A 72,089-nucleotide genomic window follows, 5' to 3' on the forward strand; every position below is an offset into this window, starting at 1 on the left:
TGCAGGGAAATGAGGAATGTCGTATTTCCGACGATTTTTTACAATTTATCTGTAATTCGGAGACAAAAATGATGTACTACAATAATGTTCAGAAATGACAAAGGAATAATACTACGATTGAACTTAAACAATTAGGGATGAGGTTAAGAATCTTGTAGAACTAAAACTGTAGAGAAATGTATGTTTTACAGGTACTTTAATGAACAGAAATCAATTTTATGAGGTCAAAACCATCTCTAATCGGCATACAGTGTTCTCAAAAGTTGTAAAGTACTAACAATACGTTCAACTAGTGGTATTTATTTTGATTTTCCTTTTTTCAAATTCTCGTTAGAATTTTTTGAATGTAAAAAATAGCCAAAAAACACAAATTCGACTTGAGGCACCTCCTAATCTTCTCCAAATTGGATGAAAATTTGTCTTATATATATATATATATATATATATATATATATATATATATATATATATATATATATATATATATATATATATATATATATATATATATATATATATATATATATATATATATATATATGTATATATATATATATATATATATATATATATATATATATATATATATATATATATATATATATATATATATATATATATATATGTATATATATATATATATATATATATATATATATATATATATATATATATATATATATATATTTTTTTTTTTGATTTGAACTCCTGGAGGAATTCCTTAAGGAACCTTAAGGAACTCTTGCACGTATTACCGGAGGAACACCTGGAGGAATTCCTTAAAGAACTCTTGGTAAAATTCCTGAAGGAACTCCTGAAACCCTGTAGAAATCTCGTGGAGGAATTTCTGAATGCACTCTCAAAGAAATTCCTGAAGAATTATCCTGAAGGAGCTCCTGAAGTAATTCCTGAAGAAACTCCTGGAGGAATTTCATAAGGGTTTCCTAGTGGAACTCTTGTAGGAATTCCTGAAGGAACTTCTAGAACAATTACTAAAGGAACTCCTGGAAAAATTTCTGAAAGAACTCCTGCAGAAATTCCTGAGAAATACCTGAAGAAACTTCAGTAGAAATTCCTGAAGCTACTACGGGAGGAATTCCTGAAAATAACCCTGAAGGAATTCCCGAAGGAAATCGTGCAGGAATATTTGGAGTAAAATTTGAAGGAATATCTGGATGAACTCCTAGAGGAATTTCCAAACAACCTCCAGACAGAATTCCTGAAAGAACTCCTGGAAAAAATCCTGAAGAATTCATGGAGGTATCCCTAGGAAACTTCCGGAGTAATTCCCGAAGGGTTTTCTACAGGAAGTCTTGGAGGAATTCCTGAAGGAACTCCCTGATGGAATACGTATAGGATGTCCTGAAGTAAATCACTGAAGATTTCCTGGAGTTAATCCTGAAGGAACTCCTGGAAAAATTCTTGAAGGAAATCATGGATGAAATCCTGGAGGAATTGTTGAAGGAAACCCTGGAGGATTTCCTGAAAGATCTCCTGGAGGAATTCCTGAAGGAACTTCTGGAAGTATATTTGGAGGAATTCCTGGATGAATACCTGGACGAACTCCTGGACTAATCTCAGGAGAAACTCTTTCAGGAATTCTTGGAGCAACTCCTGAAGGTATAACTGAAGGAACTTCGTGATGAATTCCTAGAGATACTCCTGGAAAGGTTCCTGAAGGTACTCTTGGAGTAATTCCTGAAGGAACTTCTTAAGAAATTCCTGTAGAAACTTCTGAAGGAACTCTTGAGGTATTACAGAAGGAACACCTGGAGAAATTCCTGAAGAGTAATATATATATAGTAATATATCTCCAGGAATTCTTCAGGGATTTCTCCAGGAATTCTGCAGGAAGTGCTTTCAGGAATTCCTCCAGGGAATTGTACAGAAATTCCTCCAGGAGTCTTTTGAGGAGTTCTTTCGGGAAAATACTTCAGATATATCTTCAGGAATTCCTCTAACAATTTTTTCATAAATTACTTTTGGAGATCTATAAAGATTTCCTCCAGGGTTCGCTTCAAGAATTGCCCCAGGAGTTCCTTCAAGAATTTTACCAAGAGTTCGTTCAAGAATTACTCCAAGAGAATCTTCAGGAATTTCTCCAGGTGTTCCTTCTGTAATACCTCAAGAGTTCCTTCTGAAGTTTCTACAGGAATTCCTTAAGAAGTTCCTTCAGGAATTACTCCAAGAGTGCCTTCAGGAACCTTTCCAGGAGTATCTCCAGAAATTCATCACGGAGTTCCTTCAGTTATACCTTCAGGAGTTCCTCCAAGAATTCCTGAAAAAGTTTCATCTGAAATTAGTCCAGGAGTTCCTCCAGGTATTTATCCAGGAATTCCTCCAAATATACTTCCAGAAGTTCACTCGGGAATTCCTCCAGGAGATCTTTCAGGAAATCCTCCAGAGTTTCCTTCAACAATTCCTCTAGGATTTCATCCATGAATGCCTTCAAGAATTTTTCCAGGAGTTCCATCAGGATTAACTCCAGGAAACTTTCAGGAAATCTTCGATGATTTACTTCAGGACATCTTACACGTATTCCAACAGGAAGTTCATCCAGGAATTCCTCCAAGACTTCCTGTAGGAAACCCTTCGGGAATTCCTCCGAAAGTTTCCTAGGGATTCCTCCAGGAGTTTCTTCAGTACTTACTTCAGGAGCTCCTTCAGGATAATTCTTCAGGAATTTCTTTGAGAGTGCATTCAAAAATTCCTCCACGAGATTTCTACAGGGTTTCAGGAGTTCCTTCAGGAATTTTGCCAAGAGTTCTTTAAGGAATTCCAAGAGTCCTTAAGGAATTCCTCCAGGAGTTCAAATCAAAAAAATATATATATATCCTTCGGGAATTATTCCAAGAGTTCTTTCAGGAATTCATCCAGTTCCTCAAGAAATTCCCTCAGAAGTTCCTTCAGGTGTTTTTTCTAGAGTTCCTTCTGGAGTTTCCTCCAGGAGTATCTCCATGATTTTGTCCAGGAATTCCTTCAGTAATACCTCCAGAAATTCTTTCAAGAATTTCTCTAGGAGTTCCTTCAGGAATTTCTCCTGGAGTTCGTCTAGGAATTCCTCCAGGAGTTTCTTCGGAAATTCCTCCAGGAGTTCCTCGAAGTATTCTTTTAAATATTACTCCAAATATTCCTCCAGGAGTTCCTTCGGGAATTCCTTCAGAGTTATTTTCCTTCAGGATTTACTTCGGGAATTACTCCAGGAGTACATTAAGAAATTCCTCCAGGAGCTTCTTCAGCGATTCCTCCAAGCGTTTCACGAGAGATTCTTAAAGGAGTTCCGCTAGAGATCCCTTAGGAGTTCTTCCAGGAATTCTTCCTTGAATCCCTTAAAGGATTTCTTCAAGTTCCTCCAGAGGTTTTACTTTATGGGTTTCTCCAGTTGTTTTTCTAGGAGTTCCTTCAGGGATTCTCCTGAAGTTTCTTCAGGAATTATTCCAGGAATACTTCCAGGAGTTCTTTCAAAGATTTCTCTTAGCATTCTTCCTGAACCATCAGATTTTTTTTTTCAATATGGAATATTTACGGTTGTTCCGGGTTAGTTTAGGAATCATAAAATGACCATAAGGGATGGTACACAAATTATGTCACGCTAAATTTCTACTTTTTTGCCCCATCCCCCCCCCCCCCCCCTTTGTCACGTTTTTTGTATGAGACCTCCGAAATTTTTGTAAGGCTTGTCACGCTTGGCTTGATCCCCCCCTCAGAGCGTGACGTAATTTGTGCATGACCCCTAATGGTCAAACATTCATATAACTTATTTCGACATTTAAGAATACTTAATTAAAACTAACATGGAACATAGAAACTATCAGAACATTTTGTTTCAATTTTACGGATGTTCCGGGTTAATTACGGAACCATAAGATGGTCAAAGTGATCAAACATTCATATCACTAAATCTAATATATTAGAATACTCAATTTTAATCAACAAGGAACATATGAATAATCTTTTTTTTTTTTCAATATGGAAAATTTTACAGATGTCCCGGGTTAGTTCCGGAACCATTAAGTGACCGTAATGGTCAAACATTCAGATTACTAAATACGAATTGTAAGAGTACTTCTTTCTAACAAACAAGAGACTAAGGAACTATCAGAAATTTTTTTTTTCAGTATTTCCATTTTTTCGGATGTTTCGGGTTAGTTCCGGAACCATAAAATGGCCGTAATGGGCAAACATTCAGATTATTAAATACGAATTGTAAGAATACTTATTTCTAACGAACAAGAACTATCAGAATATATGTTTTTAATATTGCCAATTTTACGGATGTTCCGGGTTTGCTCCGGAACCATAAAATGGCCATAACGGTCAATCATTCATTTCACTAAATCCCCCATGTAAGAATATTTTCGTGTGCGGCTTCGCAGCAAAACGTAATCATGACAGTTTATTTCAGTTCCATTAATTCCACTTGCTGTAAGGAACTCAGGATGATTCCAGGGCTCTAGGTGGCCAGGGCAAAGTCTCCGGTCAATGGGACCGCCACCAATCGATTCAGCAGCCTTTTTCCGATCTAGAATGGCCAAAATCATTTCCTGGAACCGTTACCCAGCTGAGATATTGCATTTAGTCGCGTTTTGGAGCCCGATTTTCTCACTGTGCGATGTGTCTATCGATGTGGCTAATTGAGCAGGGCTCCAGTTAAAAGCCTTTGAAGTGGGTTGATGATGCCCGTCGTCAGCTTCGCCGTTGTCTTCAAGCGCCGCAAACCGGTAGCAACTATAGGCAATAAAGTTACCCACTCTGCACAGCTATAATTGCGATGCTTGTTGGGGTGAGAAAACGAATCTCTGCCACTTTGTCGGAATGAGCCGGAAAAACAAACTAGTTTTCACTAGGTGATGGTGTACTTACCCGTTGTAGCTGATCTTCGGTTTAGTGCAAAACCCCTTTTTACCTACTCTAAAGAAACACAGGTAGCAAGTAAGGGCACAGTGGGCTGAAAAATGACCAAAACCAGCATTAGAAAAATTTTACGAACATCAAATCGTAGAAGCTTTAGCACAGGCTCTTTGATTCAAGTAAAGAAGCAAAGGGTGACGCCAATCGTGATCAGTTGTTCCGAATTTAAGGATTTAAACAGGATATTGATTGATTCTTTCTAGCATTACGTCGCAACTGAGACAGTGTCTGCACCTCAGCTTAGTGTTCTTATGAGCACTTCCACAGTTATAAAAAATATAAAGGTTTTGACCAGCTTTCGCCACTGTGGCGCGGTTCATAACGAAATCCGATCTTTGATCTTGTAAGGCAATTGGTAGGAATCAAAATCAGTAAATAGCCCTCAAATTGGCAGTTGAGCTTGAGCGCAGTCCCGTCGAGTCCAAGCCCGAGTGGATCCACCTGACCAACCTCAATCGATCGCAGCGCAGTCAGGTAGCTCTTTCCATCTCCCAATATGATCCATATCGCCATGGTCCTCGATTGGATCGATCGATGTGCCCCACGGCGGGTGCAGCGATTTCCCCTTGGCCAATTGTTTTGCGGTTTTTGCGTAAGCGATTTACCGCTTTTCCAATTTGGTACCACACACTCATTGGATCACGATGATGAAGATGATGAGGATGAGCCCGAACCGACCGCACTCACTTTTACCACCCATTGTTAGTTAGTTTGGGCTCTGACCCACAATACTTATCCGCTCATCATTCTTTCCGGCGGTTTCGCGCGCCAAGAGAAGCCGGCGCCGGCGCCACACAGCCAATAATAGGTAATAACAATTTTTCAGCGTTGGTTTTCCTTAATTTATTTCTGTAATGCGAATTATATTATGCTATACACGACCGATCGAGTAATGGTTATAAAAACAAATAATGGTACGAGGTTTCCAGTTGAAAGCGTATTTACAGACGTGTTCCTCGGTATCAGACGGGGAAGGAGGGATCAGTTCTTTCGGGCCTTTTTCCGAGCCGGCGCAAGGCCACTGGCGAACTCGGACGTGTTGATCATGCGGGAGGTTTGTGCATAGCCGGCAAGGTCTTTGGGCTTCCGGTTGGCTCCCGGTGGGCCGTTACTGCTGTTACCTGCGGAGAATGGTCGCTTCCGAGGATTTCCGGCGAATGGTTTACTGCGAAATAGAGAAATAATTCAATTGCTTAGTGAACCCGTTTGATCTTTCTTTTAGAAAAAATGTACTAAAACTAGGTTAAGCATTCTGGTATTCTGTTTTTCTTAAGGGATGTAATTAAGCAGGTAACACAGATACCTTCATTTTTGAAATTATTTTCACACAAATTCTATAAAATTATGTACATGGAATTTGTTTGCATTTGAGGTTATGCAGAACTGGTTTAGCACATGTTTTGTATAAATGACCTTTGAAACTTATACTGCCGTGAATCGCAAGTCAGTCCCATCTGTAAAAAGTAGGCATTGAGAAAATGGACTGTGAAGTTTCCAAACTCGTTTTCCATACGAATATTCGAAAAATCCCAGAGGATTGAAATATGATCAGATCTTAATGAAACTTTCACAATTTGCTTTTCACTTCGATATCTTTTTGAGAAAAATATAGAGATGATCAAAACACGGTTCTTTTTTGTGTTACACGGGGTGGAAATCTGTAGTGGGACTGATATGCGGTTACTTTTCATTATGGGACAATTTGACTGGGACTATTTTTTCCTAATTTTTCCGAACAAATCATATTATCTTATGAGTGGAGCTGAAAGAGCATTGGAAAATATGTTGAAATCTGAACTCAACTCAATTTTGACGAAAATGCAGATGGGACTGACTTGCGATTCACGGCAGTATACTAAACCAAATAAATGTCTAAAATGTAACTAATCCTTCGTTAGGACCCATGAGCAATTTTCGCTGAAACCAGGCTGCCATCGGCACCCATCGTTAGATTTCCAATTTTATGTCACTGATCGCTAGTAAATATATGCTAAAACTAATCTATATCTGTTTTCCAATTCCAGGATTTTTCCCAGATGCCTGAAAATTTGAAAACGAGTGGAAAAATGATCCTGCGAATTGATATTTTCCTGACATTTGGTAGGACATTTAAAAAACCGACCTTTCCCTAGAAATCAATCATTCAGAGATTTTGAAATAAATTTCTGCTCTGTATATCTAAATTAGAACCAAAGTTCCAAAAACGGGCAGAGTTAAATAGTTCACCCATTCCCTTCTAAGAATGGTTTCGGAATTATGCGCTAGACATTGACTATGGATTCCTAGAAAAATTATTGACCTGATGAAACTTTTGTTGGACCCAAAAAGAGATTTTTTTCGATCTTTATTAACGAGATTTTTAGCCCTGGGCTAGTTCATCTCGGGACCAACGGCTTTCTTTCCCTTCCGAAGGAAGTTGTCACTATAGGGTGAATCGTCAATAGGGTCCTAAAGCCCTGTCCCGTTTTTAGTGCCAAACGCTTAAGTTTAGGCCAAAAACCCATGTTTACTCAATTTTTCTAATGTTTTCCGTTGGTTTAAGCCCAAAAAACATTTTTTTAGATTTTGTCACATCCTTTGGCTTAAACTCAAATTTTGGGTGTATTTTGTTTTCCGTGTCCCTTGCGAAATGTCAGATAGGAACAACCCCAGTGGTCGAACTAAAACCCCTGTGGTGTTTTTGTCGACTAAGCGAACGTCAAACATGATCAAAAGTGTCAAGGTTCATTTATGGACCAAATTTTTAAATTAAAGTTTAAATATCTAGAAAGATTCGCGAATCAGGCGAAACTGACAAAATGTACACAATTTAAGAAAATATAGCGTTGGAATTGTAGCTCTATTGTCTATTCACTGCACTTAAACTTTTCCCCTATCGATAATTTAACTATTCAAAAAACGCAAATTTGTAGAAGACGAAACTTCACCTCATGCCAAACCATACAGTTTATTAATTACGCCTGTGTTTTTTGTTTATCAAAGTGATGGCCGTATCTGAAATCGAAATCAAAACACGGCGAGAGTGAACGGCGACCTTGCAAACAAAAAATAAACAAGGCGTACATGGCGGGCTTAATTGAAACCAGAATGTAAACACGGCGCAAAAGTAATAGGCGACACTGAAAATAATATCGATTACAGGCTCATAACATTGGGCGATACTGGCATCCTTAAGTGCGTTTAAGGCGAAACCTTATAATATTTTTTTTAGTACGAAATATCTAGGGAAATTGTAGGAGATGTGTGTGGTATTGATGAGGATTTTAAAACTAGGTTTATGAAATGTGTATTAAGGTGGAAAGGTTAAAGTTTGAGTACATTTTCTCCAATTGGGATTAAAAATTGCACATGAGAATGGTTATTGTCTCATTGTTATTGATTTGTCAGATAGACCCTTATCGCGAATCCCTCTCGATATGATATAGCCATTATTTGAGCGGGAAAAATTGCTAAAGTAGTTACAGTAATATGCTTTTTCGTGTTATTAAATAAAAACAAGATTTCATTAAAAATTTTAGGACCCAATTGTTGAACGGTCAAAATGCTCGCTAATTGTTGAACACACCATAAGGAATACACGGACTGTTCAACAATAGGCGACGTTCTTAGCCTTCAACATTAGGCGACATGCCCTAACACTTTTTCGTTATGAGTGGCTATCTCGGGATGGGATTCGATCCCAGGTCCTCGGGATGATTGGCGTGTGTTCTAACCACTACACCAGGTGCGTCCCCAATCCAAAAAGAGATCTTCTTAACAGAAACGATGTACCGTAATCCGGGGTAACATTGATCGGGATGACTCATCTTGTTAAACGTTCAAATAAAGATTTATTGATGAAACATTTTCGAACCATGAATGGTGCCTCTCTTTCGTATATTCATAAGCTAATGATAATTAAGGCTTTTGCCAAAATTGCGTTAAGTTCATGCGCAAATTTGTCAACTTTTTGAAACAATGATTTCTATTATTTTCACTGACACTACCGAAAATTCATGTTTCACATGAGTTCTGCAGACGATCAAGGAATGTGCGGGTGTTACTAAAAATGGCATCGCCGAAAACGAATCCGTTGTCAAATCTTTTATAAGTTCATTCAATTAGGCAACATTAACTAATTACTATTACGAATGTAGAATTTCCTGAGGAAATTGCCTACTTTTAGGCGTATTACGCGGTTCAAGGTGTTTTTAATTTTGAAATAACTCAAAAAGTAAATGACTTGTAAGACTTTGGTCTTCATATTCGGCTTCAGGGGCCCTGATTTTAGTAAGTAACGGAATTTCCAATATTAGCGAACGTTGTTTACTTGGGTGATCAATGTTACCCCATATCAGCTGAATCAAAAAATCACTTAAAACATTTATTTAAACATAATTAAATCTTTCGAAAAACAAAATAAAGTACATAGCTAGGAGCGGTGGGTGCCAGTACTTGTTTTAAAAATATGAAACTTGTAACATTTGTATTGTGAAATGAAAAATTGAAGAAAAACTAAAAAAAATGATCAATGTTACCCCGGATTACGGTATGTAACGATATATCACCACAAACATTTGATTGTTCTCCAATGAAGCTGGCTAGTACGTTTGACATTCCAAAACAGCATCTTAAAAGGAAATCATTGCAAATTGTGCCAAGAGTCTCGTCCGGAACTAAACATAAATTACCATTTATTTATCCATCACAGATCTTGCCACGAATTCATAATAATCTAATAAGTAATTTGTAGAAAATAATTGGAAGAATTCGTTGTAAATCGGCCCAAAATCCCTACAAAATATTTTGAATCATCTCATAATTTGTCATAGAGCAAGGACTAGCCAAACTATTCCAGGAATCCACCAAACGGAATTCTTAATGATTAGGTCTCGGATTTCAATAAGAGCCCTTTAGAACTCCTAAAAAATTGTCAAATAGATTTTTGACGTTTTTGTCAACCTCAACGAATCTACTAAGAATTTCAAGAAAAATCATCCAAGGATCTTTTATAGAATCTACTGAGAACCTACTCATTACCTTTATAATAATCTATCAATAAAGGCGATACTATGCCTTTTTTCCTGTTAGGATTCCTGCAAAGACCTCATTAAAAATTTGCCCTGAATTTCAATAAGATTTTATGAGGTATTTCACCAAAGCCTTGCCATGAATATTAGGAGCCCTTCTAGAATATTTTCAAGGATTCGAATGATGTTTCATAAGATCATTTCTAAATGTATTCAATATTTTGCAGCTAGAAATCTACAGAGCATATCACAAGAAATCGGTAACAAATTAATGAAAAATCTGTCAACAAATTATCCAGGAAACCAATTATTTTTACAGTATATTGGTAAAGAAAGTTGTAGAAACCGTAAACTTTTTTTTTAACAACTAATAAAAAGGTAATCATGGTCCGAATTATGAGCTGTCAGAGACGTCTTGGCAAAACTTTCTATTTTCTCCTGATTGAAACAAAACGCAGATTTTCCCGGTGTGTGCCCTAATTTCCCCGGTCATTTATGATTCCCGGGTTTTTCCCGCTTTTCCCGGATGGACACTAAAAGTTTTCTCAAATTGGTGGACTCCTCGTACGCTAGCTAGCTAAACAGTTTGTGAAAAAGCCCATTTTTTAATAAATCTTATGTGTTTCGTCGCGTAGTAGGTCTCATATTTCCCTTGGAATACACTCAAAATAATCCAAACGTCATTGTTACGTGAAAACATACGTGATTTTTTTTTCCATCTCACTTTTCACGTAGCTCCTACGCAAATCATAAGTAGCCCAGAATGAACGCATGAACTTTGGAAGTTCGTCCATTCCACCGTCGCTACGTGGATTTTCCGGTAGCCTTTACGAAGCGTTTCAATACGACCTAGATGGTTTTGCATTAAATTTAACTGTAATACAGACCAATCTTATTTCTAATAGGCTTTGGAAGAAAACTAATCCCAATTAGAAAATGTAAACAAACTTAAAAGATTGTCATATTTTTATTGTCAATCTGAGCATTTTGAATCCTGTTTCTCCAATTTTGTGAGTTTGGTCTGTCTTGTTGTAGCCTTCGCGATAGAGATAGAGGTTATAAATCACGTATAAAATATGAAGTAATGCAGGGATTCTTCGGTATTCAAAGCATATTTACCTTGAAATCAATCCTACACAGTGTTTAGAGCAGCAGCAGCTTCTGAAGTTCTTCAAAAATCAAGCGAGCGCCATCTTAGGATTTGAGCTCAACACCGAATGTACGTACAACATGCAGATGTCAAAATGAACTTAGGCACCTACGTGAATTCCTCGTAAGTGCGATAGGTAACCTCAGTAAAAATGACCGAGTCACTATTTGGTGGTTATGAATGGTTTAGTGATCTTTATCTTAGTCAGGTGAAGTGGAGGTAAAATGAATTTGGAATGATCTACGTGATTTTTCACGTAGCAATGACGTTTGGATTTTTTTGAGTGCACATAGCAAACTTAGGAGCAAACGTGTAGAGGAATGATACCATTTTAAATTTGGTTGCCATCTTGAAGTTTTCAGAAAAATCTTTTTTCACCATTAGCGCACCGCTCGTTTTGAATTTTGAGATCACCATTAAAAATCTGAGAAAAAAACGGAGTAAGATAGGCTACAAAAACTAGGTGTGCAATGGTATTTATTCTGTGAAATCAACGATTTTCTAAATCATGTTCTACGGTTTTGACGTATATGACGAGTGCATTCCATACAAACATCATTTTTTGTACAATTGATATTTTACTAGAGTCAAACAAATAATATGAGTATTATTTGGAGCGAAAAAATCTGGCGGTCATCTTGGATTTTGACGCCATCTTGGTTTTGAGTAGTAGAATGAGCTTCTCACATTCTTCGCACTCAACATGTTGAATTTTAAGCCTACCACATCAATTCAATAATTGAAAACCATCTAAAACCATTGATTGAAGTAAACAAACAATGTTTTAACCATTTAAAACATTGTTTGTTTACTTCAATCAATTAACCAAATTTAAAATGGCCGCCAAATTTAGTTTTAAATTCCTCTATACGTTGCCACTAAGTTTGCTATGTGTTTCAAGGGAAATATGAGACATATTACGCGAAGAAACACCTAAGATTTATAAAAAGGCTTTTTGCAAACTGTTCAGCTCGCTGGCGTACGAGGAGTCCACCAATTTGAGAAAACCGAAACGACCACCCGGGCAGGATCCGTCATTGTTTTCAAAATTAAAAAAAAAATTTTTTCGTTCAAAATTAAGAAAATTTACACGAAAATGTGTTTACTGTATTCTGTTCTCCAACCAAAACACAGTGAACTTGATTTTCATCGAATATTTTTTGAACAGAAAAACTGCTGCTGAAGCTGACGTTTACCTCGGAATTTTTCGGAATTCAGCTTGTGCTTTGAAACAATTCTTTCCGAAACAAAGCTTTGCGTAGTAAATTTTGATGAAATAAAAATCAGTAGTTGAAAAGCTATATTAGTGCAAAAACAAATGTGAATCGGCAAAAGTGGAATGAATGTGAACCTGAGGTGTGATCGATCGTGAGCGTTTTCTGGCATGAGCGAAAGAGGGGATGGAAGCGGAGTTTTTTTTTTTAATTTCTTTATTAGTATCATTCCAAACATTACATTCATTTCTTATATCTAGGTGTTCTGTGTTATAAGACAACACTATCATCCTTATTTGGTAAAACAAATTTAAGATTTTATTAACATTTTGTTAACAACATATAACATTTCATTTGCCGTAGCAGTTCAGATTTTTAACAGGTGAGTTGATTTCACCTGCTTATAAGAGAAAAAAAAACGCTTTAAATATACTTAACCTAACTTAACCTAAACATATAACGCATTAATCGTGGCAATAGAAGATTGTAACGATTTTTGCCTGAAATTATTTATTATTTTATTTGACATTTGTTCCAATGTTTCAACATTGGATATTCTATGTAACTCATTGGTACTGTACCAGGGAGGAAGCCTCAGAATCATTTTCAAAATTTTATTTTGAATTCTCTGCAGAGCTTTCTTCCTGGTATTACAACAGCTAGTCCATATTGGTACAGCATACAACATGGCTGGCCTGAAAATTTGTTTGAATATCAAAAGCTTGTTCTTAAGACAAAGTTTTGATTTTCTATTAATAAGGGGATAGAGACATTTTACATATTTATTACATTTGGCTTGAATGCCCTCAATGTGATTTTTGAAAGTTAAATTTTTATCAAGCATGAGCCCTAGATACTTAACTTCATCTGACCAATTTATTAGAACCCCTCTCATCGTGACAACATGTCTACTTGAAGGTTTCAAATAAAGAGCTTTTGGTTTATGTGGGAATATTATTAGTTGAGTTTTGGAAGCATTAGGAGAAATCTTCCATTTTTGCAAGTATGAAGAAAAAATATCCAAACTTTTTTGCAATCGACTACAGATGACACGCAGGCTTCGACCTTTGGCGGAGAGGCCTGTGTCATCCGCAAACAAAGATTTTTGACATCCCTGAGGTAACTCAGGTAAGTCAGATGTGAAAATATTGTATAATATTGGTCCCAAAATGCTGCCTTGAGGAACACCAGCTCTTACAGGAAGTCTTTCAGATCTGGAGTTTTGATAATTAACCTGAAGTGTACGATTTGACAGATAACTTTGAATTATTCTAACAATGTATGTTGGAAAATTAAAGTTTTTTAATTTTACAATCAAACCTTCATGCCAAACACTGTCGAATGCTTTTTCTATGTCTAGAACAGGGCTGGAAAGCGTCAATGTAAATAGAGAGTGTCAAGCGACTTTTACACAGATGCTTCCCTCACTGTCATCGGACGGCGAGACAATGACAGAGACTTTTTTCAAATTGTCTTTCATTTTTCCGTCGCTACGGCTTGTGACGGAATCGTAAACTTGATCATTTTCAGTTTATTATCTGGTATATTTGTTATATATATCGCTGGAATCATGGAAGAATATCCACTTAACTTATCAAACACATTTACTTCCTGAAATTCTCCAGAAATAGATAAAAATTTGAATAGCAAAACAACAATAAAATTGCTCTCATGAGACTCCGTCATTGCGACGTAACGAAGTGAGCACATGAAATGTAGCTTCGTCTAGTGACAGTGAGAAGACTCGTTTCGTCAGTGTCGTAAGTCCGTCATGATACTTAACAGCCCTGGTCTAGAAGAGCAAGACCAGTAGAATAGCCTTCAGATTTGTTGGAACGGATCAAATTTGTTACACGTAAAAGCTGATGAGTGGTCGAATGTCCATGGCGGAATCCGAACTGTTCATTGGCAAAAATTGAATTTTCGTTGATGTGGGCCATCATTCTGTTCAAAATAACCTTTTCAAAAAGTTAACTGATGGAGGGAAGCAAACTGATTGGACGATAGCTAGAAGCTTCTGCAGGATTTTTGTCTGGTTTTAAAATTGGAACAACCTTAGCATTTTTCCATTTGTCAGGAAAATATGCTAATTGAAAACATTTGTTAAATATATCAACTAAAAATGATAAGCTACTTTCTGGAAGTTTCTTGATGAGGATGTAGAAAATTCCATCATCGCCAAGAGCTTTCATATTTTTGAATTTTTTAATAATAGTTCTCACTTCTTCCAAATCAGTCTCCCAGGCATTTTCGAAAACGTTCTCTTGATTGAGAATATTTTCGAACTCCTGAGTAACTTGATTTTCAATTGGAATAGTAAGTCCTAAATTAAAATTGTGCGCACTTTCAAACTGCATAGCAAGTTTTTGAGCTTTTTCGCAATTAGTTAGTAATAATTTGTTTTCATCTTTCAATGCCGGTATTGGCTTCTGAGGTTTTTTCAAGATTTTAGATAATTTCCAAAAGGGCTTAGAGCCGGGGTCCAATTGAGAAATTTTATTTTCAAAATTTTTGTTTCTTAAATCTGCAAAACGTTTCTTGATTTCTTTCTGCAAATCCTGCCATATAATTTTCATAACAGGATCGCGAGTGCGTTGAAATTGCCTTCTCCTCACGTTTTTAAGACGGATCAAGAGTTTAAGATCATCGTCTATAATCACGAATTCAAATTTTACTTCACATTTTGGAATTGCAATGTTCCTGGCTTCAACAATGGAATTTGTTAAAGTTTCAAGAGCATTGTCAATATCAATTTTAGTTTCTAAAGAAATGTTAACATCAAGATTAGAGTCAACATACGTTTCATATATATTCCAGTCGGCTCGTAAATAGTTGAAAGTGGAGCTGATAGGATTGAGAATCGCTTCTTGGGATATTTGAAATGTAACAGGGACATGATCAGAATCAAAATCAGCATGAGTAATCAGTTGGCTACAAAGATGACTAGAGTCGGTTAAGACCAAATCAGTCGTAGATGGATTTCTAGAAGAGGAAAAACATGTAGGGCTATCAGGGTATTGAATTGAGAAATATCCTGAAGAGCACTCATCAAATAAAATTCTGCCGTTGGAATTACTTTGAGAATTATTCTATGACCGATGTTTGGCATTAAAGTCACCAATGACAAAAAAAATTGACTTATTGCGAGTCAATTTTCGCAAGTCAGTTTGGAGCAAATTAACTTGCTGTCCAGAGCATTGAAAAGGCAAATAGGCAGCTATGAAAGTATATTTACCAAACTGTGTTTCGACAGAAACACCTAAAGTTTCAAAAACTTTAGTTTCAAATGACGAAAACAGTTGATGTTTTATACGCCTATGAATGATGATTGCAACTCCCCCACATGCCCCATCAAGTCGATCATTACGATAAACAAAAAAGTTAGGATCTTTTTTTAGTTTGGATCCAGGTTTTAAATAAGTTTCGGTAATAACTGCTATATGCACGTTATTAGCTGTAAGAAAATTAAACAGCTCGTCCTCTTTACCATTCAGAGAACGAGCATTCCAATTTAAATTATTATTTGGATCCATTAGAAAAACGTAATCCAATAACAATTTGATTTGTAAATTTTACACCTACTTGGACTGTCTCAGTCATAGTGGTGGCTTTGAACATTGCGTCAATCATTAGATTCAATTGTTCAGTTAGAAAATTAAAATCAGAGGCAGACATATCATCTGATGATTTCCCATTGGAATTTTCGGTAGACGAAGAAGCGGGGTAGGAGTTACCTGTGGCGGTAGGGTTTTTTCCATTTGATTTGAAACAAGTAGAATGGGTACTCATGGATCGAACAGGGGAGGAGTTCAAATTTCCTGCTACGATATCGGCAAAGGATTTACCGTGGGTAGATACATTCGAAATTGAAAGATTCGAACGGCTACCCGACGGATTAAAACTAGTTTGTGAATGAGCATGATTATGATCTTCCTGGTGGGTATGATTCCTAATCAAGCGATCGTTAACTGAAAAATGAGCATTGTTCGACACTCTACCAGGCAAATTCCGGAAACGACCGTTATCGTAAAGGATATTATCCTTCATCTGCCTGGCACGAGCCTCAACGACTCTTTTGCGTGAAGGGCATTCCCAAAAGTTAGCTTTGTGAGGACCCTTGCAATTGGCGCATTCAAACTTTCTGGTATCTTCTTTCACAGGACAGTCGTCCTTAGCGTGAGAAGAACCTCCGCAAATCATGCATTTAGCATCCATGCGACAATTTTTTGTACCATGACCCCACTTTTGGCACCGACGGCACTGAGTGGGGTTCTGGTAATTTCCTCCAGGTTTCTGGAAATGTTCCCACGTCACACGGACATCGAACATAAGTTTAGCTTTTTCTAAAGCTTTAATATTGTTTAGTTCTTTTTTGTTGAAGTGAACTAAATAATATTCTTGAGAAAGCCCTTTCCGAACAATCCCAGATTGGGTTCTCTTTTCATAATGATTACTTGGACTGGGGAAAATCCAAGTAAATCATTTATTCCATTTTTGATCTCTTCAGGTGACTTATAGTCACTTGAGAGACCTTTCAAGACGACTTTGAACAAACGTTCAGTTTTGTCGTCATAAGTAAAAAATTTGTGCCTCTTCTCTTCAAGATGTATGAGAAGAAGTTCACGATCTTTAAGAGTTTCCGGCAAAACGCGACAGTCTCCTTTCTTTGCGATTTGGAAGGAAACCTTGATTCCCCTAATGGAGTTCAAGATCTCCTGCCTAAATCCCCCAAATTCGGAACAACTGACCACGATAGGCGGCACTCTCTGCTTCCTCACTTGAATCAAAGAGCCTGGGCTAGAGGCTGCTTCGATTTGGTGTTCGGAAAATTTGTCTAGAGCATCGAACTGATTGCTCATTTCGATACAATTATTCATTTCACCCTTGGAAGAAACTTCGCATTCCGGGGAAACGTCCTTTCTTCCATTCTTGCCACGTGTAGTGACAGTTTTAAAACCCACTTTTTTGGAAGGAAGTAGTGAATTCAGAGATTCACCCTTCCTTTTGTTAGTTGTTGATACCATGTTTAGTTAAGAAACGAGAAAGACGTGACCTTCGAGAGGTTTTTTCCCTAGACGGTGTCCAAGAAGGATTACCACCGCTAGCTTTCGCCAACGGGTCCAACGAAAAATCGAAGGCACGGGTCCAAACAAGGATCGTAAAGGGATCAATAGTAGAAAAAATAGTACTGAAAAGTACTGTTTTAGTAGCACTGAAAAGTACCGTTTTTAATTTTAGCACTGAAAAGTACTGTTTTATTGCTTTAGGTAGTTTTTAAGAAAACTTCCAAGAGCAGAGAGAATTCGTGTACGCACAGCACGAAGGTACGATGCGCACTGCAACCCATTATATTATATCGTGAACGAAGGCTGCCGTCTATAGAAAGTACCGAATAGAAGCCGGGCACATCCGTGGCTGAGGATTCCGTTTCACTCCCGTCGTACTCAAATGCTTGCTAACATTGTAACGCAGGCGCCTGCCCCAAGGCATGTATCTGAACTATAGTGACAACGAATGTTCCGATACAGGTGCCGATTTTTTCAGACGTTCTTGAATGATCCATAGCGAAGCGTTTAGCCGAGACAATGCTGACCACTGGCAACAGGACATGATCGATGAATACGACGCTTGAATCTCCAACAAAACGTCCATGACCGATTTTCCGGAAGAATGAAGCCGATCAAGTGCAAATGAGAGTACCGGACCAAGCTGGTCCGGTATAGTATGATATGTGAACGGAAACTTCGACCGGTAGATAGCCAGGCGGTCATCGAAAGATACTCGCATCGGAAGAGGGTGGATTACGAGAACATCTACTCCCCGGTTGTCCAGCCTACCATGAGATGGTCATGCGACATGCAACGATGCCGTCTCGTACACAGGCTTGATGTAAACTTCTCTGCGATGCAAAGATGAGGCGATTTTGCCGTTTTTCTGAGGAGTAAACACTGAACTCAATATTTTTTAACAAAAATCTTCAAGCGATTCGAGTGAGAGTGCAAAAGAAATGCAAGGATTTTTTCTGGTACCGTGGTGAATCAAAATCCGGACGGTATCAGTATCCGGATACTCTGATAATATTAATCAATTAAAGGCAAAGTTGATATGTTCACTTGTAAATTTTATATTCTAGCTTTTGCTTTGAACAACGCTGATTATTTGACACATATCCGTTATCTAGTTACCATTTGCAATTAATTAAAAACAACAAAACAAAAAAGTTGCTCGAGTTGAACGTCATTTCTTCGCGGTGCAAGTGATTTTGTTGATAGCGTCGATGAACGCACTCACGACGTTTGGCTATGAAATTATTCAGTCCATGTAGTGATTTTGGAATGATTGTGCCCCGAAGAAGTTGCTCAAGAGATTAGTGACAAAATATTACAGAAATATGGAGTAAACAAGCGTTTGAAACAGTGAAAAAATCAACAAAAAGATGCTGTACGGAATTGGAGCCAAGTATTTTGAACCCGGACAGTGAAACCAAATGTTATATTCATAAAGCGTAAGAAGATAACTCACCAGTAAAACTAGAGGAAAGCTTATAAAGGAATCAATACATGTAGGATTAGTGATGAAAAATATACAGAGCGTTGCGTTATGCAGAAAAATTGAATCAATAAGTGGTTGTTCCAGTTCAAATCACAGTCGTCTCAGTCCAGGTAATTAAACAACACATTTGCTCACATATTAATGTGTTCTAACCATAAAGAAACCATCGCATTGCTCAAGTTTGTAAGAGCGTGATAAATTCGGGTGTTTTAAAAAGTTTCACATTTTATACTTAATTAATTGTATGTTAATACATAGCTGTCCGGATTTTGATTCAAAAGTGTCCGGATTTATAGACATGATTTGCTGCTGGTATCCGGATTTAAAGACAAGAAACCCTTCATTGTTTTAATGATTTTTATGGTAAAATCTTCAATCTTATAGGAAAATTGATCATTTTCGCTTAGATTAAACATGAATGTATTCGTTGCCTAAAAACTCTTTGATATTTTTTGAAGAAAACGTTTTTTTTTTTTTACAGATTTTGAACATTCGTGGCAACTTAAGTGTCCGGGTATTGATGCATCACGGTACTATCTCAAGCATGACGCTCACCTTCACTCACGCTTCAAAAAAACACTTGAGGGCCCCGCCCGAACAAGACAGTCCTCGGGGAGTTGTGATGACACTATGCTTTGGTGGAATTTTACTCTGTTGTGATTTGTGCTGCATCTTCCTCGCTTATTTTCGTTACCTCCCTGCTTAGCATTTTTTCGCTTCCTCGCAAAGAGGTAAAGGCAGCACGCTGTTCTAGAATATGTCACCGAACTCTGATGATGTTGAGGAGTATTATCAAGCCTGGTTGAAAGAACGACACATGCCGGTGAATGGTTGATGGTGCCCATAATTAGTGCGAGCACCACGAATAGAAAGAAATGGACTAGAGCGAGAAGGTATGGTATGGTATATTAAGATTTAGAAGCGACAACAAATTTGGACAATCAATTTATGATCATTGAATGAAAATTACGATATGATGTTTTTGAAGTTTTCAAGATCTTTATTTGGGTTACGGTAACGCGTCGGTCCCCTAAAGAATTTCGGAATATCTCCTGATTTAGATAACCAATGACCAATATCAACACAGATTCTAAAACTAGAAGAGTTTTCTGAGAACTTGTTAAAACATAGTGCTAAAATATCGGAAAAGAAAAAAGTTATTGTGAATCAAATATTTTTTCGTGGTATAAAAATGATTTTACTAGTGGAGATGTTAAGGCATGGAATTCGATAAAATATAGGTTTTTCACAACTATGCCAAACGGCTACTGGCGGCTATAAACGGCTAACCGCCAAATGGCGATTATGCCAAACGACCGTTATGCCAAATGGCATTATGTCTAACAACTATTACGTTGACCAAAAGGCATTACCCAAACGGCCAAACGGATTAGACCTCATCAAACTATCCCTAACATTCAACTTATCTGAAGTCCACTGAGATCCATTTCAAAACTATTAGAGATGTGGTTTCATAAATAGTTGAAGTAATCTGACGATCATCATTCAAATTTTCTGGAGAGTGTTAGCCGTTAACAGACTTCTTGACTCTGCTGAACTGCTATAACTAAAAACGGACAAATATGTTGACACAAGTTTGTTCATCAAAATCATAGATAACAAGCCTTCAGAGTAGAGTTTATTTTCTTTCCCCTGTTTGTATTTTTCTGGAAATATTGATTATGACACTAGGGTTGAATTTCCCCCCTAATCTCTTGCTTACATCTTCAAAATTTGTGAATATTTTTATGCAAAACTAACCTGTTTTTTATATTATTATAAATTAGCATTCTCATTAGTGACAGGGCTATTAAATGAATATCACGTGACTTTGACAATTGCATATTGGAAAAAATATCGGAAAATGTTTATCCAGGTGACATTTTCCGAATCAGTATCAGTTGGCAATGTTTGCGATACTTCGCATAAAAAAATGCTCTAAGCATTTTAATTTTTCAAAAATTTTGAAATTTAGCGGCAATCTATTTTTTTTTAATTAAAATGATTTAGCATTATAACTAGGGATCTATAGGGAACATGAAATATTCGTGATGAACATTCAGAATCCTTGACAGAAATTTCTGTATGATTCCGACTTGACTAAAATCACCATAGTGATCAATTTGACCCTTTTATAGTTATAGTCTTCGGTAAATCCTAGTTTCAAAATTGAACTGTACTTCTTCTTCTTTCTGGCGTTACGTCCCCACTGGGGCAGAGCCTGCTTCTCAGCTTAGTGTTCTTATGAGCACTTCCACAGTTATTAACTGAGAGCTTACTATGCCAATGACCATTTTTGCATGCGTATATCGTGTGGCAGGTACGAAGATACTCTATGCCCTGGGAAGTCGAGAAAATTTCCAACCCGAAAAGATCCTCGACCGGTGGGATTCGAACCCACGACCCTCAGCTTGGTCATGCTGAATAGCTGCGCGTTCACCGCTACGGCTATCTGGGCCCCAACTGTACTTACCCTCCTCGACCAGGTCGTCCACCTCGTCCCGCACCACCTCCACCTCGTCCCCTCTCTGCTCCAAACTTCCTGGGTCGGCCTCCCTGGTCACCATCATCGCCCTCCTGTCCGTCCCTCTTGGGTCCGGTGTGCTGCCGCATAAACTGCTTCGGTGGATCGCGCAGTCCCAAACACTTGGCATAATGGCCCATATTGACCGCCTTGATGGAGAAAATCCGCCGCAGCTCCTTCGGGAAGTTGGAATAGTAGCGCACCCAGGAAACGAACGCTACAGAAAGCCAGAAGGAAGAGAGAAAGAGATTAAACTTGCATTAGTATTAATGTGCATTACTTGACGAAGGGTCGGATCCCGAAGACCCGGAACAATTGAATAGGAGTTATTTTTCACTCTAAGGGCAATCGAGTGCTCGAGTACGAGTGCTCTCCAGATTTACAAAAGTACCACCTTAGAATCGGTAACAATTATTATATCATTTGGATGCTGTACGTACAGCAAAGCCGCCTCACTCTGGTCGATCCATTTGACCCGAAGGGGGAAAACCATCAGGAAGGAGATTAATCAAACATTGAATTGATGTAAATTTGAATGGGAAATTGTGAGCAATCGGCGGTCGTTCGGTCGTCGAGTCGAGGCGTTTTGCGGTGACTGCGACTTTAACGAATTCGACGGGAGAATGCTTAATGGGATTTGAAATGGTGATTGTTCACCGCCAGCCAGCCACACACGCACTCCTTGACGACTTCGGCGACGACGACGACGGGAGAATCTTGACTCTTGACTCTTTCCCTTCGGTAGTCCCATCGCGCAGAAGGAAGCAATAATTAATGGAAGTTACATTTAATGAACGGGAAATATTTTCCACTTTGGCACCCATCAACCACATCGGGAGGGAACGGTTTCCCATGTCCCGTTCCTTTCGGTGAGCCGGAGATGCTTGATGTATGCTTTGGAATAGAATCGTTCGAGAATAGGAATATCGATAAATCGTCGCCGATGGCAAGACGGTGTGGTAATTTCAAGTGGTAATTGAATTTCTCGCCGGGATCAATCGTAGGAGAATGGAACGAGTGTGTGGCGACGCGGCTCGACGTACGGTCCGCCGAGGTCATATATCAAACGGGGTGGGAAATGCGAGACTTATTCGGTAGAAGCTTCCTAATGGACGGTTAATGAGTTGTTGAATGGTGGTTTCGTTCGGTAGTTTCAATTGTGGTTGAGTGAGATGCTGAAAAGAGGAGGTGAGGGGAGCGTGGTATGGACTGTGGAAGATTTGTGACTTAGTGAAACAATGTATTTTTGAAGAGAGCGAACGATGAATTGGTTCCTGGGCGTAGAGTGGCTATTCAATAGCGAACTAGATTTCGTGAGAAAATAATTTGAAATTTTCAGCCAAAGTTAGTATCAGAGTTGTCTCTATAAGGAAAAGAGCTATGCAAAAACTAAGCATTCTCAATCCTATCTGCTCCACTTTCAATTATTTTCGAGCCGACTGGAAAACATAAGAAACATATCTAGATACTTATCTTGATGTTAACATTTTTTTGCAAACAAAACTTGATACTGGCAATGCTCTCGAAACTTTGACAAATTCCATTGCAAGGAACGTTGCAATACCAAAATGTGAAGTAAAATTCGAATCCATGATTATAGACAATAATCTTCAAGTCTTGATACGTCTTGAAAACGTGAAGAGAAGGCAATTTCAACGCACTCGCGATCCTGTTATGAAAATTGTATGACAGGATCTGCAAAAAGAAATTAAAAACTTTTTACTCAATTAAGAAACAAAAATTTTGAAAATAAAGTTTTTCAATTGGACCCTAGCTCTAAGCCCATTTGGGAATTATCTGAAATTTTGATAAAAAAAAACTTTAACGACCAATTCCGGAATTGAAAGAGGAAAACAAATTATTACTTATCAATAATGAGAAATGTAAAAAATAAAAATTGCCATGCAGTTTTAAAGCGCGCACAATTTTAATTTAGGACTCACTAGTCCAATTGAAAATCATGTTACCGTTTTGACTTATATTCTGAACAATTAAGGCCAACGATGACTTCAAATGCATCTGATAGGCATACATTAGCTGATATTTGTAAATATTTTAATTTCTTCACAAAGTCTATCTGTTAACTGTTGGGTTTGCTGATAAAATTGTTTGTTTAAACTGGTTTAGTATTGTTTTTACGTAAAAGTATAGAACAACATTTTGATTCAAATGCCGAATACTGTGTTCATTTTGTCTCATATTCCGAACACCTTGATTCAAATTCCGAACACCACGAATAAATCATATTCGAATGAATAATTTCGCAAATAAATTCATCTGAGCTAGTCCAACTGGTCTCGGGCTGAGCATCATCATCATCCCGAGGTATAAAATAAATTGGTAGACGTTAAAATTCAATTGCAATTGACTGCCATTTCCTGGATATTCGGTGACATATTTCAGCGAAACATTACAACCAAATCGTCATACAAAAACCGAGTGTTCGGAATATGAGTCTGTTCGGAATTTGAGACAAAATGGTACTCAGGATTTCAAAAGCATTCTTAATCAAGAGAACATTTTCGAAAATTCATTGCAGACTGATTTGGAAGAAGGGAGTGTAACATCCACAAGATATTGCCGAGAGACATTCTTTATGATGAATAAGCGACCGAGAAAGTTTATAGTCTACATAAAACTGAACTTTATTTGTCATATCAATTCTTGCTAAAGGTGACTTCTGATCTCTCATAGCATGAGAACCCTTTCAGAGGGTTCGTCGGTTTTACCGAATACTACAACTCCTTCCTGTTTTAGTAAAAAATATATACTGATCGAAATTTGTTCACAACTATTTCTGAGAGCTTAATAACTTTATTTTTTTCGAATCGACATCGAAATTTCTATCTATCATTCCATTGAATTTATTTATAATATTAATATTAATTTATAATAACTAAAATCTTAAACTAAAATCACAGTTCTTTTTTATCCTTTCAATATACATTTAAAACACTGGAGCACCTTGATATGTTTGGAATTACTCTCCATCAAAAGAATCCTCGTCAGGCGGTTGTCTGGATCTAGTGGTGCAATTTTGCACCTCTCCTTATCATCCTCAAGTTCGCTCTTGTGTACATTTACACCGCTTCAAAAAGATGTAGGCAAAATTAGCCGCGACCGTTGTCTCCACTTTGCCCAAAATTTCAGGCGAACACACCGTAGTCCTAAGTCGACGCACGTCCAAAAATGCATTCGCATACACTTGACGAAAACGATTTGCACTAAACCAGCTATCATCCCGGTGTGTCATTTGCTGGAAATAATCGAACTTTTCACAGATATAAATGGCAAACAGAATCCAAAAGGAACAGTAATAAGTTTTAATGTGCCATACACCCAAAAAAATATTCATATTAGATGTACGTGATTGAGCACTTAAATTCACTTTTCTTATGTTTACGTGATTCCGATGAATTTCGCGAAGTAACTTAGCAGTTGGTCACACAAATGCTACATGATTTATCACGTAACATTTAAGTTTGGGTAATACATTGACGTTACGTGATTTTCCTGTGTGAAAAAAACAACCAAAATTCAACATGGCGCCGAATATTCTAAGCGATTTTGACATTCCTTAAGGTTTGCTGCAGATTTTTGAAGGTAAGAAACTTAAATAAATCATAAATTGCTATTTAATCATATCAGATATTATTTGAGATTGCAATATCGTTATTTTGAAGTTATTTGCACGTTTCTGTGGACGATCTGAAAGAACTGAAACAACCACAAACGGATGGATACGACAATCTGATTTCACGCATCTACTCGTGGAGGAAACGAAACGTGAGTTCTGGGACATAATGAATGGTTTAATAAAATAATTCAAACCATTCTTTACATTCCTTCACAGAGAACGGACATTTTGAACCTGCTGCTGAATGGAAGTACGATGCAAGAGCCATCGCATTCTTCAAACGTGGAATCGGAGCACGAGGAAACCAATGATTAGCTCATACCAAGTGTCGCAACATGGAATGCTGGAGGATATGTCAGCGGAATCGCTTGAAGAGACGAGCAAACATTGCTGTTCGCGAATGAAAGCCATCTCTCGGCGCAGGTAGAAGAAATAAGATGTGTTTTTGTCATATTGAAAATTCCGGCTAAATAAGCATAAGCATAAGCATAAGCATAGATGACCGTACAATTCGTAGTTGCTACTCCGTGATTGACCAGAACAATCGAAGTTGCACAGGGAATTAATGAATGGGGCTTGGGATTAGCTTACCATTCTTCAATGTGCACAAATCGAGAGCTCAAATTTAAAAGTCAATAACGGCGCCGGCCACGTCCTTACGGTCATCGGGGAAGGGAAGGAATGTTAGTGTGACTACCGTTGTTACTAGAGACCGAGATCACCTCTGCATCTCCACGGTTGTCATGGAGAGGATATTGGGTTAGTGGGATAAGGTAAAGATCTGGGAGTCACCAATGTTTGGTGATGCGAGCCATGATATAATCACGCCTAACCGGATTCGCGAAATAATTCGATAATCGCATTAAACGCCGAACAAGTGTTCGTCACTCGCCCACGCAAGAGCAAGCGACGCGATCAATAGATCAAACACTACTAGCGATCCGCGGCGCTTTTTCATTTCTCTGAGCGAACGACGCGCGACAAGTTTGATCCTGCTCCCATCGCCCGCCCCCGCAGGAGCAAGCGTCAAGGTCGAAGGATCAAACACTACTTACGAACCGATCACTTTTTCACCGCTTCACTACCGACGCGCGACATATTGAAAATTCCGGCTAAATAATAAAATAAATGTTTTTTTTTACACAAACGTTTGCATTGAAATTGATTTGATTATCGCATTAAAATCACAAATTAAATATTTAAAATATATTTAAATGCTATTTGATTGTTTCATTTTCATTTTCATTTTGCAGCGTTTGGTGGGGCAATGAGAGCGCAAGTCAGTCCAAAGCCGGGGGCAGGGATTGGTAATGGCCGTAATAGTCTATGCGGACCACTTGAACACCATCGGAAATGATAGGAAGGGTTGGGGTAGGGTATAGGAAATTGGAGAAGACTTGACACAGTAATGCGATTAATGCTGCAAAATGTAAATGTGCTGAGAGCAATTTAATTTGAGTTTTGCAGCTTGGTTTGATTTATTAAAATTTCAAACAATTGTACAAGTAAGAAAGAATGAGCTGATCGCTTTATAGAAATTTAATAAACAACAAAGTAATAACAATATGAGAGTGATGCTAAGAACTGCTGATGGCCCGATGCGACGCTTTAGGAGCTTTTGATAATGATTGAACATTACTATAAAGAACGAAATTCAATCGATGGTGACAACTTTACAAACTTTATCTGTTTTTATTATGTACAGATATAAAATTATAATTCAGTTCACTGATTGGCGGTGCTGATTTATATAAAAAAAATTTGATATTATTAAAATGAAATGTGTTACTTACTCATGTGGTTCATACTTCCCTGACCAGAATTATTCTGTTTTGAGCATCTTTTTCGAAGCTATTCTATCCAGTTATCCATTGACTGCTTACAATTCTGAAATTATTCTTATTGTGCATGCTCATGCATTATATTAGTAATGATCATAATCATGCAACAGATAAGAAGGTGAGAAAGAGAGAATTAGGAACAGTGATTAGTAATGAATAATTATGTAGTTTTGTTAGAATAATAAACAATTAAACAGCACTAATGAATAGCTTAAAAAATGACATTACAGCATAGCTGAGCCTTTCGGATCATAAGACCGATGTATAGAAATAATTTGTTTCGAAATTGTCCGCGTGGTCTTCTAGTGCCCCTATTAGATCAGAATCAGTCATAGACATACATACCGAATGCTCGCCATGACCCTATGACCAACATTTGTATATGTATAGCCTTAGCTGATGTGGCTTTTCTAATAGGTAGTTCTTTCACTCATTGATTGTCTTCAAAACCTTGTCAAGTATAGAAAATTGATTTTATTTCATTTATGACTACATTGATGCTACATTTTACTTATCGAGTATTAGGTATTATTTTATGTTTTTATCCCTATTGATATTATCAAGGCCAGAATTCCCAGTGAGTGAAGAATTTTATAGTACTAGAACACCATAGAAGATCGCTAAACATTACCTAATCATGGAACGGCTTTTTGCTCTATTATTTTAAGTAGATGCTATTGATCTCCCTTTGCTCCTATCCGCAACCCGGTGCACGCGCCCTGTTGGTTTTCGAAAACCTCGTAGAAGATTACAAACCGTCAATGGCATTCCCAATTACTACCCCACATTGCACATTCAAGGTGCTCCTAACCCACCCTCAGTTTGTAATCTTCTCGCCAGTTTGAAATTATATTTTCCCGAAGTGAAAGTAATTTTGATGAGTGATAGCCGTACTATGCAGTAGTTTAACCAGAATCTTTAGGTCAGAAGACAAAATCTAAATTTTGTAATAAAAAGGTTGCCATTGCTTTGAAATTCACCCAATATCTAATCAAAGCTACTAACAACAGCGATCAATCATCAAAACTCATCGCTCCCTGGAAAATATAATCCCAAGCCCAGGGATATTTAAATGCTATTTGATTGTTACAGGAAAACACTATATAATGCATTGGAGTTTCACGTAATAATCATCTGACAGCTGTATCGAATGGATTGGACCTTGACTGGTTTTGCGTTATGGTTGGTAAATGGCTGGGCATGGCGTACCATTGGTACCTCGCGTACCTGAAGGAATAAAATCACGGTGTCTACTCATTTACAGAAATGAAATTCCCTGAGATTTCCAGGTTTTTAAAAATAATTCCAGGTTAAAGAAATTCTCCAAAATATGTGAATAGTTAATTTTAGATTATTAAAAACCTTTTTTAAATGAAAGGTATCTTTGAAAATAAACTTATTTAACAAAGTATTTTTCACTCCAATAAAACAATAATATTTTTTGTTCTTAATGTATAAAAAAAATAACAAATAATTTTGTGGTTTTTATTTAATTGACACGAAAATCAAGTGTTTCTCAAATGACCTGAAAGTGGTTTAAATTCAGATATGAAAAAAATAGTCTTTTCGATCTTAAGAAAAAATCCTTTCCCTTTAAATTGGATTAAGATGTATGGACATCAGCGACGGACCCGCAATATTTTTTTTTATTCTGGAGAGCGTTTTGTATTTTTTGCTTTGGGCTGGTAGCATGATCGTATTGTAAATAATAACTTTAATGACCTCTTGCTTAAAAAAATGAATAAATTGTGAATACTAAAAAAAACCTATCAGGAAGCACGAGATGAGAGTTTGATTCCAAAGTTGAACACACATTTTTCGAAGTATAATTCTAATGCCTTTTTTTAATTTCTTATGACATTACGACAAGTAAAGCAGCTCGATTTGCTTTAGCTTTTTTAACATAGCACTTCGCTGATTTCTTTAAAAGTTTGTTTTGAGATTTTGCACGAACTTTCTAAATAATTCTTTCAAGAATTTCGTTTTATATTCCTTCATTAATTCGATCTGGATGTTTTCTAAAGATAACCACATCAGGAATCACCCATCCAAAAATTATTCCATTGATTTCTCTAGGACTACCTCCAGCATTCCCGTTTAAAGCATCGTCAAGAATTCAAAATTCCTTCAGTCGAGACGAACCAGCCAAGAGCTGAAAGTCTCGTTTATAAAGACAATAATAATAATTCCTTCAAGAATTCCTCCAATTTATTGTTGAATTTCGAAAGACAATCCTGGAGTAACCTAAGATGAAGCTTGTGTGAGTTCTAAGTACGCCTTGTTGAATTCCTACCAGGATCTCTGAAGGTGAAGATGCATCCAAGACAAATCTTGAATTTTCAAGAGCACAAAACTAGAGAACCTGACAACCATTCACACTGAAAATTTGATTGATTGGTCACCTCCAGCGAGTAACCAGTGAGTTAAATTTTTAGCACAAACGTCTGTCTGGTTCTCTAGACTTGTACTCTTGAAAATTCGTGGCTGTGCTTCGATGCATCTTTACCAGAAAGACCTCCTAAATTTTTGATGAAATTCTTCCTAAAATATATAAAAAAAAATAGAATCTCTAATAATTTCCTACAAGACGTTTTGAAGGAATTGCTTGGAGAAATTCGGACAGGATTCCTGAACTTGAATAAAGTTTTGAATAATCCATAGAGATTGGGCAATTTAATTTGAATAATTATTAGAGAAATGTTTGAACCACAGCAACAATATTTTGAAGGTATGCTGGAGACATTCCAAGAGAAATTTCTGTAGGAACCTAATTAAGAATCCTAGAATTAAACTTATCAAGATCTTCTTCATAATAGATATCATCGAATAATGCCCGACGGATTTTTGGAACAGGTTCTAAGAGTAATCGTGGATGAATAAAATCCTTGTGAACATGCCTGGAATATATGAAGGAATTGGTGGAAAATGTCGAAACGATTTTTTCATAAAACTTTGGAATAATCTTTTGTGGAAGCTTTGGAGTGCTCTAGAATTTTTGGACCAAATTCTTAAGAAACTGCTGTAACCATCCATTGAAAAATCGCTGTTAGCCTCCCTGGAGAAATTTCTGAAAACATTCAAGAAGAGATTACTGAAGAAATTAGAAAAATTCCTGAAGTATTCCTCGAGATCTGCGAAAAAATATCATTAAGAACTTGTGGAATAGTGGCCTAATAGGTTTCTCTGTGACCTCTAGTATTTTGCACCAGGATTCACTGCAAGCAGATCAAAAAAGTGACTTAAGAGATAATTTTTATTACAATATAGGCTTTAGAGACCATTACCAAACTGGAGTTTTGCAGAAATGTAATTTTTTTAGTGTTTTCAACTTATCAACTACTCATGAACGACACCCAACTGAACTGTACTTGCCTCTACCAGTTTGGCAATCTTATGTTCTGATTACTTGTCTAAACATTTTTTATGCTGATTGATTAAAAATTGTTATAAGGACTGATCAAATGAACTAATGTTTTGATAGTTTTTAATTTTTTGATTGAGGAAATGTTTTGTCACAAAAACGAAATATTCTACCATTTATTACTGTTTCACAATAATTTCCCTGAGTGTAGCCGAAATTCCCTGAGAATTCCAGGTTTTTTCCAGGTTGAATAAAATTTCCTGAGAATTCCAGGTTTTCCAGGTTTTTCCAGGTAGTAGACACCCTGATATTATGGATCACTAGTTAGAAGTGCTAATATTCGGTATTTAGAATCAACAATCAAGAAAATTGTTTTTCAAAGATAAATTCATACTAAATCGAAGCGGACGAGCATGTTTTATACTATAACATTTGAATTTTACCACCTGTGGGAGCTTATCAATGCTGACGGCATTTCTTACAGAAAACGGCCATATAATGATAGCTGTGTGGTACCAACTAAACATTTGTCAAAAACACCGTTATTTAGCGGTTGAATGTTGTGCTTAACATTACAAATGGTAGAAGACAAATAGTATAACATGGGAAAAAATATGTTTTACGTCAACGTTTATGTTTTGAGCGAGTTATCCGATGTTGAACGCCAAAGTGACCCGTCACTGTGGGTGATCCGTAACTGTGTGGGCATGGTATACTGACAAAATATCATTTGAATCCCTTAAGAATTCGCTGAGTGGTGAAGGTTTTAGAATTTTTGCTTCCACTCAGGCCTATACGGGTTAATCGAAGTACCAGTCAGCATCTGAGAGAGACTCGCGAAGAGGAAAAATATCAACGTCATATGCAGCCCAGATTCCCCTCTCACGAAACGTCAAATGCAGCCCACCGTTTTTATGGCTGAAAAAGTGAAAAGTATTGTGTTCAAAGTAAACTGTTATTTAAAACCTCAGTCGGCGGAGCAGTTTTTTCCAAAGTTGCTGATAAATCTAAGCAGAAGATTAATTATTTCTAATGTCTGCTACGTTTGCTGGCATGAAATTTCACTCAAATGGCTATTTATGATTCGATGTGATGCAAACTTAATCATTTTGACGTTAACTACGTCTTACGGCAATATACTGGGTGTCAATTGAAAATCTAAAATTTTGCGACCGTCACGAAATTATGAAAGATTTTGAACGCTAATAACTCAGTCATTTATCGATAGATTTTAAAAATTTTCCCACCAATCGGTCGGAAATGTATACAGCAATTTTCTCGAATGGAGAAAACTATTGAATATCAACAATAAACTATTGAAAATTTGAAAAATGTCGACCCCTTTCTTACGCAACCAATCACGTGCAAGCAGTTTTCCACGCTATTTTTGCGTTCCGTTTCGCACTATAAAACCAGACCGATTCCTGCTTCTTCGCTCATTCTTCTTTTTGCCGTCAGACTGTGAACATGGTCGGCGAGCAAGTCTCGAGTGCCTTTCGCGTTCTCAGCTCAGTTTTCAATGGAACGCGAATGGAACAACAACACGCCGCCACGACTGAAGCCGCTCGTTGAAGCGCACATCGTCATCGCCACCGCAAAGCTCATCGGTCGAGGAGGATTTGTACCAGTTCGCCGTCAAAATTTGTCAGTGTTACGCAAATCCAACATTTCAATCGGCCCTTTCCAGAGCCAACAAATGTGTTTTAAAGAGTTGATTGTGTAATATTCCTTAATTTGTTCGAGATGGCTGAAGAAAATCGACCAAAGCCGCTTGTTGAAGCGCACATCGTCATCAGCACCGAAAATCTCACCGGGCGAGGAGGATTGCTACCAGTGCGCCGTAAAAATGTGTCCGTGTTACGCAAATTCAACAATTCAATCGGCACTTTTCAGAGCCAACAAATGTGTTTTAAAGAGTTGATTGTGTAATATTCTTTAATTTGTTCGAGATGGCTGAAGAAAATCGACCAAAGCCGCCAAAATGTGTCCGTGTTACGCAAATTCAACAATTCAATCGGCCCTTTCCGGAGCCAACAAATGTGTTTTAAAGAGTAAATTGTGTAATATTCCCTAATGTGTTTACCACATACTTGCTATAATTTCTTAATTCATCTCATAGCAGCATACAATAATTGATTTATTACGAATAATTGACAATACGGTAATTTGAGGATGTTTCCGAAGACGCTGCTGCAGTGCCGTCGGGATGCAATAACAGCATAATGCTAATCTTGTAATTCCCTTACCCAGACATCAGTTTCATATAGCCTATTTCCCAGATAAGAAAACGAAGAATTTGAAAGGAGGAGCATCACCTGCTATTCTAAGGGTATAAAGCATCCCTTCTTCGTTGAATTCGGTTTCATTCTGTTTTCGCTTTCGAGCTGGTAAGAGCTCCTCCAAACCTGCTCAGCTCCTCGCTACCAGAGGCAAGCTGTGTGTACGAGATGGCTGAAGAAAATCGACCGAAGCCGCTTGTTGAAGCGCACATCGTCATCAGCACCGAAAATTTCATCGGGCGAGGAGGATTGCAACCATTGCGCCGTCAAAGTGTGTCCGTGTTACGCAAATTCAACAATTCAATCGGCACTTTTCAGAGCCAACAAATGTGTTTTAAAGAGTTGATTGTGTAATATTCTTTAATTTGTTCGAGATGGCTGTAGAAAATCGACCAAAGCCGTTTGTTGAAGCGCACATCGTCATCAGCACCGAAAATCTCACCGGGCGAGGAGGATTGCAACCATTGCGCCGTCAAAATGTGTCCGTGTTACGCAAATTCAACAATTCAATCGGCTCTTTCCGGAGCCAACAAATGTGTTTTAAAGAGTTAATTGTGAAATATTCCCTAATGTGTTTATCACATACTTGCTATAATTTCTTAATTCATCTCATAGCAGCATACAATAATTGATTTATTACGAATAATTGACAATACGGCAATTTGAGGATGTTTCCGAAGACGCTGCTGCAGTGCCGTCGGGATGCAATACCAGCATAATGCTAATCTTGTAATTCCCTTACCCAGACATCAGTTTCATATAGCCTATTTCCCAGATAAGAAAACGAAGAATTTGAAAGGAGGAGCATCACCTGCTATTCTAAGGGTATAAAGCATCCCTTCTTCGTTGAATTCGGTTTCATTCTGTTTTCGCTTTCGAGCTGGTAAGAGCTCCTGCAAACCTGCTCAGCTCCTCGCTACCAGAGGCAAGCTGTTTGTGCGTGATGGCTGAAGAAAATCGACCGAAGCCGCTTGTTGAAGCGCACATCGTCATCCGCACCGCAAATCTCATCGGGCGAGGAGGATTGCAACCAGTGCGCCGTCAAAGTGTGTCCGATCACCAAGCGGCGGCAAGTTTGTACGAGATGGCTGAAGGTAATCGACCAAAGCCGCTTGTTGAAGCGCACATCGTCATCCGCACCTCAAATCTCATCGGGCAAGGAGGATTGCAACCAGTGCGCCGTCAAAGTGTGTCCGTGTTACGCAAATTCAACAATTCAACCGGCCCTTTTCAGAGCCAACAAATGTGTTTTAAAGAGTTGATTGTGTAATATTCCCAAATTTGTTCGAGATGGCTGAAGAAAATCGACCAAAGCCGCTTGTTGAAGCGCACATCGTCATCCGCACCGCAAATCTCATCGGGCGAGGAGGACGCAACCAGTGCGCCGTCAAAATGTGTCCGTGTTACGCAAATTCAACAATTCAATCGGCCCTTTCCGGAGCCAACAAATGTGTTTTAAAGCAGCATACAATAATTGATTTATTACGAATAATTGACAATACGGCAATTTGAGGATGTTTCCGAGGACGCTGCTGCAGTGCCGTCGGGATGCAATAACAGCATAATGCTCATCTTGTACATCCCTTACCCAGACATCAGTTTCATATAGCCTATTTCCCAGATAAGAAAACGAAGAATTTGAAAGGAGGAGCATCACCTGCTATTCTAAGGGTATAAAGCATCCCTTCTTCGTTGAATTCGGTTTCATTCTGTTTTCGCTTTCGAGCTGGTAAGAGCTCCTCCAAACCTGCTCAGCTCCTCGCTACCAGAGGCAAGCTGTTTGTACGAGATGGCTGAAGAAAATCGACCAAAGCCGCTTGTTGAAGCGCACATCGTCATCCGCACCGAAAATCTCATCGGGCGAGGAGGACGCAACCAGTGCGCCGTCAAAATGTGTCCGTGTTACGCAAATTTAACAATTCAATCGGCCCTTTCCAGAGCCAACACTAATGTGTTTTAAAGAGTTAATTGTGTAATATTCCCTAATGTGTTTACCACATACTTGCTATAATTTCTTAATTCATCTCATAGCAGCATACAATAATTGATTTATTACGAATAATTGACAATACGGCAATTTGAGGATGTTTCCGAGGACGCTGCTGCTGTGCCGTTGGGATGCAATATATTTTCTATTGTTAAGGAATGATTCAAATATTACGTAACGCAAAATTTAATTTTAAACATATATCTTTTCTAAATTCACAAACCATTACATTCTGGATTATAACTAAAGGAAGGTTGCAATTATGACATTTGACTATAATACAAATGCAGCAAATTAAATGGCGTAGTTAACGTCATGCGGTCGTGTCTTGTACACAACCCCCACTGATTTTTTTTGCTGAGAGGTTCATGTGAGGATTTGAACAGCATGCGCATAATTGGTATGCACAAAGTGGAATAAGAAAAAAACTCAGCAATCACAGAAAAAGAAGACCGTCTTCGCGAGTCTCGTCTCAGGTCAGCATCACTGGGGGCTTCGAACGTAGACAGGACGGTGCAGAAAGCGTCTTCTTTTTTCGTGCATCTGTAGTCCTTAGTTGTGACACTACTCACATTTCGGTCCTTTCGATTATGTGGATTGCTTCGACGGTTGTGGTTGCTATCGTGGCTGGGGTTGTCATGGTTACGTTTACCCTTCGACAACAACGCTGCATCCGCTGATGGAATTTGCACCTTTTGAAGGAGCTTCGTTTTTATTGCGACGCCGATGATTCTGATTGCTGAATTTTCCAGGGCCATGATTATTGGCCTGTATTCCTCTGGCAGACCGCAAAGCAGCAGTGCACCAATCCATTCCTCTGAAATGTTGAATCCGATTCCGTTGAGTTGATGGGCCGTGGAAATTATCCGATTCACATATTCGGACATCAACGAACAGCTCGTCAGATCGGTTTTCACCAGCTTGTGAAGAAGATTGGCTTCGTAAGTTCCGTCTTCTTTTAGCGCCGGCATGACGGCTCCCCAGAGGTCTCCCAGCTCGAGGTACGTTTGAACGGCAAAATTTCACGTAGCCCAATTAGCTTATTTTCCTGACAAATGGAAAAATGCTAAGGTTGTACCAATTTTAAAACCAGACAAGAATCCTGCAGAAGCTTCTAGCTATCGTCCAATCAGTTTACTTTCCTCCATCAGTAAACTTTATGAAAAGGTACCGTAATTCGTGGGCAAATTGATCACTGGGCGAATTTGATCAGGGGCGGTCCATTAATTATTATTATTAATTATTATTTGGCTTTACATCAATCATCTTGATAAAGCCTCGCCAACAATAATTCGCCAATTCACTCGGTTCATGGCCGCTTCTCTCCATCCTCGACTGTGACCCACGCTCTCCAGGTCCTGGTGAACCTGGTCAATCCACCTAGCTCGCTGCGCCCCACGCCTTCTTGTTCCGACCGGATTCGTAGCGAACACCATCTTTACAGGGTTGTTGTCCGGCATTCTTGCAACATGCCCTGCCCAGCGTATCCTTCCAGCTTTAGCTACCTTCACGATACTGGGTTCGCCGTAGAGTTGAGCGAGCTCGTGGTTCATCCTTCGCCGCCACACGCCGTTCTCCTGTACGCCGCCGAAGATCGTCCTTAGCACTCGGCGTTCGAAAATCCCAAGAGCTTGCAAGTCCACCTCGAGCATAGTCCACGCCTCATGCCCGTAGAGGACTACCGGTCTTATGAGCGTTTTGTACATCGTACATTTGGTGCGGTGGTGAATCTTTCTTGACCGCAGTTTCTTCTGGAGCCCATAGTAGGCACGACTTCCGCTGATGATGCGCCTTCGTATTTCCCGACTAACATTGTTGTCAGCCGTCAACAAGGATCCGAGGTAGACGAACTCGTCCACCACCTCGAAGGTATCTCCGTCTATCGTAACACTGCTTCCTAGGCGGGTCCTGTCGCGCTCAGTTCCGCCAACCAGCATGTACTTTGTTTTCGACGCATTCACCATTAGCCCGACTCTTGTTGCTTCGCGTTTTAGGCGGGTGAATAAATCTGCCACCGTTTCAAATTTTCTCCCAATAATATCCATGTCGTCCGGATCTCGTGAAAATCGTGCCTCGACTGTTAAGTCCGGCTCTCCGCATAACACCTTCAAGCGCAATATTGAACAACAGGCACGAAAGTACATCGCCCTGTCGTAGTCCCCGCCGAGACTCGAACGAACTGGAGTGTTCGCCCGAGATCTTCACGCAGTTTTGCACGTCGTTCATCGTTGCTCTGATCAATCTTGTGAGCTTCCTGGAAGAGCTGTTCTCGTCCATGACTTTCCATAGCTCTACGCGGTCGATACTATCGTATGCCGCCTTGAAATCGATGAACAAATGGTGCGTAGGGACCTGGTACTCACGGCATTTCTGGAGGATTTGCCGCACGGAAAAGATCTGGTCCGTTGTCGAGCGGCCGTCGATGAAACCTGCTTGATAACTTCCCACGAACTCGTTTGCTGTAGGTGATAGACGACGGAAGAGAATCTGGGATAGCACTTTGTAGGCGGCGTTTAGGATGGTGATTGCACGATAATTTTCACACTCCAGTCGCCCTTTTTGTAGATAGGGCATATAACGCTTTACTTCCACTCCTCCGGTAGTTGTTCCGTTTCCCATTCTGACTATCAGCCGATGCAGACAAGCGGCCAACCTGTCCGGGCCCATCTTGATGAGTTCGGCTCCGATACCATCCTTGCCAGCGGCGTTGTTGTTCTTGAGCTGTTGAATGGCATTCTTAACTTCCCCCATCGTGGGAGCTGGTTGGTTTCCGCTGTCCGCTGTGCTGACGTAGCCATCGCCTTCGTTGTCCTGACCTTCTGTGCCTGTGTTCTCTGCGCCATTCAGGTGTTCATCGTAGTGCTGCTTCCACCTTTCGATCACCTCGCGTCCGTCCGTCAAGATGCTCCCATCCTTATCCCGGCACATCTCGGCTCGCGGCACGAAGCCTTTGCGGGATGTGTTGAGCTTCTGATAGAACTTCCGCGTTTTTTGAGAACGGTACAGCAACTCCATCTCTTGGCATTCCACCTCTTCCAGGCGGCGCTTTTTGTCCCGGAATAGATGGGTTTGCTGTTTCCACTTCAGTCTGTATCGTTCCACGTTTTGCCGCGTACCATGCTGCAGCATTGCAGCCCGCGCTGCATTCTTCTCCTCTAAAACCTCCTGGCACTCCTCGTCGAACCAATCGTTTCTTGAGCTCCGTTCCACAAATCCGACAATGCATTCTGCAGCGTCGTTATTGGCTGCTTTGCCTGTCCTCCAGCAGTCCTCAAGAGAGACCCTATCGAGCTCGCCCTCATCCGGCAACGCTGCCTCAAGATGCTGCGCGTACGCATTTGCGACATCCGGTTGTTTCAGTTACTCGAGATTGTACCGGGGCGGGCGTCGGTACCGTACATCATTGATGACGGATAGTTTTGGGCGCAGTTTCACCATCAGCAGGTAGTGGTCGGAGTCAATTAATTACGTAAGACAATTTTGGCAGTTTTTCGACCCCCCCCTCCCTCCATGGTAAGATTTTTTGTACAAAAATTACAAATAACTTGTATGGCGCGTAAGAAATCCCCCTCCCCCCATAATCTCTTACGTAATTAATGAACCGCCCCTCAGGTTTGTTCCAAAAAACCTTTCCTCCCAAGAATGCTGAAGGTTTCGTTGGCACCACAGACTTTCCATGTTTTCTAGTTTATAGATGTGTAATGATGATTTTGAACTATTTCATATTTATTGGGGTCAGTTTTGCATAGAAATATTCACAGTTTTTGAAGGTGTAAGCAAAACAGTTGGAAGTGTCGGTTCTAAACAATCCACTGGTGCTATGCCTACATGTCAACTTTGAGTGTTAAAAATGTTGTGTAAACTTAAGTATGAACTGCTGAACCTCATTTTTGATATCATACAGCACAGCAAGTAATGTGTTTGTTTCATAAAACCGTTTATTCCCAAATAATGAGCTTATTTCAAGGAAAATTGCCTACATTTAGGCGTGTTTGGCAGATTTTCAAAGTTTAATTTTGCAACAAAATGATCAAATACTCGAGTTGTAAGAATTTTGACTTTATTTTCAAATTCAGGAGACCCAAATTTAGTAGATAGGGAAATTTTTATTCTTAAACCTGCTTTGTTATATGGTGATCAATTTCGCCCCAGTGTGTCGTTTCAATTTTTTGATATTTCAACTATTTTTATGATGTGTTAAATATTATTTCATGAAAAGACGATTTAATAAGGAAGGCTATTCTACTGGTCTTGCTCTTCTTACGGGCAGTAAAGATGGATACATTATGGGTGAAATTATGAAAAAAATTTCACGTGCTCGGCTGGGATTCGAATCCAGGATTCTTGTATGCTAGACGAGCGCTTTACCAGCTAAGCTACCGAGCCACTTGGTGACCCAATAACTTAGATGGTTACAAAGTTTCGAATTCAAATCCCCACAGATCACGCAGACCTTTATCATAACCCACATCCATCCATCTCATGTATACTACACAGTGTTGAAACTGTTTGCCTATCATACCTATATCGCTTCCACAACAACTGTATTGCTGTGTGCGTTTGAAATGCAAATATCAAATGCGGGAACACCAAACGCGGTAAGATTTTCCACAAGAAATGCGGTGTCAGGGATAGATTTTTCTTGCTAGGTTGGCGGTGATGTGGATGATTGTTGCTCGGAGTCAGTGGCGCAACCAAGGGGGGTTTTGGGGTCCCCCCCCCAGAGCAAAGAATTTATATGACTTATTTTACTGTAAATTACAAACAGCGGAGCAGTAGGTTGTAATGACAGTTACATTGTTATTAATTGTGACTTTTTTGTTATTAATAAGCTCGAAAAGTTTCAAGAAAACTTTTTTTTACTTCTATTGATAAGGGGTCATCCAAAATTAACGTTCATCATTAGAGGGTGGAAGGGGGGGTCTATGGAAAGTATGACAGTGCATGTATTAGCTACTAGTGGTCCCGGCAAACTTTTGTCTTGCCATCAAGTAGGCTGTTGAAAAACGCTATGGATCGTCCCATACAAAATGACAGCTTCGTTTACTCTCATTTTTCCCGACTTTTCCGGTGAATATTCTAGGATTTTCATACATACAAACACGTTGGAACTCTTGAGGAACAAAACGGAGAAATAATCATTCAAATACTTTATACCGTTTGTAACATATTTCGTGACATACAAACGCCATTCCATTTTTATTTATATATATTGGAAAAAGCGTGACAGAGGGGTAGGGGGTCTAGAAATTCCGAAAAACGATGGATGTCATATTTGAATCTTCCCTAAACTTCCCTAAACCTGTTTTGACAAGATGTTCATACAAGTAGATATATTAGAATTCTTAACGGTTGGGTGATGTGACTTCCGAAGCTTCAACAGTGTTTTAGTCGACACAAAATTTTGCCAAATTATACGACTTACAGGGCAATTGTTGAAGAAGCATTTATAAGAATAAAAGCTTAGTCCTAGTAAAGCCCAAATGAGATGGCGGTTTCAAGCTGAAAAATCACAAATCGACAAAAAAAAAATCTGAACTATTTCCTGTTCCTGAAGCAATTTTTAGTGATATTTATCCTACAACACGAAAAAATGTTACAAGAAGTGAATCAATGTTCGATGAATTCAGTTAAGCCCTTATGTCGAAATAAATATTCGTCTACAAGCTGGGACCAAAGGCTCATAATTGTCGGATCGTTTCTCACTGCAACTTTATGTGCTGAAAGATTCTTCTCGGCGTTGAAAAACTTTTAAACGTATTTAGGGAACAAAATAGTCGAAAAGAGGTTGAACGTTATTACTCTGATGTGTGTGCTTCCAAACATAACTATAAGTCAGGAAACAATTTCGGATGAACTTTCGGACAAATCACAAAGAATGAAGATTTAAATCGTTATCAGAATATTTGAACTTCTTATAAACTTTGTCAACCATTCATATTTGAACAGTAAATCTATGCTAATTTTTGTAAAGAATAAAATATAAATATGGAACACGAAGCTTTTATAAATATCATCACAAGCGGATTTTTGAAAGTTTAGGATAATTTCACCAGGTATAATAGACTCCTTTTAACAAGTGGCGTAAGTTTATACAAAAGGTATGCCTGGAGTGAACGAGATTAACTAAAATATGCAAATGTTGTTTCGCCATTTGTAAATGTTAGTCTAGTCTAAATGTATCCACTTTGACTCTCATTTTTTAGTCCAAAACCCCTCCTAGAGCCAAATTCTGGTTGCGCTACTGCTAGGAGTCATTTGATTGTTTTATGTTACTGCATTTGAGGCACATTCAGTCAAGATTTGCACCTCAAATGCAAACAGCAATATTGTGGAAAAGTAAAGATGAAGGAAGGCTATCAACGTGTCGTTCTCACTCAAATGACGACATGACTCCTACAAAGGGACAGTAAAACTTTTATATAATTTGACGCTTATATTGAGCTGTTCGGTAATCCATTCCGCATGGCTATGGTTATTTAATTAATTAACTCATTACGCGTGGTGGAATTCAAAACTAGTAACCCTAAAACACATCCTTTGTAAAAAAAGATTTCAATGGGTTGAAAAGGGTTAACTAGGATAGAAAAGGCTTCAAATAGTTTTCAAGAACTTAAAAAAGTTTAAAACAACTGATAAAGACCAAAAAACGAAACAAAGAGGCTTAAAAAGAATGTAAAAGCGTTAAACAATTTCAAAACTCGTCAGAAAACCAATCAAATTGAAGCATGTAGTTCAAAAAACCTTCTTGAAATCATTCAATTCCGTTGAAACCACCCTTCAACAGATAATCCAATTCCAAGCGAATCGTTTGAGGTTCCTTTTATAACAATCAAATTAGCCTTCCATCGTCGATTGTCTCAGCGAACACACATATGGCAACAATATCACTCCTACTTCCGAGAGTGAATGCAAGCGGCACCCCTCCTTAGCAGATCTCCCGCGGCTTCCCATTGACTCGTTACAATCTGCCAATCCAATCTGGTTAACTGGAACAACAATTAGGACGGGTATGCGCACGAGCTCTCTGTAATTCGATATTTAAATGGGTTTTCAATAGCGACACGAAACGAAACCGGCTCGCGGGGCTCTTTGCAACTAAATTATTTTGATATTCATCAATTGGCATCAGCCCATAATGGACATGACCAGAAGCAAAATTCGCACCTTTTGCCGATTGTTTCCCAAAACTGCGTGAAAGCTCGTGCCCGGAGGCGTTTATCGTGCGTTCGATTCCCGTGGCGCGCGGGTTTCTATTGTCGTCACGGTTGCCAAAATTCCTGTTCCCTAATTGTTGCGCAGCGTCGAGAAAAAAAAAAATCAAAGCAGGCTACCAATTGAATGAATTATTATTTATTTTGTTTGATAATAATTGTCCCTTGGCTATTTCTCGCTTTGGCACTTTCGTCACAGCAGGCTTCGGCTTCCCCCTGGTGAAATGTTCCTACGCCGAACAAAACGGCCAACTATGACGAGCGACAACGATTGTGACGATAGAACACACGAAATGGCTTCGCCATAATGGTAATAATAACAATATCAACTTCAGACCGACAATAATACGATAATAAATTCGGAACCAGAATCTCTGTGGAAGCCGGCTCCGGTTGTAGTTGTAGAGACGATTTCGACCCCCTCCGACAGACGACATGGTTATTAGTGCGGAGAGGAGATCTATTGTCGCTGCTTATTCGCGAGCATTTTGTGAGTGGATGGAGAGTTATTTCTAGTAAATTTAATTACGGTTAAAAACACACGTACCCGAATGCTCGGTAGAGCGTTTTGGGACACTTTTCAGAGTAGTACGAATGGTTATTCTAATTGGGTAGATGGACGGTGTTGCAATTATTGAACAAATAGTGGGAAACTGAATCGTTAATGACGACTCGTTAGAGATACCTTATTCTAGGAGTTTACCTTAATCACTACTATTTGCTGCGATCTGTCAAACATGGGTGTCGAATGGGGTACTAAGATACCGAATGTAGTACTAGAAGTGATATCTTTAAGCACGAACGTGAGGTGATCGCAAGGTGGAAGCAGTACTACGACGAACTCCTGAATGGCGGCGGAGGAAACAGCAGTACAGCAGAAGAACAAAATCAACATGCTCCTACGTTGATGGGAGTTAAGGATGCCTGCACGGTGTAATTCTGCACACCGTGCAGATTTTGAGCGAACACTACAGTTCGTTCAGATTCCGTCGGGGACTTCGACAGGATAAAAAACTTTCATGCCTACAGCTCAACATCGCACTCGAAGGTGTCATTCGGAGAGCCAGAATCAACAACCGAGTTACAACTTTCACAAGATTCAGTCAGTTTGTTTGCTTCGCGGATTATATGAATATTGTCAGCATAACGTTAATAATTGAAAAGTTATAGCATTGTTTGGCGTATTCAGATTCCATGCGGAATAGTTAATTGAATCTAACATCAATTCCTGAGACAAACCATTGATAAATATATGAAGGAAACGATGAAAACCTAGAAATTATAAAAAATAACTTTCTTTTGAAACACCGCCACCACTAGCGAACAGTGAGAACAATCCAAATTGAAATAAATTCATAATATTTCATATCCTAGCTCTAATATACCGCAAAATGATACAGAAACGGAGACCGAACGAGTAAATAATAACGTATACCAACGGATGGAACGGGAAACTGCCGTATCTGTACCTCTTCGTCGCAGTCGTTGATATTGTCGTCGCCCTATAGTAAAAACTGCTCGTCGGGGGAACAATACCGTGGTTGTTGTGGCGCAATGGCGCATATATATCTCTTCTAATTAGTCAGTTAGGGGTGGAAATGAAATTAAGAGGATAATGCATAAAACCGATTGTAATACACATGACAAAATGCTGGAAGGAGACTTTCGAGTCGAGAGCACTAGACAAACTCGGCGAACAACGAGTGACAACGGTGCAGGATAATTGTTTGATAGATTTATTCGTACTTCCTCTATTAACCGAGTGGGTGTGTAAATTTGGGAATAGGGTCCTGACATATTTGGTAAAATCTTGTTTTCATTGAATAATACGATAGAGCGTGCTCTTGCTACTAGTTTGGCAATTTTACCCGCTCAAACAACGACAATATCATATTAAAATTTTAATTTTGAAAATGAATTCGAATATGAACCTTGACACTTCTGATCATGTTTGACGTTCACTTAATCGACAAAAACGCCACATGGGCTCAACTTTTTCACACCTACCGGTAGGTGAAAGGTTCAAAGCTAGTGTAGGACAAAAATTGACTGTCTGAAACACAAAACCTTAATATTTTGTGACACGAATACTTTATGCAAGCCATAGAGTAATCTTTGCATAAAAATATACTCAAAATTGTGATCTAAAATTTGAAATAAATTGGATACAATGGACCTTTAATTCATTGGCTACAAATTTGCTGAACAAACTTATGTTGTAATATTTATCGATTTTTAGGCATAATAGCTTTAAAAATGATAGTCTAAAACGAATGTTTACCCCATCGGTTTGGCTTTCCAACTTTTGTAAGCATTTTAGCTTATTCATGTTTTTTAAAGCTGTTTTGAGCCAATTGAAGCCCCTTTAAGCCCTTTATACTGTTTTAAGCTTTTTCAAGCCGTAGAAAGCCTTTTCATGCTTTGATCATTGCATATTATTTATAGCCTTTTCAATCCTTGTTAGGGTCTTTTCAGCTTTGAATCTTCTTTAAAAGCTTCTCCTTCATAATAAACTTTCTGACGTTACATCTCAACTGGGACAGAGCCTGCTTATCAGCTTATATAAACACTTCCACAGATTTTTCTGAGAGCTTTCTTAGCCAAATGACCAATTTCGAATTTGTATATCACGTGGCTGGTACGAAGATACTGTATGCCCAGGGAAGTCGAGAAAATTTGCTTTACGGAAAGATCCTCGATCGTTGGGATTCGAACACACGACCCTCAGCTTGACCTTGCTGAATAGCTACGCGTTTAGCGCTACGGCTATTCGGGCCCCCAAAAGCTCATTTAAGCCTGCAAAACCTTTTCAGCCTTTTGAAGTTTGTTATGATTTTCTAAGTCTTTTTCAAGCTGTTTGAATCACTATTTATTTACTTGCTGTGACATCAAATAGTTTGATAAAACCTCGTTAACGATGATACCTTAATTTACTCGGTTCATGGCTGTGTCCCTCCAACTTCGATTTTGGCCCACGCACTCCAGATCGTGTTGTACCTGGTCAAACCACCTCGCTCGCTGTGTTCCACGCCTTCTTGTACCAACCGGATTCGACACGAACACCATCTTTGCAGTGTTATTGTCCGGTAGTCTTGCAACATGCACTGCCCAAAGCACCCTTCTGGCTTTCGCCACTTTCTGGATACAGGGTTCGCCGTAGAGCCTAACGAGATCCATGCTTCATATCTATAAAGCATCATCGGGCTTATTAGCGTTTTGTACATGGTACGTTTGGTGCGGGGGTGAATCTTTCTCGATCGCAGCTTCTTCTGGAGCCCATAGTGGGCGCGACTTCCATTTATGATGCATCACGTATTTAACAAGGATCCGAGGTAAACGAACTCAATAATCACCTCGAAAGTATCTCCATCAGCTTTTGCAAGAAAATTTCATTTCCAGGGACGCTTTATTGTACTCTCCAGGCTTTGTCCTGGGACTCGGGGTCGTTAATGCAATACCGAAGTAATTGGAGGCGAAAGGACTTCCCTTGAAGAACAAAGCAAGGTGGATCGACTGACAAAAGAGAGATAAAGCAGGGCTTGCGCTTTACAATAATAGGCGACAAGTTAAATATTTTGAAATTGTTTGACGTAGGCAATCTAGCGACTGGCTGGGCGTCGGCTTCCCTCAACGGTCCGGGATCGGAATCGTCGGGAGTTCATCTTATTCATCGGCATGCTCTTCGTTCGTCCTTCCACGACGACTTTCGGTGGCTAAGCATCTCGTAGAACTTTCGCGTTTCTAGTGAACGTTGCAGCTGCTCCATTTCTTCACATTCCACTTCTTCCAGGCGGCGCTTTCGTTTCTTTTTATATCGCTCCACGGTTTGTCGCGTTCCTTGATGCAGCCCGCGCATCCTTCTTCTCCAAAACCTGCATGCTTTCTTCGTCGAACCAATCTTCACATGACCTCCTTTCCACATACTTGACGATGCTTCCGACTGCGTTGTTATTGGCTGCTTTTAAGGTACTCCAGAAGCCCTCAAGAGGGACCTCGCACACTGGGGCAGATCGCTTTTTTCGATGATGGTGATGATGATGATGATATGAGCTGCCATCTATTGTAACAAGGTATCCACCGGTAACAATGGTCTATTCTAATAAAATGATTTGTTCAAGACTGTATAACTCTTTATGTTCAATCATACTCCTGTCTGAAAGGCCAAAAACGAATGCGGACCCGTAAGCAGAGACACTTTCGCGAAACCCGCAGGGGAAAAAAGAATCTCCTTCCAGAAGTAAGTTCACACAAACAGTCGTACAATCAAGCCCTTGCTTGCCAGAAAGACCCAATAGATGGGGAGAAGAGCCCGCCCTTTTTCCACGAAATGTTAGCGATAGGAAGTTGACAGTTTCACTCTTTCTATCCATCTCGTTTCAATCCCACCCAACCCAAAATGCATATATTAGAAATATAATATAGTTTATGTATTATGAATAAAATAAATATATGTGGTATGAAGTGGAAAGATCTCACCAAATTAGCTGGAACCGTTGAAAGCTGCTGTCCAGTTTGTCAATAGTGAGCCAAAATGTTCAAGTCAAGTCGTAGTATTTGCTTCGAAATTAAATGGCATTTCTCATTAACGTTTCCTAATGAGGCATATCTTCACTATCTTCTAAAAGTTGATACTCCAATCTCACGCACAACTAACACTTTGCTTGCGGTTTTGCTCAAAGCTTCATTTGTGTTACATTTATTTTTTATTTTTTATTACACAGCAACTGCAATTCGCACCTGCCCTTCCTCCTTAAAAAAAATCTACAGTCTCCTAGCAATTCTTTTCCAGAATAATTCACATTAACGATATATTCTCGTACCCAAAACACGATAGACTCTGCGTTACTCCGCCCACAGTACGCATGAATCTACTGGGGCAGATCGCTTTTTTCGACGGCCAAAACCTCTAGTACTCTGGATATGCATCCTAGAGGTTTGGCGTCATCGACAAAGTATTTTGGAATAACTTGAACTATATTTTGACTCATTCAGATTTTATCTAGATAAGTGAAAACTGATCTAGATCAGTTTTATCTTTTGATAGGAGCGTCTTAGTAAAAAACATTCTTCTGCAAAGTTGTTCATTGATGCATTTTTGACATTTCTTCCGAAGACACTTAAACTCTATCTCTGACGTGGAAGTGGATGGCGATATATGACACTTTAGTAAAAACAGTCATAAAATCGATTTTGACCATTTTTTGGTACAAAAAATTGTTAAAAAATATTTTGTCATCAAATCTTAGAAGCTTAACTGTAACAAAATAAATTTACATCATGTTTTACAAAATTGAGGATAACTCATGAAGCGGCAGCTAATTTTTTGTATACGACTAGTCAAGAACATTAGTTTCATTGTCGCGAAGAAAGAAAAGTGGGGCCACGTGGAGCTTTTTTGTTATAGCGCACTGTGTTATATTTCGTCGATTTCATGCGCTTTTTGAATAGCGCCCAAACCGTTGATTAGCGATATAGTTTATTCGGAGAAGTTTCTTGGTATGTTACAGCGCATCTTCTGATGAAAAAAGTTTTGTGATCAATCCACCTAGCAGTGAGATAGAAAAACTATGTTTTCAAAACATTTAGATAGACATATGGTGTCTACGGCAAAGTTGTAGAATTGGCAATTTGAAACAACTTTGTCAAAGACATGCTTTTTCCATCTCTTATACTTTTTGAGATATATGCCGTTGTATGTGAATGGCCCCTAAAATCATATTTTTAAACATAACTTTTTTCCAAGAATTTTGAAATTTTTTGTGTGTTCTACAATGTTTTTTGTCATGAAAAAACCCATGTTTTTGCTGAACATATCATCACGCTATCTTTTGAAGTAACAAAGTTATTTATGAATTACACTAAAGTCTTTTTTTACACGGTTTTTTTTGCACGCTTTATTTTTACACGGCTTTTTTTACACGCCTTTCGGAATTAACACGGTACTTTTTTTGCACAAAATTCGGAAATAACACGGTTTTTTTACTTATTTACACGGATTTCGGAATTAACACGGCTTTTTTTCCTATTCACACGGATTTCAGAATTAACACGGTACTTTTTCCACGGATTCTAGAATTACCGCGGTTTATTTTAACACAAATTCCAGAATTAGCACGGTTTTTTTTTGCACGGAATTTTTTTGCACGGCACGGGGGACCGTGTAAAAAAAAACCTTAGTGTACTCTTTTTTCAAGGGGTAGTTTAGGCCCCTATAACTGCCTTTCGGCGCAAAATGGCGCAGACAACTCTTACAAATCATGAAAGTACCATACCTTTCCATTCGGCAGATGATAAAAACATTTGTCTATAAGCGTCTTTTTATGGGTTCATACTATAAAACAAATAAGCCTTATTAAAACGATTTCTATCGATTATTCCTTTACTTCAAGAGATAGAGAGGTGCGATGTTCAGCAAAAACACGCGTTTTAAGATATCTAACAACTTTGTAGAAGACATGAAAAATGTTATTAATCTTGTAAAAGAGTTACGAATTGTATGAAAAAAATCGTTTGAAATCATTCTTGTTCATAACTTTTTACTAAGATTTTCAACATTTTTTAAATCTTCTACAAAAATGTTAGATATCCTAAAACGCGTGTTTCTGCTGAACATCGCACCTCTCTATCTCTTGAAGTAAAGGAATTATCGATAGAAATCGTTTTAATAAGGCTTATTTGTTCAATAGTAAGATTGATGCATTATAAAACAATTGATCACACGTTGGCTTCGAAACTTAACTGATTAGTACAAAGGATGCTACAGCTCGTGTAGACGGACTGAAACATCAACAACCAGCACTAGTTTATAAGTAACTACTGAGCCCTGGCGGTCCCTCCGTTCGAAGAGGACCTGATAATATGCCGAAACATATTAACAGATCATCCGCCTGAATTCATCCGTTTCATGATAAATCATGAACCGTTAGAGAAGTGCCAAAGTATTGGGTCCTAAAATTTTTAATGAAATCTTGTTTTTATTTAATAACACGAAAAAGCATGTTACTGTAACTACTTTAGCAATTTTTCCCGCTCAAATAATGGCTATATCATGTTTGAACTTTAATTTAAAAATTTGGTCCATAAATGAACCTTGACACTTTTGATCATGTGATCCTATCTGACATTTCGTAAGGGACACGGAAAACAAAATACACCCAAAATTTGAGTTTAAGCCAAAGGATGTGACAAAATCTAAAAAAAATGTATTTTGGGCTTAAACCAACGGAAAACATTAGAAAATTGAGTAAACATGTGTTTTTAGCCTAAACTTAAGCGTTTGGCACTAAAATTGGGACAGGGCTTTAGGACCCTATTGGGAAGGTGATATGTTTCACAGCCGTCAACCCCTGTGATCTTGGCCAGGGCCAGGGAGAAAGTTTAGTTGAGGGAAATATTTTATATGTAATAATATACTTCGATAACAGTGACCAGGGTGGCCACCAAATGTTCATTTTGAAATTCCCGCTTTTTTCCCGGTTTTCCCGGTATAATTTTCAGAATTTTCCCGGTTTTTAATTGAGGAACCTGAACGTGACCCTTCGATCGGGTTTTCAATTGAATACACCAAAAAAATTATTTCAAACTTTTCAACGATATTTTTCCGTCCAATAAGAAAAAAATAATATTCGTAGAAGACTGCCTTGTATTTTTTGGCTCTCGTACAATTGGTATGGAATAACAAATTGTTGAGAAAACTTAACAAAAGTTAATGTCAAAAGTGAAAGAATAATTCAAATCAGTCGTCCCGTTCTCAAGCCAACTCGTGACATACAAACAGCATTCCATTTCCATTTACATGCCCATTTTGTTCCCTATTACCCTATTTAAAGTATTTCAATTTTCAATCTTACTTTTTTTCTTCATACACACTTAAATTTTGTTCGCGAGCTCGGCATTTTTAAACTCGGCTTCTGCCCATTTTGCTGAAAACCAAGCTAAAAAATAATTTTAACCGGCAGCTCCTGAAACTGAAATGTTGGTTAGTTCTACATTTTACCCGTATCTCGGCAATATTGTAAGCCGAGCACCAACGTTAACAACGTTTTCACCGAACTCAGTTGGCTCGAATGCTGATATATCGGTTTCCATCTAAGTTTACCGAGATTCTCAGTATTTTGTTTTACCATCTGCCATCTTGTTTTCATTTACATTCGGAAAAGTGCATCGGTTTTGTGTATACGTAGAAAAGTAGTGAAAATATCGTGGAAAAGTTTCTACAATTAACCAAGTGCCTGAAATTATAAGTCTGGAGGAAGTTAGATTGTACAAACTCTTTATGTAATTTAGTATACAATATCGTTCGTTTTCTGCCGGGAAGTAATTATGGAATAATTAGTCGAATTTTAAGGACATGTCAATAATTATTTTCAATTATGATTTATGGGCAGCCCAAAGTTAGTATTGCTTAAAACACAAATGTAAACTAAATAAATTAAGAATAGATTCTGCGGCCAAAAGTGCCTCAATAAAGATTGTTGTTCAGATTGCATTTCAGTTTGTGAGGTGCCGAGATTCTCAGTTTAACACGGCAGCTAAATTCTTTCACAGAAACTTTCAAACCGAGATGACTGCCGAGCGCTCGGCTGTGCGGATCTCGGTTTCCGAAAGCCGAGTTTTGGCATTTTATTCTAAGTGTGTAAAAATGAAGAGTTCACTAAAACTAATAAGTTTAAGATGAAGATGAAACAAAGCCACACTAAACTAAAGTAACTAAAGAAAATAATGAATCCAATATGTTATTTTATGCAAGAAGTTTTAATATCTGATTCAAAACTTTGAGCCAAATAAGATAAAGAAAAAAATAAGCCCTGATAGTAAGAGATAAAAAAAAAATATTCCAAAACATTACCAACCAACTTCAGTGTAGCAAACTAGACTGTTTCAACAAGAAAATTTAAAACTTATTTGTCCAAGATAACAGATGCTTAATGGCAATATGATCAACCATATCAACTTTCTACAACTTATTTTTGATGTTTTATAGATTTATAGCTTGAAGATAAGATATTGAAATATAATTTTCCCGGTGACCATATTAAATTCCCGGTTTTTCCCGTCTTTTTCCCGATGGATTCAAATTCCCGTCTTTTTCCCGCTTTTCCCGTTTTTCCCGGTTCGGTGGCCACCCTGTAATAACAGCAACATTGGCAGTGACATTTTGACGATGAATAAATAAACCACACATTGGTTGCTACGACCATCAGTCATGGAACCAGAGACGAGTTTGTTCCAACCGTATAATATATGGGCCACGGTAAAAGGAAGCAAGGTATAGGCTTCTGCACTGTTATGATTTTGCTCGGGATTTTGACGTTTGCTGGCCTTGTTGTTTACAAATTTTATGTAGGAAGGAAAGAGAGAGGAAGATTTTTGTGCAGTGACCCATTATACTCCGAAAATGACATTTGGCAGAGACGTCATTCCTATCGCAAACTCGAACGAGTGCAAAAGAAAACAAGGCCTGCTCTCTTTTACTATCCTCAAGACCTCATGCTTGACGATAGGAATGACGACACATGTTTTGATGAAAATCGTTGTTTACACGTGGGAATAGCCTACCTTGTTGTGTATACCGTGATATGGGCAAAAAGTTCGTTAAGGCGAAGTAGGCCGTCATTGAAATTTGTACCCCTTAGTTGTGGGTGTTCCTATAGTTGCGGTAGTGCCGTTTTCACTGATTTTATTGCATTAACCCCAGAACCGACACTGCCAATCGACGTATTGGCTTGTTGATACATGGAACAGTTGAGAAGAGCGTTCAAATTGCTTCAAAACTGATGAAATATCACTAAAATTGCTGAAACTGTTCTTGCTTGTACCAATAGTTGCGGTAAAGTGTTCCAATAGTAGAGGATCCCATAAGAAAACCACGGATACCGCAACTATAGGAACACAAATTAAAAATATACCGCAACTAAAGGAACAGTGTACCAATAGTGGAGGTATTATTTTTCTCTGACATGCCGTGGATTACTACGATGAAATCATTTTTCTCATTAAGTCAATGATCGTTACTTCCCGTTACAACATCAACATGTGCATTAATTGCGCTTCTTGAATTAAAGCGGTTAAATAAAGTTCAATCGTGCATAGTACCTCCACTATTGATACATCTACCCTAATCAAAGCTTAAGTTTGCTATGTGTTCCAACGAAAATGTGAGAAATGTCACGCGAAGGAATACCTATGATTTATCAAAAAATGGGCTTTTTCGCAAACTGTGGTGCTGGCTGGCGTACGAGGGGTCCACCAATTTGAGAAAACAGAAAACCGCTCTTTAGTTTTAGCATATACTAGCAATCAGTGACATAAAAATGGAATTCTAAGGAGGTGTGCCGACAGTGGTTTTAGCGAGAATTGCTCACAAAGGATAGCACTACTAAGAGCGACTATTTTTTATTAAACAAAACAGAGGAAGGATTAAAAACTCGCTTATTTCATTTGGAAGCTTTAATCCATTCTTTAAAGAAGTGGCATAAGCGACATCAAATACAAAATATGTTTTTTTTTTGTAGTTCTCATATTTTTCCTACACTAGCATAAGCATTAAGCATTTCGCACAAATTCGTAGGTGGTACAGTTCTAGACCATTGTATGAGGGTTGCCTCCTTCCCGTCCGTTACCAAAGTCAGAGATTTGGGACTAACCACTAACTCCTAGACAAGATTGACGCATCCTCCTGGGGACTGGGAAAGGATGATTGATCGAACCCTACTTAAGAAAGATGCAGAGAACTCTACGACCTCTCATAGGTGTTACAGGATGTTGTGGAATGTTGATGGAAAGAGTAGTGCCATGGGATACGTTTGGTAGACGTTGGCAAACAAATGAATTATTTACGCATTGCGATCATGCGCTGCTGATTAGAACAAACTGTGAGCCGTAACTTAGCACTGCCCATCAAAATGCACGCACTGCAGTTCTTAATCCATCCCGAATTGAGCATCCACGAACCAATTTTTGAATCAACACGCACGGGAGATTAAAAAAACAAGTCGCGCGAAACGAATTCAATTGATGATGACATTACAGAGCACTCTCGAGCAAAATGCAAGCAAATCGAATACAAGTAAAAAACAAAACTTCACAAAACATCTTCAGATATAATCTCCGATAAAAACACATCTATCACTTCGAAAAACATGTTTCCACCAGTTCTCATATTTTTCCTACATAACCAAAATTAAAAATAAATAAACTTTTAGATGATATTGTGGAGACCCATTTCGTTGGTCACCATATCATCTAGTTGGAGTGTAGAGAAAGCGTCAGTTAAAAAGAATCGAAAGACTTGTAACGCGTGAAATTGAACGGCTAATAAAAATAGTTATAGTTTTAGTCGTTCTCGTGTCCGGTTCCCACAACTTAAAAATAATTCCGCTACATTTGTCTCGAGTTAGCGTTAGCGTTAGCGTAGTTACGGTATACTTCGTAGATTGGATACTAGCAACATTCATGTTTCTTTTTAATAATCTCATCCTGACTACTTTCAAGAACAAGGCAGGGGAATATACCTTGTTCAAATCATAAACAAGAATACTAAAAGCATGAATATCGCTATTCCCGGCCACGCCCATCTTTACCGTAACTTGGGATAGGGGAAGGAAATGTTGATGTAGCACTTACTTAATGAGAGGCCACCGACTCAGCGACACCCTCATAAGTGCTACGGAGTTGGAGGTTGGGGAAGGTATATTGTCAGGATTCGCCTAGAAAGCTGGCGATAAACCATAAACATTTGTTGTTTAAGCGTTTTCAATTAATCTTTTGAATGACGGCAATCAAAAGAGAAAACAATAGCTTATTTATAGTATAAATAGTATTTCGCGAAATGCTTGTCGATTGTGCAGTAATATTTTTGCTCAATAACCAGTAAAAAGCAAAACCGATCCCTCCAGGGTCATCGGATTGTATAAAATAACGATACGCGTAAAAAAAATATCACGCCTATTGAAAAACTGTACTGGGTGGTACTGTATTTTTAGATAATCGAAAAACGAAAGGAAGCGCGTTCGAACTAAACACCCTGGGATAACACGATCCGGAAGGCTCACAAAAGATCCGGAAGGCTCACAAAAGAAAAAGTATCATACTGGAACAAACTCACCGGATTGATTCTCTAAATTTATGTGCTGCCTGTCACTTCCGGATGGTTCGGTGAATTTGAGGCAGCCAAAAACCAACAGTACTGAGGACACAAATCAAACAAATCACTTTTTCATTTTTCACTTTGTAAAAACTGTCCTGCTTGGGCTTTACGAAGTACTACCCAGCAAGACGCTCCAAAACCTACAATAATGCTAGCTTTGGGTTAATTCACAAATTTCATTACCCCGCTACATTTGTCTCGAGTTTGTCGAAAACCAATGGAGCTCTGAAGATCCCATGATACAGAAAGGGGTAAGTATAAGCCTTTAAATTTTGAAGCTTTTGAAGATTTGCTAAGCTTTCAGTAGCCTCTTTAAATTTGTGTTTAACCTATTTCAGCCATATCAAGCCCTATGAGGGCTTTCGAAAACATATGTTGAGCATTTTTCATGAATACAAGCATTTTAAGTCATTTCAAGCTTCCAAAACTTTTCTATTTAGATTTAATTGTAGGTTCACACTGTTTATTTCTTTAGTAGTGTAAAGGCACTAATTCGCAACTCAAACTGGAATCACAGTACAAAGGATTGTACAGCCTCAATTTATACCAGAATCATGTCACATACGAAACGATACGCTTTGTTCGCATATCTATTGTAATGCGGTTCAGATAATAAAAGCAAATCCGCCTACAAATGACTATCCCAAAACCTTCCATCGTTTGCGATTTCCCTAAACTCCAATGCGACCGCAATAAGACAACGAGAAAGCCAACGATTGAGCAAATAAATAATCCCAATTAAATCTAACGATATTGGGGTCGTTCCCACTACTGGCCGAAGTAATTAGGACCACTCGCACGCCAGGAAACCGAACCGTCCTCGTTCGTTGCACATGTGCTCGCAAATTAAATCAGGACCATAATGACTAATGCACTTACCTTTCCCGGCGGACTCTCGGAGCTGCTTCTCGCCGGCGACGAGCTTTTCGAACCGATGCTGCAGCTCGATGGCCGCCTGTTCCTTGTTTTTGTTCTTCCGTCCGGGGACGCTATTGATCAACACTCCTATGCGACCGAAAATCGGATCCACCCTTTCCTCGGCGAGTTTTATCTGTTTTTCGGCGAGGTATGTGATGAACTGGATTTCGGATGGTTCCACGAAGAGCAGGGCTTTTCCGGACTGGCCAGCTCGGGCTGTGCGGCCCACTCGGTGCACGTAATCTGCGAGGATTTGAGGGGCGTGGTACTGGATGACCAGATCCACGCTGGGGACGTCAATTCCGCGGGCAACGACATCCGTGCAGAGAAGGACCGCGGATTTGGCCGCGCGGAACTCTTTGAAGACCGAACTGCGTTCGATTTGGGTCATTTTGCCGTGCAGCTTGAAGAAGGACACTTTGGGCAGAAGGATTATGTCGGTGGATTTATCTTCCGGTTCGGATTCCGATACGCTCAGGTTCTCTTCGTCCTCGTCTTCGGAGTCTTTCTCGTCGTCTGAATCGGGCCTTTTCTGAGTGAGGACTTCAACCATGACGTCGTAGTGGAAGTCTACCATGTCCTGGGTGGCCATAAAGACGAGGCATTTGTTGGCTTGGCGGTTGAATTCGTAGGCAATCACTCCACTCAGAGTGACGAGTCGTAATTTCGGAGGAATTACGATGTAGCCTTGGCGTACCGTAGCCGGAATGGTTATCCGTTCCTCCATGTCCTCAACGTTGTCGAATCGACGTTCCACTGCAATGTCGCTCGTGTCCACATAGTCCGGATTTTTAAGGGTCAATCCTGCCAATTCCTTAACGGAAGATGTCAACGTTGCTGACAAAAGAACCGTCTGAATGGGAGAATCGTCGTCCTTCCTGTTCTCCTTAATCGATTCCACTATTTCCTTCACGTCCTTCTCATACCCCAGCTCCAGTAAACGGTCCGCCTCATCCAGAATCAAATACTTAACCGCACTCATCTTCATCGATTCCGTGTTCTTCAAGTGGTCACAAAATCTCCCCGGAGTTGATATCAATATATTCAACCCGGCTCTCAATCGAGCCTTTTCGGCCTTCCTTTTCTCTCCTCCACTCAAATACCCGGAAACGATCCACGTATAAGGCTTCAGCAACTTCACAAACAGCTCATAAGTCTGCAAGGCCAATTCCCTCGTCGGAACAATGACCACAGCCAGGATTCCATCCGACCGTGAAACCTTAACTTCCTGCGAGTGCAATCTCTCCACCAGAGGCAGCGCATAGGCCAGTGTCTTTCCAGAGCCCGTTTGGGCTCGAATCAGCACATCCTTCCCATCCAGAATCTTTGGAATGGACAGATTCTGGACCACGGTCAGGTGCTTGAAATGGAGCAAATCCGCGATGTTCTTCTTCGAGTGGGGATGAATGTCCAACGAATCGATGGTGACCTCGCTGAATACCTTCTCTGTCAACGGATGCACCTCCGGCAGTTCCACCTTGGGCATGTCGTGCTTCATCCGGTCGAACATGTTCGACTTCCGGTGCTTCTTGACCTCGGCGAACTTGTCCGTTAGCGAGAATTTCGGACCTGTAGCTTCTGGCTTTTCTGCCTTTGACTTGTCGTGACTTTTATGTTTGATATCGATAGGTTTCTCCACCTTTTTGTTTTGGAAAGAATCCGATTTGGGTTCTTTCCGCTCTGGGGGAATCGATTTCTTAACCGGAACAGCTTCCTGTGGTTTCAACGAAAACATGGGCTTCTTCGCCTCCTCTCCTCCCTTCTGATTGCTCGCTTTCAGTGCAACGGAAGGCCTCTTTCTGGCCACGACAGCTTTGACCGGTTGGCTCTTGCCGAAAACCATGGAGAACTTACCTCCACTACTGTCCGTCACGGCACCGGTTTTCATTTTCTAAAACAACGAAATTCAGTTGAAATTTTGCGAAATTTTTATCAAGTTTTACTGCACCTACCTTTTCCAGTACAGGTCCATCGTCGGTGATGAAATTGCTTAGCATTAGATCCATGATTTGGCACAAAAAGAGCACAGTTTTAACTAGAAAATCTTCATAAAATACAACGCACTACGAAAACGACAACACGCGCGCGCTCACCTTTCGAAACTTCGAATGAACGAATGAGAAGAATCAAAATAGACGCACGTGCATCGCAACGCAACCGAACGGCCGGAGAAAGGAAGAAACGTCAAAAATTTCAGTTGCCAGGCGCATCAGCAACAACAATCATCCCTGTGACCGCGCTCATGGGATACTGTGGCAGTTTGAAGAGTTTGAATCCAATGAGAATATATCTAGCGTAACATTTGAAAAGGGCCTAACTGCAAAATGTAAACAAACATGATTATTCATTATTCGAATCAATTTTTACGTAAATTACTCCTACATACTCTTACGGGCATGCAAAATGCATTATTTATGGTAATTTTATTCAAATTTAAAAGGGCCTATCTGAAAATGATAAAACTAAGAGGGCCTAACTGGTCATAAAAGGGCCTAACTGAAAATTTCCATCAAAATCAGATTGGCCCTTCCGTGCATTTTTAATTTTCCTCCATATTTTTCAATATTTAGCCATTGTATAGTGTTTTTCTCACATAATGGAACCTGGTGAAATATTTGAAAAGGGTCTATCAGCATAACGTAAAAATTGAGAAATGCTCGATTGAAGATTCTGTAACATATTGATTGTTACTATTTTAAACTCATTGCTATCTAATAGTTTTAAACTTTTGTTCGGCACTCATAGTCTATTACTGGGTCACGTAACGTTTTAAATCTAACATAACATAAAAACTAGTAAAAAATGTTGAATTCAAACATCATTGGCAGATAGGCCCTTTTACGAGTCTTCAAACCAGTTAGGCCCTTTCAATTAGGCCCTTTAATTGAATATGGTTTCAGTTAGGCCCCTCCAGTTAGGCCCTTTTATTTAACATAGTTCCAGTTAGGCCCTTTTGGAATTTGTCGATTTTATTGATTATTGAATAGATTTTCAAAGTTTTAGAACATAATCAATCGGGGACGGACCTGGTGTAGTGGTTAGAACACTCGCCTCTCACGCCGAGGACCTGGGATCGAATCCCATCCCCGACATAGTCACTTATGACGTAAAAAGTTATAGTGACGACTTCCTTCGGAAGGGAAGTAAAACCGTTGGTCCCGAGATGAACTAGCCCAGGGCTAAAAATCTCGTTAATAAAGTCAAACCAAACCAACCAACCAACATAATCAATCGATTATGTGAGAAAATCAACATTGAATATTGAAAATTCTTTATTGAAGATTCAGTACTATATTGATTATTAATATTTCAAACCCTTTCTCCTATTTACTAGTTTTATACTTGTGTTCACACTCATAATAGTCTACAAGGTGGCCCATGACGTTTTAAATCCTAAATAACAAAACAACTCGTGAAAATGGTTGAATTCAAACATCATCGGCAGATAGGCCCTTTTACGAGTCTGCAAACCAGTTAGGCCCTTTCAGTTAGGCCCTTCGATTGAACATGGTTTCAGTTAGGCCCCTCCAGTTAGGCCCTTTTATTAAACTTAGTTCCAGTTAGGCCCTTTTGGAATTTGTTAATTTTATTGATTATTGAAGTGATTTTCAAAGTTTTAGATCAAAATCAATCGATTAGGTATGTGAGAAAATCAACATTAATTAATAAAAAATCTTTATTGAAGATTCAGTACTATATTGATTCCTATTTCAAGCCCATTCTCTTTTTTACTAGTTTTATCATAATCTTAATGCAAAGTTAGTTGAAAAACTGATTTTTTATCCTGAAAAAAAAAATCAATTACATTAAAAATTTTGAATAATTTTTATTTGTTAATTTTTATTTGTTGCCTCTAGTTGTGGATCGAGTTCCAAAAGTCGCGATTTTCACAAAAACAAATTCGTTTGTTTTTGTAACAGCTCTGCAAGAATTCTTCTTATACTTCTTCTTGGCATTACGTCCTCACTGGGAAAGAGCCTGCTTCTAAGCTTTGTGTTCAATGAGTACTTCCACAGTTATAAACTGAGAGCTTTCTTTGACAAGTTGCCATTTTTGCATTCGTATATCGTGTGACAAGTACGAAGGTACTCTATATTCAGGAAAGTAAAGGAAATTTCCATTACGAAATAACCTGGACCGACCGGGAATGGAACTCTGATACCTTCAGAATGGCTTTGCTTTGTAGCTGCGGACTTAAACTGCTCGGCTAAGGAAGGCCCTCAAGTATAAAACAACTAAAAAAGTGAATGGGTTTGAAATAGATATAATCAATAAGGTACTGAACCTTCAACCGAGAATATCCAACATTTAGCTATTACATTGTTTTTCTCTCGCTTTATCTTATTTAAAAACTACGAAAATCACTTCAATAAGCAATAATATCAACAAATTCCAAAAGGGCCTAACTGGAACTATGTTTAATAAAAGGGCCTAACTGGAGGGGCCTAACTGAAACCATGTCCAATCGAAGGGCCTAACTGAAAAGGCCTAACTGGTTTGAAGATTCATTGAAGGGCCTAACTGCTGATGATATTTGAATGCAACCATTTTCACGAGTCGTTATGCTATTTGAGATTACTAACGTTCTGGGCCACGTAATAAACCATAATAAGTGTCTAACACAAGTATAAAACTAGTAAAAAAAGTGAATGGGTTTGAAATATCAATAATCAATATGTTGCTGATTTTGTATAGAATAGTTTCCAATATTTAGCTTGTATGATATTGTGTTGTTTTCTCACATAATAATTAAATGTTGTCGAAGAATTATGCAAATCACTTCAATAATCAATAAAATTAGCAAATTTAAAAAGGGCCTAACTGGTTTGAAAATTCGTAGAAGGGCCTATCTGCGGATGATGTTTGAATTGAACTATTTTTACAAGTTGTTGTGCTATTTCAAATTCAAATCGTTGTGAGCCACGTAATAGACCATTATAAGTGTCGAACACAAGGGGTTATCCGAAAATGACGTCCATCAATTGGGGCCTCCTCCAATGGGGGAATGTACGAAAACGTGACAGTGCATGGATTGGGTATCAGAAAAAGCGTGACAGAGGGGGTAGAAGGGTTCTAGAAATCCCGAAAAACGATGGAGGTCATTTTTGGATCTTCCCCAAGTATGAAACTAGTAAAAAGCAAATGGGTTTGAAATAGGAATAATCAATATGGTACTGAATCTTCAACCGAAAATTTCCAATATCGCTAAATTTTGTTCAAGATTTATGCAAACCGATTCAAAAATCAATGAAATTAGCAAATTATAAAAGGGCCTAACTGAAACCATGTTCAATCAAAGGGCCTAACTGAAAGGGCCTAACTGGTTTGAAGATTCATAAAAGGGCCTATCTGCCGATGATGTTTGAATTCAACAATTTTTACGAGTTGTTGTGTTATTTGAGATTAGAAACATAATGGGCCACGCAACAGACTTTAATGGGTGTCGAACACAGGTATGAAACTAGTAAAAATGCAAATGGGTTTAAAATAGGAATTATAAATGTGGTACGGAATCTTCAATTGAGAATTTCTCAATGTTTACGTTTTGCAGATAGGCCCTTTTCAAATGTTACGCTAGATATACTATGGTGTGGAAGAAGAAGCAACGGCTATGTATTAATAAAGAGAAAAAACGTAAACAAAAATAACTACGTCACTAATTTACACGGCTTCTTATGGAAGCTCGCTCGATTGTAGTGGTGAAACATTTTGCACTATACACGGATGTCACGCACACTAAATGTCATCTTCCCCACCTCGGTATATATTCTCATTGGTTTGAATCGTCGTAGCTCGAATACACACGCAAAAAAATTGTACGGTAAAAACTACCATTTAAGGGGGTTAACTTAAGCGCTCGCACCGGCAATTTTCAGCAGACCAGAAATGCGCTTGATTTTACCATGTCTGTAGTTGGAATCAGATTGTTGTAAATTATTTCTGTCAAATGTACCAGTAATGCGGTGGGGTGTACCGTAAACATAGTAAATTGGTCTGAATTTCCATGGTAGTTTTAAGAATGGGCGTAGTCAGCTAAAATAGGCCTTTTCATGTGACAGATCCGTCTATGCATTTGTTTACATCGGTGGAGGACCGGTGCTAACACGGGCCTGTCATTTTCATAGAAGATCTGTCAAAGTGCTTCCCGATCAGCTGATTTGAGACGTCATGTGAATAGGCCTATAGTTATTCTTACCACAGATTTTTTTCCCGTGCACAGACAAACAGACGTAACACTTAGAACAAATCGCGATAAAAATCATAGTCACGAGGACATGTACGCTAGTGTGGGACAAAATTTAGATTCTCCCTCCAGTCCTCTTTTTGGATTGCATTTAGGTCCCATAACAACTGTGCAAAGTTTCAGCTCGATCGGAGAAACTATATTTTAGCGCCAGCCGTTCAAAGTTTGTATGGGATTTACTATGGGAAAACTTACTTTTGCAAAGAAAAATCGCCAGAGGTCGCCCATTGATCTCTAAAAAAGTTCTGAACGCATACTTTGATAGGTATTTTTACGATGAAGAATATTGCCGAAGACCGCGAAACAATCCGACACTTATGAAAAAAGTTATTCAATGAAAACCTATGAGCCATTTTACGAAGCAGGTCAAATGACAGGAGACCTGGGATTTTTCAATCATCGCCGTCAGTTTTCGCGATGATGATGGTTGATGACAGTGCGCATTTCTAGCGTAGCTTTTCATCCAGGCGAAAACATAAATGGAGAAAAATTATTAAAATATTTCTGATCACAAAAGTGCCTTTTTATGTGCAATATGGGTAACAATGAGGTAGTTGATACAATAACTAGGTGTAATGTTGCAGTAACGAACATTTTTGGATCTATTTTCTGTCATTTTCTCCATGTCCCCGTTTGGTAAGATGAGGCGTTATTAAAAATCACGCTGGATTTAATCCCAGGTCTTCTGACAATTGACGCCGCAGCGACGATCAGCTGTTCCGAAACGTCTCGTAAAATGGCTTATTGGCAAGGCGACGTTGATTAACACGTAAAGGAATAACAATAATAACAAAATCGGGCAAAATTTCCGAATAGTCAATGCTTAATAACTTTTTTCACAAGCATCAGATTGCTTTGCGGTCTTCGGCAATGTTGTTCATCATAGAAATACCTATCGAGATCTGTGTTCAGAATTTTTATAGAGGTCAATGGGCGACCTCTGGCGATTTTTCTTTGCAAAAGTAAGTTTTCCCATAGTAAATCCCATACAAACTTTGAACGGCTGGCGCTAAAATATAGTTTCTCCGATCGAGCTGAAATTTTGCACAGTTGTTATGGGACCTAAATGCAATCCAAAAAGTGAACTGGAGCGAGAATCTAAATTTTTCATATAATCGTGTCCCAGGCTACGCCCAATGCTAAAATCGGTGTGTTTGGCCGATGGACCAACAGATGGCGGTTGTGTGTAAACGTCAAACGAGAACAAAAACGATGCAAGCGCTGCGGGTGGTGGATTGGCCGCCTACCATATCTCGCATAAACTGTGATCTCGCCCTAAAAGCCATTGGTAACCGAGTGTGTAGCTTGTTGTTACCGAGCAAACGAATGGATTTACACATTATTCAACAATGCTACGATAAAGAGAAGATTCTCCTCTATCTCCCAGTGGTTATAGTTTTTATCCCAGACCATTCATTTGGTTAGAAACAAGGAGCTACACACTCGGCTACCAATGGGTTTTAGGGCGAGATCACAAGTTATGCGAGATATATTTGAATCAGCCGTTAAAAAGGTGGTCGATGGACATCGGTGAGAGTGTGACGTCTGTTTGTCTGTGTCGAATATTTTATTTACAGTGGTCCAATTTCATATTCGTACAGGATACTGTTTCCACATCAAGTTAGTAAAAAACTATTAAATGAAGTATTGAGCTACAAATACTTTATCCACATTGAAGGTAACAGGTGTCATCTATTGTTTGCCAATCACAAAATGTTTCCATTTACATTCATCTTTGGATTAATAGAAAAGTATTGAATTGATGTCTAAAATTCACCCAATTCCATATTCGTACACCTACCAAAATTCATACGCACAACGTTCAAAACTAAATTTAGAAGCTCTATTTGATTACTGAAATGTTCAGATGTAGTGAAATATATTTGGACAATTTATTAGTGGACATATATGAAATTTAGGTAAAGTTATGAGAAATGCCAGTTTTCCAATGATTTTTGCTATTAAATCCTATAATTCGAACAATAACGTTAATTTTTTTCATTGGATCCAATCTATAGATTATACTCGTAAGCTCTGATAGAAATTTAGTTGAAATATATATAGTTTACAGAAATCATAAACAGTTTTTATCCCTTTTGAGTTCAGAAAATTGTTGCGTCATAAGTTCAAAACTCTTCTAAAATGATATTTTTAATCAATGTAAACCAAATTTTCATTCTAAACAACAGGTAAATATTAATTTTGAATTTGTCTGTAAAAATAATTTGAACTACGAACTTCGTTTTACAATAAAGTACCCTAAACCTCGCTGTACATACCTCCACATAATTGATGTCATCGTAATATTCAATTATCTTTGAAATAATATTCAAATTACATTCAAAATAGCACCCTATTTTGCAATTTATTGATTTTATAAGAGAAATACAAAATAACTTGAATGAGCAGAGAGCATTGATATACTATTTAATAGAATATATCCTGTTGTTTTCATCATTTTAAAAAACGTTTGTGTTGCGGTTATGGCAATAATATTTATTCTTTAAATCTCTATAATCATGTTTGGTAGTGAAATGTAAATTAAAAATGATAATTACGCAATGTTTTGATAGGAACATTAACTATGGATTATGTATATACATTTAGGAGCCAAACATAAAGAAATTGACGAAAATTGTTGGTTTTGGATTTGTTATAAATGTTATACTACCTAAGATTCAAAAGTATAAGTTGTCGATATCCACTCCTAGCTACTCTAAAACTGATTATAATTTTTTGAAACTTGTGCAATATTCGCAGTTATCATTCTTAAGGAAGTGATGTTGAAAAAAATGCAATTCATTGTTCGACATACCGAATATTTAAGCAAAGAACATGGGAAAACTGATATTTTTCTTAAATTTGCTTAAGTTTCAAATATGTCCACTTTTAAATTTTCCAAATGTATTCTACTGCATCTGAACAACACAACGAAGAGCTTAAGTAATCATCTAGTCCATTAAAAATAAGTTTTGAATGCTATATATTTCTTTTTTGTTAGGTGTACGAATATGGAATTGGGTCAATTATAGACACAATCTCAATACTTTTCCATTATTCCAAAGATTTAAGCAAATGAATACAGTTTGTCATTGCCAAACATTAGATGACACCTATAACCTTCATTATTGATAAAGTATATCGGAGTCCATGCACCATTTAATAGATTTATACCAACTTGATATGAAAACAGTGCCCCGTACGAAAATGAGATTGAGTCACTGTATTTATTATCCATTTTAAGAAACGACAAAACGACCGGATAAAAATACAATAGAAAAACAATATAACGTATTGTAATACAGTAAGGACCCGATTTTGCCCCTCGATAAATTTTAGGCTGACAAAATGGGGAACCTGCCAAATCGGGTTATTTTATTTTGTTCCTGTTTTTCAAATTTTAACGTGGTATATGGTTAGATGGACTTTTAAGAGGGCGATGGACCCGGGGTAGCCAGTTTTTTTTTCGCCAAACAACCCCCCACCTTAAATTGGTACCGATTTTTAACACTTAAGGAGACACTGGAGACCGTGTTATTTTCCCTATCTTTTGTCTCACTCTAACAATTATCATCAAAACTTTGTGAAAGCAAATCTCGAGTTTTAGTGAACCGTTGAAGCTGAAAATTTATTGGGTTATGCACTACATATATAGAATCATAGTGATACATTTTTCGCATCGATATGTGGAGTGGTTCTTGAGATTTGCTTCTTCAAATGGACAGGGTGATAATGATAACGTCCCGTGCGGCCTTAATAAAAGGCATTACCATTGTTCCCTCTGGCTACGCCAATCAGTGGACTGACACGGCTGTCATCCTGCATACATTTCGGCTCTTCCTCACATCATTTTGGTACTTCGCGTTTTGGTACCCACTTTCTGGTCGGTTTGCTCTAAACTTGCTCTCGATTTTCGAGTATGCGGCTCATACGTAGGGTTACCATCCGTCCTGATTTAGCAGGACATGTACTGATTATGAGTTTCTTTTGATGCGTCCATTTATTTTTCATATTTTAGGATTTGTCCTTCTTTTTCAGCACAGAGTAGCAACCACAGGATTTCCTATCTTTGTTTCAATATTTTGATGCATCGCAAAGAGGTATTTCCTCCATCTAACATCTCGTGCTGCACAATCCGACTGGCACAACGTACTGTCTAATCAAAGTTTCTTGAGAGATCCTTCACGAATGTTTTAGAGAATCGTGTAGAAAAAACTGTAAGTTTCCAAAGAAAATCTTTGATGGATTTCTCCCAAAAACTTTGATTGACTTTTTGTAGGGCTCTTTATGAATTCCTGGCAAGATCCTTAGCGATTTTTTAAGAGACCTTAATTCTTAGCATACTCTCTGCATAATCACGATTCGAGGAATGCTACTGTTATTTCCTGGCATTATTATGTCTTATAAATCTCCCAAAAGGTTCTAGGTGGATTTTATTTAAGTTTTTATTAAACTCTTTTGGCTGTTTTTGACATTCTTAGTTATTACCTAGCAAATTTTTTTTGTTTGAAAATCATCTGTAAATTGCTGCAATAATCTGTAGGATTTCGTGGGATGTCTTAATTAATAACCTGAGACCCTCGGGAGATTTCTAAAGGATTCTTATTGTCTTATCAAAAGACTACCTAGTTATATTTAAGAATTTGTACGTATACTCATACATGTTAATCAGAAGTATTTCGTGATTTTACATTAAAATTGAGAAAAAAAAAAATCTTTGAAAATTCTATTGGGAATATGAGTTATATATGGAATTTGAGCTAAAACAGAACTTGTACAGGTAGGGCCGGATCCTATACTTGGCTCTTTTGATTCACTGTGACAGTGGAGTTTTTTGAAAGCTGCTGACCTCATATTTGGGCACATTATGCATCGTATTAAAATGCTTCTTATTGAAAAAATTGAGAAAATAGGCCGAGAAAAAACTCCCAATGCCAAAGCACCCTAAGTTGTGAATATTTTAAAATGTCCTGATTTTGAGTCTTCGGGAGATGGTCACCCTACTCATACGCTGCTAGTGCTAAAGTGTGGCAATTAAACATATCTCGCATAACTTCTGATCTCGCCCTAAAAGCCATTGGGAACCATGTGTGTAGCTCATTGTTTCTGAGCATTTGAATTCATGTTATTTCACAACGCTATGGGGAAGAAAGGATCATTATCTACCTGCCCGTGATGTTGGTTTGGATGCTTATTCTTTCATTTGCTTAGAAACAACGAGCTACACACGTGGCTACCAATGGCTTTTAGGGCGTTATCTCAGAGTATGCGAGATATCGCATTGAATCGTCGTATTTAGGGTTTTGGTACAGGGAGTACCGGTACCGAAGGTACCGGTACCGAAAGTACCGGTAATACCGACCATTTTTTGGTACCGAAATACCGTTACTGGAAAGCACTTAGGACCGGTATTTTCGGTACTGATGAAAAATCTGTAATAATCGTTTGAATCAATAAATTTCTTCACAATAAATGATACGTAAGTTTGGTTAAGAACGTTACTGGTTAATTTCTCCGGTCAATCAACGAACGTATTACATAAAGGTTTATCTTTTTATCATATTTTAAACAAGGGGATGGTTTATCTCCGTAAATAAAAAGAAGAAGAAGCACGCACATTTTTTGCATCTTGTTTTCGTTAAAACATGTTTTTGAAAATTTAAAAAAAATTGAGTGTGATGTTATTGAACTGAAATTAATCAGCAGATCCCATGATTACCAACAGGATTATCGAATTATCCGATACAAATGAAGCTACCGATGATAAATATCATGCTTTCTAGACAACTAGGCACAAAGGTTACAGAACATTCAAGATAAAGCATTTGAAAGTGCTTAAATTTCAGGACAAAGATTGATAGAAATTGTTCAGAAAAATTCGTGTATCAAGAGTCTGTCCAAAGCGAAATATTTTTTTGACACTTAACGATGCATGTGCAAAAGTCAATAAATTATTGATTTTCAACGATTTTCCGCACCACAAACAATATTTCACAATACATTCGCACCCTTTTCGAATTTCCTATGAAACGGTCCACTGTGGATGGTAAAAAGACAAATTTGAATGAATGTGTTTCAACACGTTAGACAAAACTTGAATTTCAACGTATATTTTTGAGTATTTCATGAGTTATAAAGTTTCAACGGGTTACTCATTAATATTTTAAGATCATATTTTGTTAGTGTTATAATGCATAAAAATGAAGCATAAGCTTTAGCAAACCTGTGTTTATTGACGAATTTGGAAAAGTTGCAAATTTTTTATCCAATTCTTTATGCTTTATATTTATTTAAAAAAAAGTCCTCCAGTACCGGCATTTTACCGGTACTACCGGTACTGAGAGTTACAGTACCGTAGAACCGGTACTCGTCAAAATGGGTCGGTACTAGGAACCCTAGTCGTATTTGATGACGAATTTCATTTGTTGATCATTTTGTTTAATGTTTTACCACACCTAAATTCGAGATGAATCGAACCTGAACTACTTGAATATCAAGCATTTCATACTTGAAACAGGTGATTATGAAGCAATTCAGTAATCAAGTAATCACTTGAATATCAAGTGGATCAGACCTGAATCACTTGAATATGCAGTGAATCCGACATGAATCACTTGGATATGGAACGAATCTATCATGAATCTGTGGAAGATAAAGTGAATCAATCCTAAATCACTTGAATATGAAGTGAATTAGTCCTGAACAGGGATTGAATCCTGAGAAAATTGAGAGAATCTCTCACGTATCGCTCTCTGTAACTATCATAACATGCTGCACATTATGAGAGACTGTTTATCGTATACTGCTACAAGTTTTATCAGATTGGGGGGATAGTAGTGCATGATAAAACCCCTCTAAACATGCTCCAAGCCTGGGGGGCACTATTGTTATTGGAAGTTTGTGGATTGTTCATCGTGCCAGTAAAGAAAAACCCCTATCCGCAATGGTAAACAAGTGAGAAAAATGGATTTTATCATAGCTCTCTCTTTGGGGCTCTCGCTCGCTGCTTCCATTTATCAGACTTGTTACACCTTGCGATACAATGACGATCGTAGACCGCAACAGATGGGATGTTTTTCTTTGCTTGCTTTGATCGTGCTTAATACTCAAATGAGAGTGAATTCTGCAATGCCTGGTCCTGAATCATTCGAACATGCAGCAAATCAGATCTGAATCACTTAAACATAAAGTGCATCAAACATGAAACACTTGAAAATGAAGTGAAACAAACATGAATCCATTGAAATCATTTCAAGATTGAGTGAATCAAATCTGAACAGATGAATATGAAGTGAATCTGACGTGAATCACTTGGATATGGAGCGAATCAAACCTGAATCACTTGAATATGATATGATTCTGACCTTAATCACTTCCTCTTCCAAATGCTAAAGGCTTTCTGAACAAAATTCTGGTCATTCTTACTTCAAATCAAACTGTCTGCCAACCGGATTTCTATGATTGTCTGAACAACTTTGTCGAAGACTCGAACTTGCTATTTCATCAGAATTGAACAACTTTGACAAAAACTTGAATATGATTTCTTATCAAAATTATGAGATCGAACTTATATGAAGTTAAAAATATATGAAACAATCGATTTTCCGGATGTCCTTGACTTTCTGTATTGTCTGTTTCATGGACAAAAAAAAACGCGCTGCCAATTTTCAAACAGTCCGACAAAATCGTCGCCACCAAACAAATCAAAGAAGGTGATTTGCCGTTATGTTGGTAAGACTGTTGTAACGTCAAATTCACAGCGACTGGTTGGCTGGCGACGATTTTGGCGACGATTACAAATCGTCGCGTTCGATAAGGTGCAAAATTTACAATATAACTTTGCCGAAGTCTCGAACTTTCAATTCCATCTGGTTCCAAGATAGAACTTGTTTGATTAAACATCCTTACTGGTCCTACCTAACGGCAAAATGAGGAACTAAACCATTTGCTTTTCGGTTGTCCTTGACTTTCTGAACAACTTTTCCGAATACTCGATCTTTCTATCTTATTTGGATAAAAATAGTTAATAATGCTCAATTTACATGCTCACTAGCACCACCTACCGGCAAAATTAAGAACCAAAATGATTGCATTTTCGATGTCCTTATAATCAAATTTGTCGAAGACTCGAACTTTCAATCTTATCTGGATGATAAGATAGATGCTTATTTTGATCTGTTCACTAGCACCTAATGGCAAAACTTCAAATCAAATTACATGTCTTCCGGATGTCCCTGACATTTTGAATAACTATGCCGAAGACTTGAGCTTTTTATCTCATATGCTGCCGTGCATCGCAAGTCAAAGCCATCTGTAAAAAGAAGGCATTGAAAAACTGGTCTGTGAAGTTTCCGAACTCGTTTTCCATACGAATATCCAAAAAATTCCAGAAGATTGGAATATGTTCAGTTCTTAATGAAACTTTTACAATTCGATTTTACTATGATATCTTCCCGAGAAAAATATAAAGACGAACAAAACACGTTTAATTTTTGTGATATACGATGCGGAAATCTGCTGTAATGGGACTGATATGCGATTATTTTTCATTATGGGACAATTTGGCTTGCTGTTGTTTTCCTATTTTTTCCGAACAAATCTTAATATCTCATTAGTGCAGCTGAAACATCATTGGAAGATATGTTGAAAACTGAACTCAACTCAATTTAGATGAAAATCCAGATGGGACTGACGTGCGATTCACGGCAGTACGGATCACCAAGAAGAACTTGTTTAAAAAGTCTCAATTGTTTTTTTTTTTTTAAGGCGCTCCGTGCTCGTGGCCACTACTGTGGCGGATTCTGTTCGTCTGTATCTGCTATACCGATACAGATCTATTTTTAACTCATCTATATTTTTTACATCTGCTTTCACTCTCTTCTACTCTTTTACTCTCACACCGAGCAGGTAGGAGAGAGCTCTGCGGTTCAGTCCAATCGATTTCCATAAGCCATAGTCCTATGCTCTTACGGTGGTTCATTTTGCCGTGTTCCTAAGTCGTTTGAGGCTAGCTGCCTGCGAAGAGGGTCAGTTTGTCTCAGTCACCATCTGATACTGACGGAGGATGGATGTGCTCCCCCAAAGCACGGTCCTCCGTGCGGCGTCTTCTGGTGGCTGGACGGGTATTTTTTTGTGGAGGGGCTGGGAATTGAACCCATGACCTTCCGCTTATGAAGCGAAAGCGTAACCTCAAGGCTACGGACCCTCCTTAGTCTCAATTGTAGATTAATACGTTATTTTTAGGTTCACAATACAAAAAGTACAGTATTTTGTAAATTATATACATTTTGTTACAATGTTAATTTTGGCCTTTGACTTTTTTCACAACTTGATAGACAACAAGCTGAGTTTTCATCAAACTTGAACAAAAGTAGTCACGAATAATCTAAACCAATTAATCTGGGCATAGGATCCTGCTGGAATGCTAGGCAGAGCTCTCACTTAATTTAGGCAGATTTATCGATTCTATCCCATTACCTCGAATGCAATTTCCCCGAATGCCGTTACCCCGTACGAACGATTACCCTGAATTCCTTCACCCCGAATGCTATTTCCCCGAATTTACAATTATGTTGACATGATGACATTGATTACATTCCCTATGATATCGAAATTAGGGGTAATGTCATTTGGGGCTATGAGTCGTTCGGGGAACTGGAATTCGGAGTAATCCGGTAGAATCTCCATAGCATCTCAGTTTTTCACAATTTTAGACGGGAATCTGAATAGGATTCTTTCAATACCCTGAACAGTATTTTTGCTTCACTATGAGAGAAAAATAACTTAAATAAGACGAATCAAACTCGGCTAATTAGGGCTCAATTAACGATTTACTTATCGACTATATAAATGTCAATAAATCACTTGGCATTTAGTTTTTGCTCACCTATTTGATTTTGTAACAAGTAAAAAAACAACCTCTATTGAAGCGATAAATGCCTTATTAAACTGAAATGATTGGTAAACAAAACACTTTGCTTTCGGGTTCACTACTGTTTCAATAGAAAAAAAGCACATTTAAACCCAATGCCAACACGTGTGCCAATATGCCCGACTGCTCACTTTTATGGAATTATGATGTGGATTTAGAAATGATTCCTGCTGTTATTCCCTTTTCTTTCTATATCTCCTCTGCCCCTGCACTCTTAAAAATAATGAAAATTACTCTGGACGTAATTCTAGTTATGACTGAATGACACATGATGTAAGTGATGGAACGAAACAAAAACGTGTCCTTGAAGATGTATTGAACAAAAAATGTAATTTTAAATGTTAAAGGACACGAAAACGATGGAACTGTGATCGAAATTTGCCGAATCAGACACTAACGTATTTGAAACTCGACACAAATTTACGTCATTCGGCTCGCTTCTTTTATGTGCATCCCAAAAGACGTAAATCACATTATTTTTGGTACTGTGTGGCATGATGTTGTAGAATTTATTTACCACCTTTTCACGCTTTTCTTATTATGACCGTTCATGGCCTTAGACGAGGGTGAAGTCAGAGAGTGAAGTGAAAAAGCCAAGCCGTAAAGCCGAAGCTAAAAGGAGGTTTAGTTATGGCAATGTCGATATAAGTGCGTGTGAATATCTCGATGTGTAAAAGGATATAAGGTACCGTGGGGTAAGTGGATACAGAAAAATCAATAGTTAATTTCATTGTTATGTACAGCTAACGTGAATATTGTAATTCAAACTTTTTTCTGTGGATAACAAATGAGGGGCTATTATACTTCAAATCATCATTTATTTCGATTTTTCTGATTGTTACGTATTGAGAATGAGAGACTTAAAAATTTGCGCCAAATGATCCACTTGCCCCTCCATGGTGGGGTAAGTGGATCACCATTAAAAAAATCTGTTCTCGAAACAAATGTGGTGTGATTATGTATAATAAAAATGATATTACTTTCGTTCTTGTTATTAGTTCTAGTAATGTTACATTATAATACTTTAAAATTAAAGAAAGTACCTTTACCTAATCAAAATATAAAAAAAAGTATGTATATATTAGTTCATACTAAATCTAACAAAAAAAAACATTGTAACTAGAAAAATTTGGGGAAAATTCATCTATTTATACGCATAAGTTATACAG

At 38.3% G+C, this 72,089-nt stretch overlaps 1 protein-coding gene across 1 annotated transcript; it reads right to left on the reverse strand.

Moving 5' to 3' along the window:
• Nucleotides 1–5,739: 5,739 nt before the first annotated feature.
• Nucleotides 5,740–56,868, reverse strand: LOC5570658 (probable ATP-dependent RNA helicase CG8611). Its single transcript, XM_001659202.2, has 4 exons — nt 56,698–56,868; nt 54,707–56,636; nt 21,310–21,577; nt 5,740–6,076 (listed from the first exon to the last, which is right to left on the reverse strand). The coding sequence occupies exons 1-4, from the start codon at nt 56,749–56,751 to the stop codon at nt 5,893–5,895; spliced, it is 2,436 nt and encodes an 811-aa protein (XP_001659252.2). The 5' UTR covers nt 56,752–56,868; the 3' UTR covers nt 5,740–5,892.
• Nucleotides 56,869–72,089: the final 15,221 nt, after the last annotated feature.

The sequence above is a fragment of the Aedes aegypti genome, chromosome 1 (assembly GCF_002204515.2).
Source record: "Aedes aegypti strain LVP_AGWG chromosome 1, AaegL5.0 Primary Assembly, whole genome shotgun sequence".
Classification (NCBI taxonomy): domain Eukaryota; kingdom Metazoa; phylum Arthropoda; class Insecta; order Diptera; family Culicidae; genus Aedes; species Aedes aegypti.

Bases quoted from the DNA above. Each gene is read 5' to 3' on its own strand.
- LOC5570658 (XM_001659202.2), bottom strand. From the start codon at position 56,751: ATGGATCTAATGCTAAGCAATTTCATCACCGACGATGGACCTGTACTG. The intron at 56,637-56,697 runs GTAGGTGCAGTA...TCGTTGTTTTAG, and splicing joins ATGGACCTGTACTGGAAAAG to AAAATGAAAACCGGTGCCGT. The intron at 6,077-21,309 runs GTAAGTACAGTT...TCTATTTCGCAG, and splicing joins GGACGACCTGGTCGAGGAGG to TAAACCATTCGCCGGAAATC.